Raw genomic sequence first — 72089 nt, forward strand, 5'->3', positions numbered from 1 at the left:
ATCACTGCTATGCTGAAATAAATACATAAATAATAAATAAATAAGAGTACTACTCATATATGCAAAATATATTTAATATATATTTATCTTTAGCTTTGGGGTGACAGACTTTTAAAAAAATGTTGTTTATTATCAGTAAAGTCAAACAAAATGTAATGTCTATAGTAGTCCATTCTCATGCTACTGTAAAGGACTGCCAAAGACTGGATAATCTATAAAGGAAAGAGGTTTAACTGACTCTGACTCACTGTTGCACATGACTGAGGAGGCCTAAGGAAACTTACAATCATGGTGGAAGGGGAAGCAAACACACCCTTCTTCACATGGTAGCAGCAAGGAAAAGTGCTGGGCAAAGGGGAAAACACCCCTTTTAAAACCATCAGATCTTGTGAGAACTCACTCAATATCATGAGAACAGCATGAGGGTAACTAGCCCCATGATTCAATTACCTTCCACCCACTCCCTCCCACAACATGTGAGCATTATGGGAACTATAATTCAAGATGAAATTTGGGTGGGGACACAGCCAAACCATATCAATATCTCAAAAGACATTTTAGGCCACACATTCTCTAGAGTCTAAATATTTCAAAAGTTAAAAATTAAATGTAATGTGCTTCAAGCATTTTCTTCTTGTTTGGAACTAACTACACCCCACAGTTAATGGGCACAACTTCAGAATTATAATATTCATTACATTGTAATTCTTCAACTTTATACTTAGTCATTATTGTATTATAAAAATTTTAACAAGTTATATAAGCTAATTTCAAGTGAACTGGGGGAAGTTTAATGATCTCAAATTAAATGATTCAAGTTTAAAACAAAGCAGAATCACTCTAATAGGAATTGAGTAATTTAGTATTATTAAGCATTTTTTTATGGTCTACTTAGTCATTTTAAAATCTATGACTTTTTTTGCTATTGTGTTCAGAATACATTGCATGACACACAGGCTCAAAAAGAAGTGCATTATTTGTGAAGATTTTTTATAATAATTAATTTTAAGTAATGTTATTACATTTACACTTGTTTAAAACACATTGGGATTCACAGTAAGCAATGATTCCAACTACATTTTACAAAATATATGAGGCCAAGCACCCTGGCTCACACCTGTGATTCCAGCACTTTGGCAGACCCAGGTGGGCCGGTCACTTGAGGCCAGGAGTTTGAGACCAGCCTGGCCAACATAATGAAACCCTGTCTCTACTAAAAATGAAAATATTAGCTAGGTGTGCTGGCACACCCCTGTAATTACAGCTACTCTGGAGGGTGAGGCATGAGAATTCCTTGAACCCAGGAAGCAGAGGTTGCATTGAGCCAAGATCCTGCCACTGCACTCCAGCCTGGGCAACAAACAGAGCAACTCTCTGTCTCAAAACAAACAAACAAACAAACAAAATATATATATATATATATATATATATATATATATATATATATAATGTATATGTATGAAAACTTCCTGTATGAATAGAAAATTATCAACTCCTGTGCAAAGACAGAATAAAACAGCATTATTGGGGAATTACGTATGAAAATGCTAAGAACACAGTGTTTAAGTCTGACTTGTATATGCATCTGGAAAGTAGCCAATAATACATGGTCAATCAGAAAATGCTAACATAAAATGTAAGTCATTATAATATATTTCTAAAATTCCTCATTCTATTTTGAAAGTTGACTATATCTACTTTTTAAAAATCCAGACTGAAAACTAATCATGTAGTGAATACAAAGCAAATGTCTCAAGTCTATTTTTTGGATTGTCAAGTTGATAAGTTTCTACAAACTTTTCTTCCCAGAAGTCTGTTATACACATTCTATGAATTTACATTTGCTTCAGAAATTCAGTTCTCAGTCTCACAGACTCAGTCTTACTTTTTACTTGGATAAGTAACCAGTTTTCTAAATATTTGGAAAATAAAACTTTATAATGTAATAATATTACTGAACTTTTATCATCCTGAGGACAGTATATTTAATGTGATGCATTTCCTTATAAGAGAAATGAAATAGCATATTAAAAGGTAACATGAAACTGAGAATTTGCATTCATATCTTAAGAGCAGTATACAAATATGTGATTTGCTATTCTTTATTGTAATCAAATATTTATTAACTGTGAAAAGGTAATAATGTCAGTAAAACTATCTAGAATAATGCATTGCTCATGCTAGATATGTAATAAGGTTTAGTTGATTCTGCAATAAAACTTTTCCTCAAAATTAATGTCAGAAAGTATATAGCCCTTTTTTTTTTTTTTTTTTTTTGATATGAAGTCTTGCTCTTGTCCTCCAGGCTGGAGTGCAATGGCATAATGGCATGATCTCAGTTCACTGCAACCTCTGCCTCCCGGGTTCAAGTGATTCTCCTGCCTCAGCCTCCTGAGTAGGTGGGATTACAGGTGCCTGCCACCACACCTGGCTAATTTTTGTATTTTTTAGTAGAGACTGGGTTTCACCATGTTGCCCAGGCTGGTCTCAAACTCCTGACCTCAGGTGATATGCCTGCCTTGGCTTCCCACAGTGCTGGGATTACAAATGAGTGTCACCACGCCTGACCTAGTACTTGCTCTTTTATGTGGGAAAAAACGAATTAATTGATAAAGCAAATGATAAATTAAAGATAATTACTGATATAAGCTAGTTTGTGTTATAAGATTCAGACTGAAGTAAGTTTTGCTTTCTTTGAATTACTATAACACTTTTTTGTACCTTGTCTATATTATTTGTCTTTAAGTTATATCTGACAGATAGATAAATTGATAGGTTGACACATACATACATATATATAGATAGATAGATGAATATTTGATTTTAGAACGTCTCTGTAGATAGTTGGCATCAATTTAATACACCATACACTCTGCATGATGTTTGTTGTTTAATTGCTCAATAATAATGACAATGATAGAGGAAAGATAACAAGAGAGAAAATAATAAGAGCTCTATAGGAACTTGAGCTGGGAGATGGGGACTGGATATTGCTGGGAAGAAAAAATAAAACAGGATAAGTAAAAAAGAAAGCATTCACGAATAAAACAGCCTAATAAAAGAATGAAAGCCGGTGTACCTGTAGCATGCTTAGGAAATAGAGATTACAGAGAATTAGATGAAACTAAGAGTAGTGAATGGTAAACAGGGAGTTCTTCTGTTTAAGACACTCCAACAAAAAAATGATGTTCAAATTATGATATTGTGGGTAAAATGTTCAGAGGTCTCATTTCTTCTGATGAATGAACAGAGGAAGAGCATAGTCTAAACTTGGCAGAGCTGCTCATAACCAGAGAAACTAAGCAACTGGATTCACTCATTAATTACCGACTATTCTTTTCTGGCATGCATTAGAGAATACGGTAATTTGGCAACCCTAGAATGTTAAAATCTGACAACTCTACTAAAAGTCTTTCTGGTGCTGTATTTTGAAATGGTTCTGCTTCACCACCTGGGAAAGGTTTCAGTAGTTTCTGTAAAATATAACATTCTCATCTTTTCAAGTCATTAGTATTTTGGTGAAAATCATAGCAAGCCCAGATTCCACGCCGAGGACATCTGCATCTGAACATCCTAAAGCACTCTTGAACCCACTGCAAACTTTAGTGCAAAAATAAGCTACTGCATTGATTTGAATATGAATGCATAATATTGGTTTTCTTTTTTTGTCTTTTTATCTCCAAATAAATTCATCTGTGGGCCATTGCATGGTGTGTTACAAAATTAGTGATAATTACTCATACAGAAAAATGTAACAACTTAATTAATAATACAATTAACAGTGAAATCAAGGGAGACAAATTGTATATGATTTCCTCATATTAACTTAGGTCATTTATTGTATAAAAGCAAATTTTATAAAACTTATAGCATATACAGAGATTCAGAAAGGAGATGCTGAACAAAAACTTAAAAATTTCGAATTATCATCATGTGCTTGAGTCATAGGTTATATCTAAAGGCTAAGCCCTTAAAAATCTTCCCTTTCTTGTTTATAAGAATGTGGATTATTGAGGAAGTTTTACATCCTAAAAGTATTCTCTACTGAGAATATATTTTTCCCTCCTTCCGGATTTGAAAAGTTTCAAATTCGTGAGCCTTCATAGCACTTTAAACCTCTTCTTAGTACTTTTCAGAGAACATTTTGTGAGAGTTTTGCCACTGGACACTAAATTCCATAAAAGTCACTGTCCATCTGGAACGTGAATTTATCCTGAGTGTAAGCCAACGTCAACATACAGAAAACAGACATAAAATGTTTACTAAATGGGTGGACCTGTTAAGTGATTATAAAAATGCTAAGTGTTATAAAGATCAAATGTAGGCAATGAATAAAGGTGGGCCTATAGGAACTCACCCTTAACCTGAGATATGAAGTTTAAATGTGGATTGGCTATGAAACCAGAGATTATTGAAGTGTAGAAAAGGGTATTCTAGGCTAAAGGAGCTATGACGCATTCAATAATTTCTAAATCACTACAGCCTGTGTCTATGTGAATGTATGTGTATGTACATATCTGTGTCTATGTACGTATTAATTTATATATTTATTATATAATGAATGTGCATAAAATATATTATTTTTGTGATTCATATACTATGATTAAGAATATGAAGACATCTTTTATTATTTCTTTGTCCTGCCTTCTCAAGAATCTTTAGTTCACCATTTGGAAGCTGCCTAAAATCAATGTCTTAAAGATAATTCTAAAGGCCTCTAGAATTACATCGAATCACAGAAGTTGAATTTGCACCACTCAATTTAAGTGAATATTTTCTTTTGTAATTTTTCTGTCCTGCCTAACCTTATAATAATGTGTTCTACTTCTCTGTTTCTTCTGTGTCACTTCTCTTATTCTGATCTTCTAAACGGGGACATCTCTAGACAAATTTTAGACTATTTTTGCTATCTTTGGGTAGATATGTGTGTGCCACCTTTTCTCTCTCTCTCTTCTAAAACCCATCTCTAATATCATTTTATTCATTGCTACTAGTCCCACTGTCAATTCTGAGACATGATCTTTTCTTACCTAAATTTCTGATGTCATTTTAAAACTTTAGTCATGAGTTTCAAAATTATCAGATATTTCTACCTAAATAAAATGTCATTGTGTTAAAATGAAGTCAATAAAAAATAAATGAAGGTCCCAGAAAGAATATGTAGAATACAACTAGAAAATGACTGAAGCTAGAATTCTGAGGATTATCAACATTTACATTTAGGGAAAGTGGAGACTGGAAATGAACTAAAAATGAACAAATAAAGAATAGTATGGAAAACCTGGGGAGTCATATCATGGAACAAAAGCAGAAGAGTGTTACCAAAAAGAGAAAGTGAAAGTGCTACTTACCTGTCTTTCTATTATCTATCTATCTATCTATCTATCTATCTATCTATCTATCTATCTATCTATCATCTACCTAATCTATTTTTTAATCAAAAATAATGTTCATTAGTTATTATCTTTAGTATGTTATCTGAGACCTTGAGGAAAACTTCTAAACAAGAATTGGTAAATATGGAATCAGTATTTGTGAAGCTATGAAATAAGTGGATGGGAAGATGTCTATTCATTTGTCCATCTGAGAAAAAGAGAACATATCTATTCATCTGAAAGCTTGGATTTCAGGATGTCTTTGATACAATTATAAACAAAAATATCAAAGAGGAACATCAAATTCAACCTCAGACCCCAAAATACTTCTTAAGAGAGGGAATGTGAGTTGTGTCTTAAAGGACATATTTTTTGCAAGATGCCAAGAGTAATCAGAATGCATTCTAGAACAAAGGACAAAAACGTAAGATATCACTGAGAAATTACAGTAGAGCAAAGAAGGACAAATTCTTTCTGAAGATAGAAAAGAAGCTGGAAAGAAAACGAATAGCCAATTTGTAAGTGGTTCTTATATGTAACTTGCTAAGATACTTTAAACTTAATTTTAAAAAATGATAGTTTCAGTCAATTATAGTTAAATTGTGTCAGACACTATTTTAATTTTTAACTAAGCCATTTATTCTTTTATAAAACTATTATATAATGAATGTAAAAATATGAACTCTGGAAACTGACTGCCTGGACAAATTACTTAACCTCTCTGTGCGTGTTTTCTGATCTGTAAAACTAAAATAGTATACCTACTTCACAAAGTTAGTGTAAGACTTAATTCATAAATATGTATGTAAAGGACTTGGAAAAGCATTTATCTAATAGTACTAAAATATTTACTATTATAAATCTCCATTTTATAAATTAATTGCTTATATTAATTAATTGACTCATTAAATTTATTTAGAGAGTAGTTGGCAGAGCATGAATAAGAGCACATCTAGTCTCAAGGTCCATATTCTTCATATTTGAAATTCATATAAAAATATGGAATATAAAAGGTAGGTTTCCAAGGAAATACATATTACTTAGTTTTGGACACAGTAATTATGAGATACTTCTGTAACTACAAAAGTAGTAGAAAGGTAGGTATTCGGGGCTTCTACTCAGGACAGTGATCAAATATGTGACTAGAGATTCTGTCAGCATATGGTTGGCAGTTATTGAAGCTATTTTTTGGGCAAGTTTGACCTCATACTTTATGTAGCACTAATGAGAATTAAGTCAGAAATGGAGGCTTATGGAATGTCAATATATTGAAAGGAAGAAAAGATATCCATTAAAAGCCCAAGAAGAAATGGCCTTCATCTTTGAAGTAGTCTTGTCAAATAGTCTAATCTGAGTTTGACCCTGTCTCTAAATTCAACCACCCATTTAAAAGAAATACAGACATATGCCCGAGAACAGTGGCTCATGCCTGTAATCCCAGCACTTTGGGAGGCTGATGTGGGCAGATTGTCTGAGGTCAGGAGTTTGAGACCAGTCTGGCCAACATGGTGAAACCCCATCTCTACTAAAGATACAAAAACAAAAACAAACAAACAAAAATTACCCAGGTGTGTGGTGGCATGTGCCTGTAATCCCAGCTACTGAGGAGGCTAAGGCAGGGGAATTGCTTGAACCAAGGAGGTGGAGGTTGCGGTGAGCCGAGATTACGCCATTGTACTCCAACCTGGGCAACAGAGTGAGACTCCATCTCAAAAACAAAAAAAAACAAAAAAAAAAAAAAAAAGGAAAAAGAAAAGAAATACAGAGATAGAAAATGTCATTAGCAAAATTGAGCCTCTGGAAACCTCTAATGACAAATTTCCCTATTACTTTTCCAAATTAATTGCCAGTGTTGGTATGGTGAGAGAGAGAGCAAGATATGGAACAGAAAGCCTATAGATTAAAAGAATCTTAATGACTCCGTAAATGATTACAAATTATGAACCTTTTTTTGGCTCCAGTTTCCAGCAAATATTTTGTAATTTATATAATGAAATTTGTAGGACAATTAGAAATTTGATTACTAACCCAAGATACTGATATTAAATAGTTGTCAATTTATAGATATATGAATGCTTTGCCATTGTGTTTTGTTTTTATTTTATTAAGAGGTAGTTTTGCTCTTGTTGACTAGGCTGGAGTGCAATGGCTCAATCTCGGCCCACTGCAACCTTGCTTCCCCGGTTCAAGCGGTTCTCCTGCTTCAGCCTCCAAAGTAGCTGGGATTACAGGCATGTGCCTCCACGCCCAGCTGATTTTTTTGTATTTAGTAGAGACCGGGTTTCACCATGTTAGCCAGGCTGTTCTCAAACTCATGACCTGGTGATCCACCCACCTCGGCCTCCCAAAGTGCTGGAATTACAGGTGTGTGCCACTGCGCCCGGCCTGTGTTTTATTTTTAAATAGCGTTTATGTTTTAAAGATACATCCTGATGAAACATTCTCCAATACATGTTGTGTGAGATTTGCTTTAAAATAATAGCTGCAGGGAATGTGGGGGATATCGTGAAATAAGACTGGTGTGAGTTGACGACTGTACAAGCTGGATCTTGTATACATGGGGATCAATTACACTATTGCAGATTTGTGCATATGTTTACATTTGGTTAATGTATATTTCATACAGTTAACGGACATATGTAATGCATGTTTAATATAGTATGTTTAAAATAAAAATTCAAACAAATATCAAAGAATCATCCTTTCTACAGAAATAAAGGTATGATGCAAAACATAATCCAAAGAGTTTCAAGATAAGCAAAGTTATATACAAGTCAAGTAAAATGTGGCAAGCTACAGGAATCCATGAACTTGACAATATTGAAATGTTTGATGACTTCCCTATATTTATTACTGCTAACACAATCTTCTCAATCACATAATAACACATTTTTGTCATAGTCTTCTAATTCTTCCTTAGATCCCGCATTCATTTTTCCCTCCCTCAAGTTTAAAGTTGTGTAAGGACTAACTTTCCTTTCACATCACAGTTTTCAGAATGTTCTTTTCTTTCATGCATCATCTTTTCTAAGTGTTACAATTGTCACTGCATATTGATTTCTCTCATAAAAGCTTGCTAGTTTCTTTTCTTTTCTTAAGCTGAGTTTCCCTCCACTGTATCCTGCAGCAACCTTTTCTACTCATCATGGCATTGGTTATTTAATTGGATCAAAACCTCTTAGTTTATTTTTTCTGCTAGTGATTCCACTAAGAAAAATATATTTTTGCCTTTCATATTAATATTCTTCTGCCACAATTTGGTCACATTTCTAAATGTATTTAACCTCAGATACATGCCAATAAAATAATTTATTGATTATAATTAAAATGTTTTTTTTTTGGATTTTTCCAGAGAATAGCAATCCATTCATTTATGAAAGTCATGAATCTTTATACCAACAGATTTCTAAGCTGTGGAACAATTTCCCTCCCACTCTTGAAAAAATTAAGATCTTCCTAGTATCCACTTACTAGATTTATGCTAACTCAGATAAAGAATTCTGCTGTGATTTCAGAGATGTTAAGTCAAAAATTTAAGTATTCTTTCTTTTAAGGTCGGAGACAACATAAATTTTAAGATGTTCCAAAGGGTAGCACTTTCATACAAATTTCAATAAATGTCATTAAACATATTTGAATCAATTTAAACTGTTTTTGACTTTGTATTTATACTCTATGATAATTTAATATGTATTTTACATAGATAAGTTGATAACAGAATATTCTATAAAGATTTTTGACCAAGTCTGAGTCATGGAAGTTTGACCCTAAGTACATTTTTGTAGCGGAAACTGACAGTTGTTTTTATTGATTGTAGATATTCATTAACTGAATAACGTCACAATTCTGAGTTTATTTTTTTTCTGAGTGTCCCCTTTCTTTCTTGCTATGTTACTTTCTTTTTCACCACCTGCTTTCTATCCCTTGGACATATATACAATTTCTTGAAGCTATTTCATCTTCTGTGAAACAGAATTAATTCTGGTCTCCTCATCGATGAATTGACAGGAGCATGCTCAGTAAATCGTGGCTGTTTATGTTGTTGTTGTTCATTAGCATTTGTCTTTAATATGCACTTCTGCAAATGCCCAATATTCTTTTACTCGTGCAGTCTTTACAGAGACTGGTTTTATTCATTTTATATTGCGGTTGTAACAAACTACCCCAAAATTTAGTGGCTTAAAACAACACAATAGTTTATCTTATAGTTCCGGCAATCAGATGTCTGAAATGAGTTTTATTGAGGTAATATCAAGGTGTTGACAGGGCTGCACTCCTTTCTGCTGGCTCTATGGGGAATTAGTTTCCTTGTGCTTTTCAGCTTCTAGAGACTACCTGCATTCCTTGAATAATGATCCCAGTCTTCCATCCATGGCCCTTTCTTCAACCTAGGAATGCAAGATCTTCAAACCTCTCTCTATGTCTGACACTCCTTCCTCTCTTTTTCAGTTATAAGGATCATTGTGATTATATTGTGCCAATCTGGCAAATCTAATAATCTCCCTATTTCACACATTTTAACTTAATCTCATGTGCAAAGTCTTTTTGTCAAGCCAGTGATATGTACACAGATTTTGAGGATTAGGATGTATACATTTTGTAGAGCCATTATTCTGCAGGTCACACTAGTTTTTCATTTAATAATTTTAAAAAACCAACTACTGATTTTTTTTGTTAGTCAGATGTCTAGATCATTGTATCTTCAGACTATTTCTCTCTCTACCTGGGTGTTCTTTCCTATATCAGTTTTCTCTGCATGTCACATTCTACATCACTGTAAGGCTTTTCTTAAGTAGAGGTAAACTTGTGGCACGGTTTATTCTACTCAGTCATTTAAACCTATTTGACTTAATGCAAATGTCAACTTTTCTAAGCCACGTTTTATTTATGTGTAAAAATGAAAAGATGTGAGATAATGCACACAAAATGATTATAGTACCTAGAATGAGAAGTACTTAATAAAAGTTAGCTATTAAAATTATTATTATTATTAATAGAATCTGGTGGGCAAATAGGACCTTCTATATTGTTGAATTTCATTATACTTGCTGTGTAAGAAAATTAAACATTTTCTCAGTCCCAGGAATATTACTGATTCTCTATTTTAGGCCCACTGTATTTGAATAGTAATCTACTGTAGCTTACAAATAAAAGAGCATTTTATTTTTGCTTTAAGACAAAGTATTTAAATCAGCTTGTCATTAGGTTACTGTCAAAATTGAGTTAATTTTTTAAGCTCTATACAGAGTTATATCTGATATATATATATATATATATATATATATGTATGTATATATTTCACATTCCCCACTCCTCAGTGGCAGAAGATTTTATCATGATCCTCATGATCGTCTACATCATCTATATTTGTTGAAGTGTTATCCTTATAACAATGAGACTTTTATATTCACACGGTAATATTTTCCAAAATACCAAATTGATAATATGAGCCACTAGATAATGTTATTTCATTATATGTGTTACTGTAATATAATATCTATGTCATCTGCATAGTAGCTTCTGAAATGACTGTGAATTTTCTTGTGGAGAGCAGAAAATATGAAGAAAATTGCAAGGTATCTGGATGAGGAAAGAGATAAGTAAAGACACTGGCATAACATCAGTAAGAAGATTAAGAAAAGCAAAAAAATGTAAATTTACTGGACACTGAGTATATACTAAGTACTGCTTAAGTGCTTTACAAGTCAAGATTTAAATATTTTGCTTTACTTTCTTTAATTATCATCATATGCTTCATCCATCTTTCATTTCTTCTTCGTCACGCCATTCCTTTCTCCTGTCCCTGGGCCCAGAATTTTATCAAGAAGACACACTTGCTGTGTGACTTGGTTAATTTACTTAAGCATAGTAAGCCTTAGTATACTATGGAAATTAGAAAAAAAAAGGTCTTTTTAGAAGTATTTTACGAAAATGACATGAGAGACAGCATGTATATAGGTTCCATCACATATCTGGCATTATTTACCATTAATTGTTTTATTCTCTTATTTTAATTTGAGCAATTTACTTTTGAAATGTTTTCTGGAAATGGTGTTAATTTTGAGAAAAGTTGGGCCTCTATGTAAAAATACTATAAGAGGTCATAACAACAAATATGTCTTAAATTCTGATGATGTGTCAAAAAGCTTGAGAAGCACTTTATCTCAATCAATAACAAAAACATACTCACTGACATGCAGGAAGGTGAAATGAAGTGTCCATGGCTAGACCGCTAATAAATGTAAGAGACAGATTCTGATCTCAGATGATTTGATCAGAAACTTTTAACCACTATGTGCTGACTGAGCACTAAAATATAAATCTAAAAGTTGTGTTCTTTTTAACTCTTACGAGGTACTATTTCTTGAGACATTTTAAGAATACAGTATAAAGATTTTTGCTAACTTTTTCATGCTTAATGCTTATGTAAATTAATTTTTTAAGTAAAACAACATACCTATAAAAATCCTAGGGATACTGTATTACTCATGACATTTCCAAGCTATATTTTTTTTTTAATGTAGTAAATCAAAGTGGATGTATTCCAATTTCTTACAACTACAAAAGCTAATTTCGATTAAAATGAAATGTTTACACAAATCAACTGCAAGATTTTTAAAATATATTATTTTTAATTAAAAATAATCCCTGGGGAGGAAAAAGGTTCTTTTGGCTCTATGGTTCATATCTTGAAAGTTCCCATACCACATTAGTGTATAGCCAAAGTAATTTATATTTTGCCATAAATTAATATGATGTTGGTTGAATTTTCTGTGTAGAAATATTTTTGTTTTAATAGAAAAGATAATTTTCCATTTTGGCAGTTACACAAATATAAAATATATTTACACTTAACTGTATAGTTCAAATGTTATTCGATTATTTTACATTTATAATTATTGCAATATAATTTTTACAAAATATCTAAGAGATTGTATTTACTTATTTGTTTACATATTTATTTATTTTTTTGAGACTGAGTCTTGCTCTGTTGCCCAGGCTAGAGTGCAGTGGCACGATATCAGGTCACTACAACCTCTGCCTCCCAGGTTTAAGAGATTCTTCTGCCTTGGTCTCCTGAGTAGCTGGAATTACAGGTGTGTGCCACCATGCCCAACTGATTTTTTTTTTGTATTTTTAGTAAAGACAGGGTTTCACCATGTTGACTAGGCTGGTCTCGATCTCCTGACCTCAAGTGATCTGCCGGCCTCGGTCTCCCAGAGTTCTGGAATTACAAGCATGAGCCACCACTGCTCTCGGTCTAAGAGAGGTTATTTTTTTTAAAACAGTTTTAGGTTTACATCAAAATGGATGGGAAGGTACAGAGATATCCTATGAAACTTCTGTCTCCACACATGCATATTCTTCCCTATTATCTATGTCCCTTACCGAAGTGGTGCATGTGTAACAATTGGTGAACCTACACTGAGACGTCATTATCACCCCAAATCCACAGTTCATATAAGGCTTCACTCTTGATGTTTTGCATTCTATGGCGGGACAAATTGATGAAGCCATGTATCCATCATTATAGTATTACACAGGTTACTTTCACGGCACTGAAAACACTCTATCCTCTGCCTGTTCATCACTGTTTCTCGACCAACCTCTGCAACTATTGATATTTTTACTATCTCCATCATTTTTCCTTTTCGGAAATGTCATATAGATGGAATAATACAATATGTACCCTTTTTAGATTGACTTCTTTTATTCTTTCTTGAGATTTAATTTGCTTTCCTTTTATCTTCCTAAGGTGGAAGCTTAGATAATTACTTTGAATTCTTCTTGTATTCTAATATTAACGCTATACATTTTACTCTAAACACTGCCTTCACTGAATCTCACACATCTTGAGAACTAGTGCTTTTATGTTGATTTAGCTCACAATATTTTTAAAATTTGTTCTCTAACCCATGTGTTATTTTGAGGTATGTTGTTAAATCTCCAAATATTTTGTAATTTCTCAGCTATTTTTCTGTTACTGATTTCTAGTTCAAGTCCATTATGGTCAGACACCAGACATTATGTAATTTTTATTTTTGAAATGTGTTTAAGGTGATTCTGAAGGCCCAAATTACAGTCTATTTTGTTGAATGTTTCATGTGAGCTTGAGAAAAATATGTATTCTGCTGTTGTTGGATGAAGTAGTCAATAGATGTCCATTATATCTATTTGATTGATGGTATTGTTAATTTTAGCTACATACTTACAGATTGTCTGCCTACTGGATCTGTCCATTTCTGTTGGAGTGTTGAAGTCAATTATGATATTGTATGCAATCATTTCTCCTCGTATTTCTATGGGTTTTGGCTTGTAGTAGGAAAAGCAGCAGAAAAAACCTCTCAGACACTGAGTTGTAGAAGGAAGGGCTTTATTCAGCTGGGAGCATCGGCAAGCTACTGCCTTAACATCCAAGCTCCCTGAGTGCACAATTTCTATCCCTTTTAAGGGCTCACAACACTAAAGATTTCACATGAAAGGGTCGTGATTGATTTGAGCAAGCAGGGGGTATGTGACAGGGACCACATGCACTGGTGGTCAGAGATAAACAGAACAGGGCAGGGAGTTTCACAATGTTCTTCTATACGATGTCTGGAATCTATGAATAACATCGGTTTTTAAGTTATGAGTTGATTTTTAACTACTGGGTTTAGGCCAGGCAGGCCCAGGCCTGGTTTCCGGCCTGGCACCAGGCTGACTGTCTTTGGTTTTACTTCCTTGTTTTTTTTTCTTAAAACAGGTACTGAGTGTAAAACAATACAAAACAATATGAGAGGGTCTCTCTCTTTCCTCAGCCTCACATATTTTTATACTCTGTTGTCAGGCACGTACACGTTACATATTGTTATAGCTTACTGAATAACTGAGTCCTTCATTATTACATCATGCTCCTTTTTATTCCTGATAACTTTCCTTACTCTGAAATTTGTTGTGTCTGAAATTAATATAGTGCTAATTCTGATTTCTTTTTATTGGTATCAACATGATATATCTTTCTCAATTTATTTAGTTTGAATCTCTAAGTGTCTATAGGAAAGTGGGTTTTCTGTAGGCAACACACAGTTGGGCTTTGTTTTCTGATTTTCTCCTGACATAGCTGGATTAACATCTACTATATTTGTTTCAGTTTTCTAATTGCTGCCATAATTCTTTGCTTCTATTTTTATTTTTCACTCTTTTTCTGTCTTTTGTGGTTTTAATAGAGCATTTCATATGGTTCAATTTCCTCTTTATCTCTGTTAATTCCAGCATGCCTGCTATAGCTGAGTCTTGTTCTGATGCTTGCCCGGCCTCTTCAAATTATTATTATTTTGTCTTTTGTTATGTATTGCAAATTGTTTCCTTGATAGCTGGAATGGGCTGGTTAAAAGGAACTGTAAATAGGTCTTTAGTAATACCATGATATGGTGTACTAGGAGGAAGGGGGTTTTCTTTAATCCTGTAAGTAGCTCTAGTGTTTTAGTGAGCCTGCGCCTGTGAGATGTGAACTTCAAATCTGCTTCTCAACTTTGTTTTGCTTTGTTTTCTCACCCCCTTGGGACAAAATGGCTAGAGTGATCTGGGTTTGGGCATTTTCCACATAAAGAAAGGAGGGGCTGGAGTTCTGTGTTTCCCTTCCCCAAGGTCATGTAGGCTCAGATAAAACCCAGCAGTTTAGACTCTCCTTAACTGATTTTTCCTGTAGGCAGATCTTGTAAAGAATAGATTGCTCTGGAAGATTTCAAAAGGGTTCCTTTACCCACCCACTGCTGAAAGCATGAGAGGAATTTTCGCCGATATTCACTGTGAGAACCTGGCAGAGCTCCCAAAGGTAAAACTCAGAAACATATAGGGGCTCCCAAAGATTGTAACCCAGGAGGTTTTAATCTCTCAGACTCTTCCATAATGAGCCTCCAAGAACACTTAAGTTTTTTCTATTTTAACACTGGTTCCTATGGAAGTTGCTGCTCTTATAAGTTGTGAGAAGTTTAATTGTTTTTTCCTTTTGATATAAATACCTCTGCATGAGTAACACATCTGCATATTTGCTGTATTTTAAAATAAACAAGATGAGTCCATGGACATTATTCAGTTATGTGCTCAAGCAATTTTAAAGTGTAAGTAATAAGTACCCTTTAGTCAATAACATGTATATATTACTTATTTTCATGGTAAAATGTCTAGATGATTTGATATTCCTTATTCCCTGTCCCTTTTTATAGATTAAATTTAGCACATATTCAGGACAACAACAAGATGTCAGATATTTGGTTACACAGAGTCTGTGAAATAAACCGATAGATAAGATCTTATGCAGCATGAAAACCCATTTTTGCAGTATTCACTGCAAAATCTTACAAAATTCTATTTCAAGGTTATCAAATTTAATCAACTAAGCATTTTTAAGCCAAAATCTTATACTTTCTACATTTTAAGCATGTCATAAGAAAAGAATATAGGCTCTGGCTGTTTCCATTTTTAAAGCATCTTATTTTGATCACATAAATAAGTAAAGCAAAAGATTACCCTAAGCCAGATTGGTTTTCTCTCTTATCATTAAGATTCCCACTTATTTTTGCCACCTGAGTCTTATTACACAATTCTGTAATTATATAAGTATTAACATCAATAGAGTAAGCAAATGGATGGCATCATTTTAATTTATTTTTTTCCAAAGTGAACAAAACACATGTTTTATAGAAATTAATAGTTGTATATGCAGTTTGATTACAAAATAATACAGCTGATATTTCAAGCAGTTTGTAGCTGGCTAGCTCATTAATTTTTGCTCATTAATTAAACTTTTTCTCAACCCTCTTACTCTAGTCTACTTTCTCTCTCCACCCTCAATACACACATAAAATGTAAGTAATAGCAGAGTCTGACATAAATCAGTTTAAATTACAGTTTTGCCTCTCACTGTTTTTGACACTATGGATAAGTTATTCAATAACTCTGAGGCTCATTTTCCGCATCTGTGAATTAGGGATAAAAACGCTTATCTTATATTGTTCCTGTGGGTATCTAATGAGGGCATATCCATAAGTGTATATTATCTAGGCTTGCACAATATTTTATAAAAATGAACTATATTTGTAATCAAAGTTTCCAGATTGTTAACCCTCATTTTAATGGTGCAGAATATTTTTGTCAGTAGGTCTACAATTTATACACATATATTTAAAGCTACAAAAAATATATTAACTAGTAACAAAAAATGGACTATAAAATCTGAAAAAGGAAGACTTAAGAGAGGTAATGGGTTAGCAAATAGCTCAATGCAGACCTGTTTAGGGATGACTAGTTTAATAAGTGTGCCTCAACAATGCATCTATGCAATTGTTTTCAAATAATTTTTTAAATAAACATGTTACTGGCATTTACTAATATAAAGAAGGGTTTCTATCTATAAGATACTTTAATAGGATCTTTCTGCACAGATTAAGTTGATTATCATAAATAAACTAGAATTGATGTATTCAAGGGGCATGGCTGGTTAAAGAACGTAAGGTAGCCACATGAATATGTTCAATTTAGTAATTAACGGTAGGTAAAATGAAAGAACACCTAAACCAAAATGGCTCCACTTAATCAACTGTTTTGTTGGCAGATTACCTAGACCCAGATCCTCTATCACTATCTTCTCAGGAGTCCTAGGCATATTAATGAACTGCTCTGAGTTTTTAGAATTTGTTCAGAGTGTTTAAAACTACATACATGTAACATCTGTTTTATACAAGATACTTCAAAAACCAGAGTGATTACTATAATACATTCTATTAAACCTAAACCAGCATGTGTTCAAATGCAGAGAACAAAAAGGAATGTTTTGTCGGATGTTGCATCTGATGGACTGAAAGTTCTATAAAATAGCTCCTCTATAGCTTGTGCTTGCCTGTATTTTTGAGTCTTTAAGAAAGTTTAATGCTGGGGAATATCTGTGATGTGTGTGTGTGCCTAGGCAATTCAACCCTTTGTGATAATACAGCATTCCTAGCTAGCTATCATTCGATTGGATGAAAATTTATTAATTATTATATTTTACTGGCAGTAATATTTTTCTTTAATTTCTCTTTTCAATCTTGTCAAATTCAGTAAGAAAAATCAATGTAATATGCAAATATCTCCACTCTATCATTCCATGAGTTATGAGTCTTTTCTTACCAACTATATCATCTATAAACTAAGTACATGACTACTACCAAGTAATACACTATCTTATCATTAATGCTAATCAACTTATGTAATACTGTTTATATATTCTACTAGATTATAAAAAATAATAATTTATAAAAAACACAAACTCTGTTTTCCTTCTCATTTTAACTGCTGCCTGAGGTAAACAATCAAACTTTTCATGTAGTTAGTTCCCTAATGTACTACTATTGTAACAAGCTTTCTCATTATCTTAATTTATGTTTATAAAAGTCAAAACATATTTTTGTCATGAGTGAGATGGTATTTTCATATTATGCACTATGTTAATGGGAGGGAAAGTAGCGGAGGGAGAAAAGGAAACTATGGTGTAAAAACAAACTGCTAAGTCCCAGAACTACAATACCCAATACTGTAGCAACTAATCTCTTGAAACTATTGAACACTTGAAATGTAGCTAGTGGAAATAGTAAGTGCAGTATACACATTGGATTTTGCAGACAATACAAAAAACAGACAAACAATGTGTAATACTGGTATTTTGTATTTATTCCATTTTGAGATGATAATATTTCAGATATATTAAGATACATAGTTATGATTTATTATACCTGTTTATTTTCACTTTTTAATTTTGTATTTTAGGAAATTAAAATTGCATTTGTGATTCATATTTCATTCCTATTGGAGAGCACTGTGCCAGATACTTCACACTAACACTTTGAGTTATGGAAGATCATTATCCTTCCTACCTGTATCATGAAGTTTGAGAATTTGAAAATTATAGTCCTACTTGTATTAATTTTTTATTACTATATAAAAATACAGAAAATTTAGTAACTTAAACAAACATCCATTTATGATCTTACATTTCTATATGTTACAACTCCAGGTTTGATTTGACTGGATTCTCTGCTAAAGGAGTTTCACTTAAGGTACAGAGGCTCTGGAGAAGAATACATTTTGAGTCATGTGGGTTGGTGGCGGAATCCAGTCTTCTGGAGTTCTATCTCAGTTTCAAGAAGCCAAATGCTGTTTTCTGTTACTTGGACCCCTAAATCTTCAAAGCCACCCATGAGAAGTTGAATACTTTCTGTACTTTGAGTGCTTTGAGTTACTATTTTTTTCCTCTGTCTTTGACCTGTAGAACCTGATTTGAAAGTTCATGTGACTAGTCAGGTCCATCTGATTAATCTCCCTTTTCATTAACTCAGTGTTACTTTATTAGTAATCTAAATTACATTTACAAAATTCCTTTTGCCATTTGATTTAATCACAGGAGTGATATCTCAGCAGTCATTTTCCTCTGGGATCACTCTCAGGACAATGAAGAATGTCATAAAATACTAAAAACCACAAAAATATTGCTCCAGATAAAAAGTTTCTTAAGGACCTTAACTTTTAAATTGGGGCAAAATTTCAATAGGTAGTACTAATCTACATTTTTTTTTTTTTTTTTCTGATGGCAAACCCCATATTATGCATTAGTCCTTGTTTTAAGTTGACTCTGCAAATTGGAAGGGACTATTTTTCTTCCTCTGTTGCTAGTTTTAAACATCATTATCACATTGGGGCTAACAAAAGTGGAATGAGCCCATTTCATATTTTGAGCCATTTTATATTGTGAATAAGTTCTAGTTACCTGATTTTGAATTTTTAAAATTGTTGTACTATATATTTGGTAATTTTAAGAGCTTTTTAACAAATATATTTGGTACTTCATTTAAGCTCATGGTAGAGCTGTACTTCTCTGATCCATATCCTTTGCTTTGGCAAATACATAAATAAATAAATAAGAAGCAATATCAGTTTTTCTAGAAATATGTTTTCAATTCTGATATAAGCCAATAAGGACTAGTGCCTTTCACTATGTTATTATCTTTCTGCCTCTGTAATTGTGGAAGCATATGTTGAAATGAAGTCTTTAGTTGCCAGTCCCTGAGTGATAGTACAAGCAAAACCCTTCTTCTAGACATCACAGACCCACTTTGGGCATAGAGCGTAGGAAACAGCTGCTGAAGGCTGGGTGCAGTGGCTCATGCTTGTAATCTCAGCACTTTGGGAGGCCGAGGCAGGTGGACCACTTGAGGTCAGGAGTTCGAGACTACCCTGGCCAACACAGTGAAACCCCGTCTCTACTAAAAATACAAATATTAGCCGGGCGTCGTAGTGGGTGCCTGTACTCCCAGCTACTCAGGAGGCTGAGGCAGGAGAATCACTTGAACCAGGGGGGCAGAAGTTTCAGTGAGCCAAGATCGTGCCATTGCGCTCCAGCTTGGGTGACAAAAGTGAAACTCCATGGAAGGAGGGAGGGAGGGAGGGAGGGAAGGAAGGAAGAAAGGGAGGAAAGAAGGAAGGAAGGAAGGAGCAAGCTGCTGAAGATGTGGAAGCTTTTATTACCACTTCCTAAAATAACCTATCTTGACATATTTGGATATAAAGGTTACTATGTCCTCAAATAAAGATTTCAGAATTGAAGAGAAGTATGTGTATTACACAAATCATTGTATACTAGATGATAGATAGAAAAAGTGCAATGAAAATAAGCACATGAGAAGAATGAGGAATGAGAGATATGCTCAAAATTAGAAATTGATGTTATAAAGGCCTGCGGGTTTAGGGAAAGGGGAGGTTCACCAAGAATCTAAATAACTGCATCTGCTTTGCCTTTTTTCCAATTGTACCCTGTGGTAAATTGCTTAACCGAATTGAGACAGTGTTTCCTCAGTTGATAAACTGAGTGTACCAACACATTACATTCTGTATCATGGGGTTGTATGAGGATAGACAGAGAAAAATATGTGTATGCATATATGTATATATGCAGAGAGATTATAGAAGTTTGTATATATGTATATGTGCATATGTATAAACACAAAATTCTATAAAGTGCTTATACAAATATCAGTACTATTGTTTAGAAAGTACCGTTTTAACTACCTTTCAGATTCTTGTCCACTAAGCGTTGCCAAGTCTTTAAAGGTAATTGCTGAGATTTTGGCAAAATCTCTAAGGCAACTTTTCTGTTCTCATGAAAGTCTCTCTAAATAGGAAAAGCACAAAAAGGTAGGCAAACTTTTTTTTGTCCTCTTTTTTTTTTTACAGGATGAATCCTGTTGGAGTTATTTATTTCTTCAGACTTTGTATCTTAAATGAAATCTTCTCCTTTAGAGGCCACATAAACTGATGATGCAATCTGCATCTCTAAGGAAAATTCATAGGTTATACTTTTTCTTCTTCATACTTGACATTTGAACCTAATAAGTTTGAATAGCCTGTAATTTGAAAACTCTCTTGCACATCTAGCAGATCAAGGTAGCTGGTTCTGCCTTCTGGACAAATGTTGTCCTTAAGTCAGCTTAGGGAGAGTGTTCTGATATCAAGATTCTGTTGTATACTATATATTCTCAGCTTCTCATTTGTTCATATATATATATATATATATATATATATATGACATGTTTATCATGGAAGTATTTCAGAGCTATCTGAAAATGAATATTGATTATTAAGGAATTCAGTTTTAGGAAGAAAACATACAATGAAGATATATGATCTTCATTATTTTCTTTTCTCCAGGCAATTTCAATAGATACTTATCAAGAACTCAGAACATGCCTAACACTGCCAAGGTGTCAGAAATATTAGCGAGATTAAAACAGATAAATTCCTTCCTTTAGTAGACTTATATTCCAACTAATTAAATGTATTTTAAAAGGGCATAATAAATGGTAAAAGCAAAAGAAAATGAGGGTGAGGTGAATAGGGTATGCCAAGTAGGGAGCTGCTATTTTAATGAGGTCTAGGAGAAATCCCTCTATAAGGTGACATTTGGGCAGAGACCTAAAGAAAGTGAGAAAATGTGATCTATGTATGTACATGGAAAAAGAATACAATAAGCAAAGAAATAATGGGTAGAGGCCAAGACGGTGTCTTATTCATTACACAGATTTTGAACTAAAAGCAAGAAGGCCATAATGGCCAAAAATAAATGAGGATTCATTACAGAGGGAGAAAAATATAGAGAGTTAGGACTATTGCTGTGATGTAAAGTCATTGGAGAGATGACCTGAGAGATTAGAACCCTGGGGTAACATACATCTCGTTTGTTATTTTATTCCCAAGTGATATTCATTATATAAAGAGAAAAAGTCAAATAGGTAGAAATGATAAAATATAAAAAAATGCTGACTTTTGAGAAACATTGACCTATAAATCCTAAGATGTTAAATATTTGTTTCTTGTGATTTGTATCTTTATTGATGTGGTAATTCTGTATCTATAAGTTTGTGAGTAAAATACATAACAAGCCTGGAATGTATTTTCTTTATAATTCACATTAATTTTTTTCCACTAAAATTCAATCCAGTAAATTTCCTGTTATAGTCAAATAATTTTGACAACACATATTTTAATGCTCCATGGTATTAACAACCCTTTATGGTTTGCATTTAAGATTGTTTAGAGTATTCATTGTAATAAATAATGAAAATGTAGGCAGAAGTTTTTCCATGTGTATGCACACACATACATACTCTACTTTTAATTATTTCATTCACATAGATTAAAATAAATGAAGTTTTGCTTAACCTAAAACAATATTGATGCTCTCAATTCCCTAGTTACTTTGTACAATTTGCATGCCTACCAGCAATGATGAATATCCTAATTACCTTATACATGTCTGTATTATGTCAAATCTTTCAGGCACTTTCAGTGTCTGACTTCTTTAGCACTGAAGTTCATGCTCAGATTTAAAGGGCCTGTGTGAACAGGTGAGGCCCACCTGAATACTCTGCAGATAACCTGATTTGGTACCTTACTTACATCTTTAAAATCCCTTCTAGCAACACCTACATTCATGATTGATAGAATAACTGAGAGAAGGTATGTACACCAGGGACTGCGAATTTTGGAGGTCGCTTTAGAATTCTGTCTTCTGTGGATACATTTGAATATACCTACACATTAACACGCACTTGTCACCACATTAAGGAAAATTAACATATAGATTACCCCGAAAAATTTCCTCAAACTATTTAATAATTCTTTAATCCCACCCCTTCCTGCCCTCTTTGCCATCTTCAACTCTAGGAAATTGCACCTATGCTTTTTGTCTCAGATTTTATATAAATGTCACCATGCACTATGCACTGTTTGTCTGACTTCTTTCAACTAGCATAGTTTGAGATTCCTATATGTTTTATGATTCAATAACATATTTTTATGGCTGAGTCTTATTATACGACTATATCCACCCTCATGACAATAGACATTAGGTTGTTTCCAGTTTGGGACCTGAGAAAGTTATTTTGAATATTCATGTACAAGTATTTGTAAGGACATATGATTTCATTTCTTTTGCATAAACACCAAAAAAAAAAAAAAGTGACTGTACTATAAGTGTGTTTAGCTTTTTAAAAACCTAAACAATGAAAATCCCCTTTCAAAAAATGGGCAAAGGACATGAACAGACATTTCTCAAAAGAAGACCTACATGCAGCCAACAAACATATGAAAACATTCTCAATATCACTAATTATTAGAGAAATGCAAATCAAAACCACAATGGGATGCCATCTCATATCAGTCGAAATGGCTATTGTTAAAAAAATTAAACATTACAGGTGCTGGCGAGGTTTCAGAGAAAAGAAAATGCTTTTACACTGTCAGCGGGAATGTAAATTAATTCAGCCACTGTGGAAAGCAGTTTTGAGATTTCTCAAATAACTAAAAAACAGAACTACTATTCAACCTAGCAAACCTGTTGCTGGGTATATACCCAAAGGAAAATAAATTGTTTTTTCAAAAAGACGTGTGCACTTGAATGTTCATTACAGCACTATTGACAATAGCAAAGACATGGAATCTAATTAGATGTACATCAGTGTTGGAATGGATAAAGAAAACATGGCACACATCCACCATAGGATACTATGCAGCCATAAAAATGAACAAAGTCATGTCTAATGGCAGCTAAAGGCCATTATCCTAAGCAAGTTAACACAGGAACAGAAAACCAAATACTGCATGTTCTCACTTATAAGTGGGAGCTAAATATTGAGTACACATAGACAAGATGGAAACAATAGACACTAGTCACTGGGGACTTCTAGAAGGGGGAGGGTGGGAAGAGGCAAAAGGTTGAAAAACTACCTGTTGGTTACTATGCTCACTACCTGGGTGACACAATCATTTGTACACCAAACCTCAGTGACGCTACTCATCCATGTAACAAACCTGCACATGTACCCACTGAACCTAAAATAAAAAAGGAAACAAAAAAATATATTTTTAGCTGTAGCTGAAAAAAAAAAAAGAAAGAAAGAAACAGGAAACGAAACCGCTATGCTATTCTTCAGAGTATTTCTGTCATATTACATTTCCAGCATCAGAGAGTGAGAGTTCTGGTTTCTCTAACGTCATCACCAGCACTTGACCTCGTTGCTCTCTAATTTTGGATACTCTACAGGATGTGTAGTACTATCTCAATGTGCTTTCTTTTCCAGTTCCTTAGCTACTAATGATGTTTAAGCATGTTTTCATGTGCTAATTTATCATTTGCGCATTTTAGTTTGTGAAGTGCCTTTAGCAATTTTTACCATTTTTTAAAAAAAGTAATGTTTCTTTCTTACAATTGGTTTTGTCGTGGTGGTGGTTGTTGTTGTTGTTATTGTTGACATGGGGTCTCACTCTGTCACCCACACTGGAGTGCAGTGGTGCGATCCTGGCTCATTGCAACTTCCACCTTCCAGGTTCAAGTGATTCTAGTGCCTCAGCCTCCTGAGTCGCTGGGATTACAGGTATGCACCACCATGCCCAGTTTTTTTTTTTTTTTTTTGTATTTTCAATAGAGACAGGGTGGGTTTCACCACGTTGGCCAGGCTGGTCTCAAACTCCTGCCCTCAAGTGATCCACCTAAAGGTGGATCCTAAAGTCCTGGGATTACAGGCATGAGCCACTGCGCCCAGCCTGTTTCTTATAATTGAATTTTGAAAACTTTTTTATATATTGGAGATACATGTCTTGTATCAGTCATGAAATTTTAAATATATTCTCCAAGACGTGTATTGTATTTTCATTCCCTGAAAAGTCTTAATAGAAGAAAAAAGTTGCTAATTTTGATAAAGTCAAAATTTTTACCTTTTCTTTTTTACGAATCATAATTTGGATGCCATCTATAAGAAATATTTGCTTGGAACACATTCATAAAGAATTTCTTCTCTCTTTCTTCTAGTAATTTAAGAATTTTCGTTTTTATATTTTGGGACAATTGTCATTTTGAGTTAATTTTATATACAATGTGAGGTACGGATTGAAGTTTATTTTTGTTGACAAATGAATATCCACCTGTTCCCACAAAGAAGCACTATCTTATGTCCGTTGAATTCCTTTGTACCTTTGCTGAAAATCAATGAAATATATGAGTCTATTTATGTACAGTCCATTCTGGTCCATTGAACTGCCTTCACACCCACGTCATACTGTCTTGAATACACTGTAGCTTCATGATAAGTCTTGAGGTCAGATAGGCTATACTGTTCAAATTTATTTTTCCTTTTAATTCTGTTTTGGCTATTCTAACTCTTTTACATTTTCATTCAAATTAACCTATGAATGTTTTCAAATGAGCCTACTACAATTTCAAATGAGTTTGTGTTAACATTGTATTGATCAATTTCAGGAGTATTGAATTTTCCTAACATTGAGTCCTTGGATTCATAAACACAGTTCATCTTTCCATTGATTTTTGTCTCTTGAATTTGTGTCAGTTATATTTTTGTAGTTTTTAATATATAGGTCTTTTACATTTTTCATGGTTTTAGCACTAATAAAATTATACTTGTATATTATAGAAAATGATATTTTATTTTAATTCTGATTATTCATTTTGAATATTAAAGTACAATGGAATTTTATTGATTTTGTATCTTGTGACCAAATTAATTAGTTCTAGGTCTTTATGTAAATTATAGGATTTTCTACATGTATGATAATATCATCGGTGATAGTTTTACTTCTTCCTCTGTAATCTGAATGCCTTTCGTATTTTTCTTGCTTTTATTACACAGACTAGAACTTCCATTATAATGATGAATAGAAGTTGTAAGAGCAGATGACCTTGACTTTCTGCTACCATTAAAGGGGAAATGTTTAGTTTACGATAAGCTGTGATGTCAACAAGAGGTTTCTCTGAAATGCCCTTTTTTAGATTGAGGAACTTCCCAATGATTCCTAGACTACTGAGAGTATTTATCAGGGATGGATCTTCGATTTATCAAATTTTTTTTTCTGCATTTATTGAAATTATCATAGTATTTCCCTTCTATGAATCTGTTAAATATGATGACATGCTAATTCTCAAAGGTTAGAATACTTTCACTTTTCTGACCCACTTTGTCAGGTTATATTAACACTTGATTTTCTTAAAAAAACAACTTTTGATTCAGTGATTTGATTTATTGTTTTTCTATTTTTTATTTTGTTGATAATTCTTATCTTTATTAACATTTTGTATTTATCATTGGCTTTAAGGAACTTAACTTTTCTTCCTATTTCTTGTACTTGGGCTTGCTGAACTTCTTGGCTCTGTTCGTTGATGTTTTTTAATAAAACATGGAAACATTCCCATCATTATTTCTCAAATATTTGTCTGCCTCTCCTATTATCCTTGTAGACCCAAATTATGCATGTATTTGATCACTTAAACGTCTCCCATAATTCGCATAAGCTATTTACTACTTTTAAGACCCTTTTAAATTTGTATTAATTTGATATAGTTTCTGTTGTTGGACTTTAAGTTAAATACTATAGTTTTATTTTTTGCTTGGTTTTCTGCAGTTTCTAATACTTTATTTCATAGACTGTTTTTCAGAGCTTTCATTTTTGATGTCTGGAAGTTAAATTTGACCTTTTTTACATTTTCTGTATTTATTCATATCCTCAATTTTTCTATACCTCATTGAACATATAAATTTGATTGACAAAAATAATTTCAATGTCTTTGTCTACTGAGTCTATCATATTATTTCTACATATGATTTGGTTTATTATTCTCCCAATTAATGGTCAGATTTCTATGCTTTTTGAACGCCTGGTTAATTTTGACTAGAGTTTATATATTGTGAACTTTCTACCTTTATCCTGCTAGCTCCTGTATATTTGTGTATTCACAAAAATGTTACTGAGTTTTGTTCTAAGACACAGATGAATTTCTTGGAAATAGTTTGTTTCCTCTAAGGCTTATTCTAGTCTTTGAACAAAGGACCCAGTAACCTAGCAATCTGTTGCTGATTTATTTTTGCCACTATTGAGTCAATATCCTTCCAAATAAGAATATAAAATATTATCCTGTTTTTATTAGCATTGGGGATTGTTTTTCTGCTTTTCTTTTTCTTTTTTTTTTTTTTTTTTTGGGGGGGTGGTGCTTTCTCTGGCATATATATATATATATATATATATATACATTCACATGCTGTTGAGTCCTCAGGTAAAATCTTGACAGAGATATCTGGATCTCTCTCTCCCTCTCTCTGCTAGTGTGTTTTCTTGCAAACTCTTTATGCCTCCTGAACTCGGAAGAATCCTGGGCTCCAACTTTATTTTATCTTTCTGTACTGCAGCGTCAGACCACATTGCAGTTCATATGCTGGGGGAACATAAGACCATTTGTTTCCTCTTTTTCAGGAACCTCTCTTGCAATTCTTAATATCTAAAGTCTGAAAACTAAAGGCTTATTCTTTTAGTATTTTTTCAGAATATTAAACTCTTTCAAGCAGCAGAGTACATCCCATCCCATCCCTGTTACTCTACCTTGCCCTGAAAAAACAAAAATCCTTTTTTGACTTGTAATTTTAAAAACAAAATGTAGAAGTGTCAGTTGTTACAGACGTGTTGTATTAATGAGGAAAGTAATAGAGTAAAACTATTGATAATATTTCATTCTTACTATACCATTGATGTATAATATTCCACATACGGTGTTACAATTTAATGGATTTTTTATATATTACTATTTGACCAGTGTCACTGGATTCAAAACACAAGTATTTGTGTTAAGATGTAAAGGATAAATAAAATATTTTGTGATTTAAAAATGTATCAGAAATTTAATCACCTGGTAAAGGTCAATATAAAGCCAATTGAAACTATAAACATTTTTCTTTGAAAACATAAACCAATGTAGCAGATGCTGAAATTGGGAGCAATTTTGTTAAAATTCATCAAAGAAAATGGAAAGAAGAAAAGTTCACTTTAATTCCACTGGGTAACATAAAAATACATTTTTACTGTAAGATTATTTGCAAGTTATATTTAAAGATACCATCTCTGTGAATATTTATGTACTGTTAACATGACTCCTCTTCTAGTAGTCAGAAATTTGTGCTCAGCTGTCACTCACGGCAGCTACTTCAGACTTTCTGCTTTAAAAAACTCATTGAACAGTTTAGCATCTTTCTTCAAGGACATTGTTTTATAGGATGTCAAGGAGCACCCTGAAAAAACACAAGATAAAACTTTATGTTTCCTTTTAGAGGACAGTAACCACCCCATAAAAACTTCAATTATAGTTTCCATGATATATTTTGGATGAGGTTGGGGTAGGCTTAAGCTTGGACAATGTGTCAAAACCCTATTTCATTTTATTAAAACACAAATAAAAAAATTGTAATCAGAAACATTAAACAAAATTTCTAATGCTATGTTTTACTCTTGAGTCAAATGGAGTTATTGTTAATATTGAAGAGATTTAGATTTTTCATTTAAAATAAGTGTTGTACCTACCACATTGGGTTTCTCAGACCATTTTTAAAACATTTACTGTCTTTTTTAAGTTTAAAATATTTTTTGATTTACAGAAAATTGGCAGAGATACTGCAGAGAGCTCTCATATGCTGAACACCCAGTTTCCTTATTATTAGCATTTTAAATTAAGTTGATTTGTTATAATTAATAAACCAATATTGATACATTATTATTAATGAAAGTCTGTACTGTATTCATATTTCCTTATTTTTTACCTATTGTCATTTTTATTTTCCAAGATCTCACCTAGGATGCCATATTAGATTTAGTTATTTTTCTCTTTAGGATTGGCTGCAACACTTTTTCAGGCATTCTTGTTTTTGATAACCTTGACAGTTTTGAGGAGGACTGGTCATGTATTTGGAGAATATCCCTTATGGATACCTTCTCATGTTTAAACTGATTTTTTATTTTTATTTATTTATTTATTTTTAAGGAAGATCATAGAGGTAAAATGACATTTTCATTTCATCATATCAGATATATACTGTCAACATGATTGATCGCTGATGCTGTTGATCTATCAGCTTTGAGATAGTGCTTCTTAGTTTTCTTCACTGGAAAGTTATTATTTTCCCATCTTTTTATATTGTATTCTTTGGAAGAAAGTCACTATGTGCAGCCCACTTTAAAAGGAAGGCATTACAACCACCACCTGAGTAAGAGTTTCTACCTAACTTGATTGTTATTTTCCTTGATGAGATACTTCTCTTCTCCACATATATTTATTTACTCAATTATTTACAATGCTATGGATGTATTTTACACCATTAATTTTACACGTTGGGATATAAGCTATTATGACATGATTGATTTTGCTACTCAAATTGTGATAGTTTTATCGTTGGGAGCTCTTTCCCTTTGTTTCTATGTGCCTTTGATACACCACCATCATTGTGTGCAGGTTTTTGTTTTGGTTTGGTTTCGGTTTTGATTTTTTTAATACCTTCTTACTTTCTAGAACTGCAGGATTCTCCAGGCTCATCTTATATATTTCATGGCTCAGGCACTGACTCACCAATTTCTCCACGGAGCACTTGTACCTTGTATTGGAGAATAACATCAGAAATCAAGATCTAGATGTGTTCTCGATTTCTTAAAAGTGTTTTCACTTTTAAGTGGGAGCTTAAATACTGAGTACACACGGACATGAAGAAGGGAACAAAAGACACAGAGGCCTGCTTGAGGGTGAAAACTGAGAGGAGAATGGAGATAAAAAACCTACCTATCGGGTACTATGTTTATTACCTGGGTGACAAAATAATTTGTACACCAAACCCCTGTGACATGGAATTTACCTATACGGCAAACCTTCCTATGTATTACCAAACCTAAAATAAAAATAAAAAAAAAAAAAAAAACGGAATGCTAGGTGTGCTTATTGTTACAAGAAAATCAATGCTTCTAGGCTCTCTCAACTGACAAAGTAAGGAAATACATATGCAAATACAAACCCATGTATACCCTACACATTATCTATCATCTATCTAAATTTACATAAGATGAAACATGAATTGATACCGATTTCTCCAACTCTAATTGAATACCACAGACATCATTCTAGTGGTCTCATCTTGTTGGTTTGTTAACTTCCACCGTAAAAGTGAGAAACCTGCCTTGTATAAGAAGACTATGTTCAGCTTTGAAAGAAAGTGTACAATCATTTTCCAAAGTAGATGTACCAAGTGTTCAATTTACTCAATTATTCAATGTAAATGTACATGTACAGGAGTTCCAGATTGTTAACATATGCCCTGTGGGGACAAGATATGATCTTGTACTGTGCAGAGTTTATGTACAGATTATATTGCCTTCAGTCTTACAGAATCCAACCTTCTCCAAAGTTGCTTAGGTCATCACCATTTCTGCGTTGCCTTCAGGTAGGTTGCTTCATACATTGGTAAATACAGTTGGATTCTTTTATCACACTCAACATTCCATCCTGGGATTCCTTGACTTCCTATTTCTTAATAATTTGCATTTATCAGCTTTCATGTTCTATGCTGCAAAGTGCAATAGGTTTTGACAATTGCATAGTAGTATGAATCCATCATTACGTTGTTATACAGAATAATTTCAATGCCCTAAGAAAATGCATGTGCTTCATGAATTCACCCTCTGCCCAAACCCTTGACAAACACTGCTTTATTTATAGTTTCTATTGTTTTGCCAATAAATTGCAATCACGTAGTAGATAGACTTTACAGAATGCCTTTCTTCATTTAGCAGTACTCATTTAAGATTCATCATGACTTTGAATAGCTTGATAGTTTATATCTATTTATTGCTGAATAATATCATACAATATATTTTTTGTTCCATATTTAAGAATATATTGGTTGTTTCCAGTTTATTGTGATGATGTATAAAGCTGTTGTTAATATCTACATAAAGATTTGTGTGGGGACAATTTTTCAAATCACTGGTGAAGTAACTAGGATCACGATGGCTGGATTGTAAAATAAGCCTATGTTCAGCTTTGAAAGAAACTGTCAAACTATTTCCAAAAGTGAATGTAGCAGTTTACGTTTCCACCAGCAATGAATGGAGCACTAGTTGTTCTGAATCTACAGCAGTTGATATTGTTTATTCATTTTTACTTTAGCTATTCTAATAGGTGTGATGTTATACCTTATGGATTTAATTTGCATTTCAAATAACAAATAATGTTGATCATCTTTTCATCTGTGTATCCTCTTACATGAGGTGTCTATTTAGATCTTTTGCCTATTTTGTAATTGTGTCATTTGTTTAGTTTTAAGTGTTCTTTGTGTATTTTTTAGTGTTTAGTTTTAGGTGTTCTTTGTGTATTTTAGATATAAATCATTTTGGAAAAAAAAAATGACTTTCTAGTTGAGGAGATTAACTGCTGGTTCAAAACCTATATGTGATTTTTTAGATCTGACCACAGGCATATACAAAGGCTTTACCTGGCAGGACTCATGGGAATAAACTGCCCTCCAACAGATCAGACTGGGTGCACAGCCAGTTCATTACAGTCTCTGAAGGGAGTTGCAGTTGAGAACTCAGGGCCTCTTAACTGGTCAGGCTCTTACCGTATTTAAATTCCTAGTGTCTTCATTCCTAGATCTCTTTATCTGAGGTCTAGGACAGAGAGATCTTCTTCAAGTACCTCTGCTGAGACCTCCTGGAGGAGCAGAAGGTGGGAAAACTTCAAGATATGCTTTTTTCCCACTTTGACTCAGCACAGTGATTTTTCACTCCTAGCTCTTCCTCCTCATCCTGCCCCTGACACCAGGGTCTATAAAGCTGCCTGACCCTATTGTTTGCAACATCCTCAAGAGAGAAATGATCCACCTCTCTGCGCAACGCAAACGCCTCCACCTATGTGCCTTTCCGTGGGAGAATTGAGACAGAGAGTTGGGGCTTCCTTCGGTTTTAGACTCCTGCTTATGCCATCACAGCATGTGATTAAAGGTTTAACTCCTTTATTTTTTACTTGTTGCTTTAATTGGATCCTCCAACACTTGCTTTAATTGGAGTCCCCTGATTCTAGGTTTTTATTTCTCTTTACAGTGTATTTCAGGGAAACATAGATATTAATTTTAAAAAAAGTCCAACTTGTCAATTTTTTTCTTTTTTTATCTCTCAGGATTGTGTTTTCGGTGTTGTGTTGAAAAACTTGTCACCAAAACCAAGGTCATATAGATTTTCCCTTATGTTTTATTCTGTAAATATTATAGTTTTATGTTTTACTTTTAGGTCTATGAGCCATTTTGAGACAATTACTAAGAATATGATTGGGTCTCTGCACAGGTGTTTTTTTTTCCCCTTTTTGCACATGGATATCCCATTGTTACAGAAACATTTGATATAGTCTATTCTTTCTTAATTAAATTGGCTTTCAAACATTGTCAAAAATTAATTGATTGTATTTTATTGGTTTGTTGCCGGAAATCAATTCTGTCCAATTTACCTATGTTTCTATTATTTTATGAATAATACCCTGTTTTGATTCTTATAACTGTGTAATTAATGTAGAAATTGAATAGTGAGTGTTTTTATATTTTTGAGCAGTATCTTGTAGCTATTCTAGGCATTTTGCCTTTCTATATAAACTTTAGAACAGGTTTATTAACATCAATAATAGTCTGTTGGGATTTTGATTGGGATTGCATGAAATGCACAGGCCAAGTTGGAAAGAATTGACATTTTAATAATATCAAATCTTTCAATCCATGAACATGGAATATTTCTCCGTTTATTTAATTATTTATTGATTTTTTTTCACCATAATTTGTAGTTTTCTGCAAGCAGATTCTGGACATATTCTATTAAATTATGTGAAGATTAGAACTTCCCTCTGCTTCTATTTTCTGAGAGATTTTGTAAAAATTGGTATTATTTTTCCTTAAATGTTTGTTAAAATTATCTAGTAAAACCATATGTCTCTGGTGCTCTCTCTTGTGGAAAATTTGTGATTATTTAATTTATTTAATATATTTTGAAATATTCAAAGTATTATTTCTCCATTTTTCATTTTTGGTAGTCTTTTAAGAAGCTGTTTCATTTTGCCTAAGGCAGAAAATTGGTGGCTTTGAGATGTGTGTTGTATTTTTTATTTAAATTTTACTGCCCATCAGTTGATAGTGATGGATCCCTCTCACTCTGATGTTGTAATTTGGGTCCTCTCTCTTTTTTTCTTGATTATTCTGGATAGGGATTTTTGAATCATATCAATCTTCTTTAAGAAAAAGTTTTACCTTTTTTTTAATTTTAGTTTTTATTTTTGTGAGTACATAGTAGACATATATATTTACGAGGTACGTGAGATGTTTTGATACATACATGCATTATGTAATCATCACATTATGGAGAATGGGGTATCCATCCCCTCAAGCACTTATCCTTTGTTTTAAAGAACAAGATTTTGGTTTCATTTTATTTGTTTTGTATTTTAATATTCTTGATATTTTTCTAATATTAATTTTAATTTTATGCTACTTTCTGACTGCCAACTCAGTCTTTATTCTCTAGTTTCTTAGAGACTTAGGTTATTGATTATAGATCTACCATATTTTCTAATATATGAATTTAGTTCAGTAAATTTATCCTAAGCATTGCTTTTCCTACACTGTGCAAATTTTGATTAATTTTATTTTTATTTTTGTACCAGTTTATTGCTGCAGAGGCTTCTGTTCCAGGTAAGCAGATGCTGGCCGTGACTCTCTGGAGTTATCTATCACCCCAGGTATTGGATTAAAACTTTGCCTTGCAAATTCAATTCTCTGTTGGTCAAAGAAAATTAATCAATTTTAAGTTTTTCCAATTCATCTTGTTTTAAAGATAGAAGTCATGACTTCTAAGCTTTTTAAATGTCAGAGCTGAAACTAGAAGGCCACAATTATATATTTTAAGAACATAAAATGTCTCCCTTATTCCTACTATACAATTGGCTATAAATACTTGTCAGTTATGCTTTCTTCCTTCGATAAACCTAAATTGGCATACAACCACTAGGTCCAGGTACTCAGCAAGGTGTCTAAGATTTAGTAACGACACAACTTGACCTTTGTTTTCCAGGAGAACTTTAAAGCTTTTATTCACCTTTTACATTATACCAAGTAGTTTTCACAGCTGCAGAGAAGTCACTCTTCATCTTTCCAATTAGAGTTGTTATACTCAAATGGTACTTGCATTCAGTATGCAATTTTATCATTTCACTCTGCTATTAATGACAGTTACCCAAGCTACCAGTTAACAATAGAAATAATATGTAGGAGCATCACACTAGAGAAAACTTCAACAAACTAGAGTTAGAGCACAAATAATTGAATTTTTAAAATATTATTCAATGTTATAGAAGTGTTTCTCTTTCATATTTACCTAAGCCCATTCTCTGAGTCATATGTCAGGCACTTAATAATAGTTTCTTGTCTCTTGTGCATCTGTAACTGAGTTCCTAAATATAGAAGCTATCATCTGGTACAATTATACTACTGATTGCTATAAAGTTCACAGACATTTCAGAAAATCTCTTCAAAAATCCATTATCCTGTGTTGTGTGTTAGATTAATCCTAAGTACTGTATTTTATGTAGTGGATAAATTTGGATTTTATAATTAATAGCTACATTTCCTTAATACATGAAGGGATATTAATGAATAGAATAGATAGTAAAAACAAGACAAAACAAAGCAAAATGATAAGAACCTTTACATGTTCAGCTTTAAAAAAAAAAATTTAGAATTGATTTTGGAATGACATAGTCTGCAAGACAGTTTGTTTCGCTGGCAAGTGAATTCAGTTCTATTTTTCCAAGAATTGAATTCAATTTTGAGTTAAATAGCCCATTTACCTGTCATTTCTCAGAAACTCTGAAACTGTTTCACTTTTTACATCTACACTTTCAATTAGAAAGAAAATTTTGATCTGAGGCAAACAAGAAGATTCAGCTTTAAGTCCAGTTTTATTCTGCTGTTTCCAAAATTCAGAGGGAATTTAAGTTAAATCTTGTAGTCAGACATGTTGGGGTCCGCGTGTTTCCTGAACAAAGGAATGAACACACAAGACAAGACAAACATGGCGGCCGCCCCAACAACACGCTCTGCTTTATTTTATAACGTCGTTTGTGGAATGTTAGCAAGTCGCCAGACACATTGTTGTTTCTCTGATCTTTCCCTGACTTTCTGAATTTCCAAGATGTTTACATATAAACAAGCCCCCAGGGTCTGCTATTTGCAACTGAGGCCAGTCTTGTAGGCTCCTTTGTCCTCCCTGTTTGCAGAGGAGGAATGCCCAGCTTCGTTTGCAAGAGCGGGACTATAATGTTAATGGGGGAATGGCCTGCTCAGTTGTAAAAGCAGATAGTCCTCTACACAGACACTCTTTAGATAACTAGCTTAAGACATGCTCTCTCATTCTCTGGAGTTAGTTTCTTTCTGAAACACTTCTAGCATCATCATTCTTATTTATATTTTGTTGTTTTACGAATATATCACTTCTCTTGTAATGTATTTTCTTGTGTATCTATGGAAAATTTTAGAAGATTGAAAGTATCTTTTATGATGATTTCATTTAAATAAAGCCTTTAAAGAGGTATTCTAAATTAAGCTGTGGTTCATGCCCATCTTCTCTGGAAGAAGTTCAAATTATAGTTTTATTATTTAGTAAATATGTGACCTTGACAACTCACTTAACCTACCATTGCTTCAGTTTCTTCATCTGCAAACTAAAAAACTAACAATAAACTGTTTAGCTACTAAACAGAGTACTTATCAGATTAAATGACTTAATATAAGTAAAGTTATCTGAGGGTACTGGTTAAGAGCATGGATTTTTAAAAAACTAAACCAAGAACATAGCGCAAGATCTACTTTTAGGCAGAGATAGATTCCAAATCATATTAACTTTTCGACTTGTGCCTGGAGTAATTATTTTTCCTACTACATTAAAAAAATAAGCCATTAAGCCGTTTCTGATTGACATAAAATAGTGTCATTTTAGTCTGATTTCTTTATTTTTCTTGTAGGCACCTAAAACAATGACACCCATCTTTGATTCTCTCACGTCTTATAATGGAAATGATCTCCTTTTGCCTCTGGCACAATGATATTTTCTTTACCTGTGTTTCATATCATATCTGTTTCATTCAGTCTCTCTCTCTTCTCTTTCTCTTCCTCCCTCCTTTCTTCCTCTTCTCTTTCTCTTTTTCTTCCTCTCCTTGACCCTTAACTCTATTTTTTCTTCCCACTCAAGCTTCTTGAGTTGTCTATGCTTGTTTGCTACGCGTATTTTATTTCTTTCTTTCACCCTTCAACTGACTGTTGTCTGTTTGCATCCCAAAACACATATTAATGTTGTTCTCCAAGATCTCCATTGACCATTTCAATCTTTAACCTACTTTAAATCTCTGCATTATTTTTCACTGTATGCCATTCATTTCATCTTGATATGTTTTCTAATGGGACAACAACCTTATCTAGTTAGCTTCACAGTATCTGAGATTCGAATTCAAGGATGACAATTTCCTTACCTTTTATATCAATAATCAAGATATTCCTTTCTAGTTCTCTCTTTCTTCTGGCATAGCCCACTCTCCTTGGGCAATGCTACCTACATCTATAGTTTTAATTATTCCCAAATCTACACCTTCATGACTTCTCATTGTCTCTTAAGTTTGAGAGCCATGTATCCAACTGTCTTCGGTGTTTTATTTTTTCTAGATGCTTAGTAGTTCCATTATGCCCCAATGATTTTGGCTACTCATTTTAGGACAGTTAATTTGGGAAAGAACTGTAATTTGGGGCACCAGCAACTTAATTATACTTCCCAAAATATAGATAAAATGTACACCTCTTGATAAAGTGACTATCTGTTAAAATACTTTTGCAATACAAGATGAACTTGATATAGCATGGTATATAAGATACTCCATGACATAACCCCTGCTTGTAAATCTTGGCAATCCTTGTTAAACTTAGGCCTTCTATGAATATGGTAAGTGTAAAAAACTGCCCATACTCTGCCCTTTTCCACCTTAATCTTTAAACTTAATGTGTCTTATTACATCATTTATAGTCTCACTGATTGAAACTACTCTAAAATAGAATAAGTAATCAATAAATTTTTTTGTAAGCCATTAGCTATTGTAGGTTTCCAAAATTATGCCATTAATGGCTCAACCATTAAAATATTCATTATTTTTTATATTTAGAAACATAGGTGAATAGTGTATTTATCTTGTAGACTTAACTTAGAAAGTGACAGTAAATAGTTAATTATATGTCAACTGTGGCATTATTTGGCAACTTTTTATAAAGAAAACTGAGCTTCAGTTACAGTAGAAACTTGGATTTTTATTTCTATTTTGTAGATTCCACATTTTGTTTCTTTTCAGACTACTAGTTACAGTTATTGACTTATTTATAATTAGATCTGGTGTCCAGATGTGCAAACATCCTTAAATCAAATGTTACTTTTGTTTTCATCAATTTGTTTTCATTATATGAGAAACCATATTAGAGTGGCTGTTAAAGATCTAATGTATTCCATTTACTGTGACATTTTTTTCAACCCAAAAGCTGTTTTGCTATTAAGTATTATTTAGTTAAGATCTTAAATATAATATATTTTATCTTTTTTTAAACTTGTATCTTAAGTTTGGGAGTACAAGTGCAGGTTTGTTACATAGTTAAACTTTGGTCATGAGTTTGTTTTACAGATTATTTCATCAAACGGGTATTAAACTTAATATGCATTGGTTATTTTTCTTGATGCTCTTCCCACCTTCCACCCTCCAAAAGACTTCAGTGTGCATTATTCCACTCTGTGTATCTATATGTCTCAACATTTAGTGCCCAATTTAAGTGAGAACTGTGGTAATTGGTTGTCTGTTCCTGTGTTAGTTTGTTAGAGATAATGGCCTCTAGCTCTATCCGTGTTCCTGCAAAGAACATGATCTCATTTTTCTTAATTGCTGTGTAGTATTCCACAGCATATATGTGCCACATTTTCTTTATCCAGTCTATCACTGATGAACATTTAGGTTGATTCTATGTCTTTGTTATTGTGAAAAGTGCTGCAATGAACATGCACATGCGTGTATCTTTATAATAGAATGATTTATATTTCTTTGGGTACATACCTGGTAATGGAGTTGCTAGGTTAAGTACTATTTCTGTATTTAGGTTTTTGAGGAATCACCACAGTGTCTTCCACAATGACTGACTGGCAGGGATGAATCTCTTAAGTGGAAATATTTATAACAAAGAAAAAGTAAAGAAATACATACCTGTACTCTAAGAGGAATTTATTGGTGAGAAAAAAATTGGTAAGATAGGTACATAAGAAATTCTATAAGGAACTCACAAAAGGAAGACAATAAAAAGAAAAATGGTAAGCGAGTTTTCAAAATTTTGATATATATGTTTAGCCTGGTAATTATAACAAGGCTTATATTTCTTCAAGGATTATTCTCATAATTATTCTTACATATCTCAATGGTAGGTAAAACATGGTGGGTAAAAACAAGAAAACAAAACAAAACAAAAATAAAACCTATAGATTTGGTGTTATGTTACCAGGTTTGAATCCTAGTTACATTATTTATTGATCAGAGGGCTGTGGCTAGGATATTTAACATATCTTAGCTTCATTTTTCTCATTAATACAATAAAATTAAAGTAAGATTTTAAGGTTAATATAAAAATAAAGTGAGGTTATATAATTAAAGGACCTGGAGCATTGTAACTTTTAATTACTTGTTAATTTTCTTCCCATCTGTAGTAATAAAAATATGATTATCTTTTTTCTTAATTAATACTTAGGAAATGTGTTCTATTTTTTTCTCTGAATTTTGAATGTATTAATATGGAATCCTAAAAGGAAGTTGAAATGTTATTTTTTTTGTAGTAATTGTTGCAAAGTGATTATTTTAAATTAATTATGCACAAATATTAAGCTTTTGTTTTTAAGATTTGGTAGTTGTTAATCATTAGAGGTAGGTTGGAGATGGCTCATTACCAGTCTAAAAGGAAGGAACCTCAGTTTCGATTTTGCCATACTACATACGTTCATAAGAAGATAAGCAGTAACATTTTTATATCTAAATCTGTCATCTGGGATGAATATCAGCTGTTTTTCTCCTGTGGTACCCAAAAGCACTAAGATAGTTTGGAATTTTGTTCCCCCCAAATCTCATAGGGGCAATGTAAGAATAGTCTAACACAGAAAATTGGTACTGAGTAGTGAAGTATTGCTATAAAGATACCTGATAATGTGTAAGCAGCTTAGAAACTGGATAACAAGGCTGGGCACGGTGACTCACACCTGTAATCCCAGCACTTTGGGAGGCCAAGGAGGGTGGATCATGAGTTCAGGAGATAGAGACCATCCTGGCTAACATGGCGAAACCCCATCTCTACTAAAAAATACAAAAAATTATCTGGGTATGGTGGCGGGCACCTGTAGTACCAGCTACTCAAGAGGCTGAGGCAGGAGAATGGTGTGAACCCAGGAGGCAGAGCTTGCAGTGAGCCAAGACTGCACCACTGCACTCCAGCCTGGGCAACAGAGACAGATTCTGTCTCAAAAAACAAACAAACAAACAAACAAACAAACCAAAAAAAACTGGATAACGGGCAGAGGTTGGAAGTTTATAGGACTCAAAAGAAGATGGAAAAATAAGGGAAAGTTTGGCACTTCTTAGAAACTGGTTAAATTGTTGTGACCAAAATGCTGATAGTGATATGGAGAGTGAAGTCCAGGCTGATGAGGTCTCAGACGAAAATTAGGAACTTATTGGGAACTAGATCAAAGGTCACCCTTGTTATGCCATAGCAAAGAACTTGGCTATATTTTGTTCATGTTCTAGGGATCTGTGAAAGTTTAAACTTAAGAGCAATGACTTAGGGTACCTGGCAGAAGAAATTTCTAAGCAGCAAAACATTTAAGATGTAACCTGGTTGCTTCTAACAACCTATCTCAGATACGGGAGCAAAGAAATGACTTAACGTTGGAAGTTATAATTAAAGAGAGAGCAGAGTATAAAAATTTGGAAAACTTGCAGCCTAGTCATGTGGCAAAGAAAGAAAAAAAAACAAGAAAAGTCTAAACGTGTTGTGGAATAACCACTTGCTAGAGATATGAGCATAACTAAAAAGTAGCAAAGTGTGAATAGCGAAGACTATGGCAAAATGGCCTTGAAGACATTTCAGAGATCTTTGAGGCAGCCCCCCCATTACAGGTCCAGAGGCTTAGGTCTAAAGAATGGTTTTGTAGGCTAGACAAGGAGTGCCACTGACCTGTACTACGTTGGTAGGCTTCTCCCATCCAGGCCCCTCTGACAGCCTTGACTCAAAGGGCCGTGTACAGCTTAGGATGGCCAATCCAGAGGGTACAAGCTGTAAGTCTTGATGGCTTTGAGGTGGTCTTAAGCCTGCAAGTTCGCTGAGTGCAAGAGGAAGCCTGATAGCCTCTGCTTAGATTTCAGAAGATGTGTGAGAAAGCCTGTGTGCCCAGGCAGAATTCTCTGCAGGGACAGAACCCTCACAGAGAACTTCCAGTAGGGCAGTGTAAAGGGCAAATGTAGTGTTGGAGGTAACACACAGAGTCCCCACTGGGGCACTGCCTGGTGGAGTTATAGGAAGGGGGCTGCCACCTGCCAGACCCCAGAATGATAGATTCACTGGTAGCTTGCACCCTGTACCTGGAAAAGCCACAGGTACTCAACTCTAACCCATGTGAGCAGCCACAGGACCTGTACTCTGCAAAGCCACAGAGGTAGAGCTTCCCAAGGCCTTGGGAGCTCACCCTTGCACCAGTGGGCCCTGGACGTGGGACATGGAGTCAAATGAGATTATTTTGGAGCTTTAAGATGTAATGACTGCCTTGCTAGGTTTTGAACTTGTATGTGGCGTGTTACCCCTTTCTTTTGGCCAATTTCTCCCTTTTGGAATAAAATTGCTTATCCAATGCCTGCACCCCCATTGTATCTTGGAAGTAACTTGTTTTGGTTTTCCTGGTTCATAAATGGAAGAAACTAATCTCAGATGAGACTTTGGACTTTCGACATTTGAGTGATGCTGATGATTCTATTTTGCAATGTGAGAAGAACATGAGATTTGGGGACCAAACGTGGAGTGACATAAGTTGAATATTGGTTCTCCCAAATCTCACGTTAAAATGTAATCACCAATTTTGGAGAGGGGTGGGGATTGGTGGGAGGTGATTGGATCATGGAGGCAGATTTCTCATGAATGGTTTAGTACCACCCTCTTGGTGCTGTTCTCACAATAGTGAGTGAGTTTTCAGAGTTCCAATTGTTTAAAAGTGTCTGGCACCTTCCCATCTCTCTCTCTCTTGCTCCTTCTTTCACCATGTAATGTGCCTGCTGCCTCTTCACCTTCCATCATGAGTGAAAGCTCCCTAAAGTGTTTCTTTATGGCAATGCAAGAATGGCCTAACACAGGTACTATCATTGAAAAATTCACCTAATTCTACAAGTAGGGTTAGGCTAAATAATCAGGCAGTCTGAGGTGATAAAAGGTATTCTTGGAACCAATAACTCAGCTCAGAACCAGTTAAAAGTCAAATGGAGGATGCTATCCCTTAGTCTACAGGGCAAGGTTTCACTTAATTTTTATGCCTTGACCATACAAAAGTGTGAAGGTTGTAGGAACTATTTTAAATAAAACAGCTTGAACACTAGTAGTTTCATTAATGGGGATCCACTTTTAACATTCATTATGCTAATTGGTAAAGCTCCTGATGTTGAGTCAAGATGTAGATGTTAGACGAGATCAGGCACGTTCAGGATGGTATGGCCGTAGACAAGATGTAGATGTTAGAAATGCTTGATGAATTTACTTCTGCAGTATGGATTCCTAACTTTAAATGTTAGCTGACCCCCTGGGGAAAATGATTGCAGGAATATGTCAACTAGATCCCCATAGTGTCTAGATTAACACAAATGCACATACATTGATTTAACATGGTCAATTCTGAAATATTTGAATATAAATTATAGACCTTATATAATTGTACCTTTAATCATACTTTCAAAATAGCAAAATTAAGTCAAAACTGGCTTATAAAATCCAGATTGTAATGTCCATTGGATTTACAGAAGTATCAGATGGATAATAGATTGATCTTAATTTTGTCCTTTAAATTAAATGCCAGAGTAGTATAAACCTGGGAGAATGTAAATTTGGGAACCAGAGTTGTATCCTCTGATCTTCTCTCACAATAATAGTCTTCAAAATTGCAAGAAATAATCCTAGCACTTTGGGAGGCCAAGGCAGGTGGATGGCTTCAGTCTAGAAGTTCAAGACCAGTCAGACAATGTGCAAAAATGCATGTCTCTACAAAAATGTGAAAATTAGCCAGCCATGGTGGCATGTGCCTATAGTCCCAGCTCCTCAGGGGGCTGAGGGAGGAGTATTGCTTGAATCTTGGAGGTTGAGGCTGCAGTTATCCATAATTGACTGAGCCACTGCACTCTAGCCTGGGTGACAGAGCAAGAATTTGTCTCAATTAAAAAAAAAAAAAAAGCAACAAAAAGCGTGCCAAATATAAGATGTTATCTCATGGAAATAGCATGAAAAAGGATGATCTACATGAGTTGATTCACTAGTTGTATCTATTAAAAATAACCACTTCATATAAACTAATACTACCTAATATTATTGATAGCTTACTCATGTCAGATGTTATTCCTTGACCTTTTACATATAGTATTCATTCCTCAAAATAATCTCATAAATTACATACTATAATCATTATTTGATGAAGATAAAACCACTGAGGCAGAGAGCTTTTAAGTAACTTACTGAAGTCTAACAGTTAAAGAATTGATAATGTAGAATTAAAACCTAGTCATGTGGCTCTGGAGGCCATATTCTCCAATGCTACAATACATTGATTATGTCACAGTGTGTCTATGGGGCTGACTTCATGGAGCATGGTACCATGCTCACATGGATCTGCTCTTCGTTTAATGCTGTGCTGCTGCCATTTTGGAATTCTTAATAATTTGCAACAGAAGACCCCACGTTTTCATTTTGAGTTGAACCCCACAAATTTTGTAGCCAAACCTGTGTATGACTGCCTTGGCCATGAAATATTACACTTCATAGGTAGAAATGATATGAGGAAGTTCCTCTCACCGACGATCATTAGAATGTGTAATTCAAACCAGTGGGAGAAAAATGAAACTGTCACTAAATAAGATATTAATTACACTCTTTATAAGCAAATAATGAATTGTTCTTTATAACAAATAAACATAAACCAAGTCGTCTCACAACTTCCTGATTAGTGTAAGCACAAGAATATAATTACTTATCTTCATACTTAACCATAAAAGGGAATATTCAAGAAATCTTAATATACTGGGAGTTTCAAACATACTTCTGTTGCCAAAATATTATTGGAGGAATGAGAGTCTGTTGTTGAAAACTTAGAAAATAAAAAGACATAGTTCTTAGCAGTAAAATATCAAATTAAATCTAATTAGTAAATATATTATTCTTCTCACCTGTTAATATTAACAGCAAAGTTACATTAATGTTTTCAATAGCTGGAAAAAGACACCATGAACTGTGCATTACCATAAAAATTTGAGGTAATATTACAAAACCTAGTTTTTAAAATATTCATAAATATAGTTTTCACTGATTAGTAATTTAATTTTTTAAATAAATAAATGCCTGAAATTTAAAACAGCATTATTGTAAAATTATAAATGTTTCTTTTGTTTTGCTGAGTAAAACAAATGAGCAAAATTCAATTCTTGTTACAGAAGTGTTATATTTCTAAGTACATTTATGAGAGAGATTTCTGGATTTAATTTTCCTCATCTAAGCCATGTAGCTTAGCAATAGTGTCATTTGGGATAAATATATTTTCTTTACAAACTAGCTAATGCAGATTTTATGGATGAATAATTTACATAAGTTTTGTTTCTGCCACCTTGTATTTATTGAAGTTTTATTTGACACCACATGATACATTTATGTATGATCACTTGGATTTTATCTTTCGAGGTAATTTGCCTTACATCTTATTGAGTTCCAATTAATCAAAGTAAGAGTGACTTCTGATAATCATAACCCTGAAATATATGAAAAACCTATTTGGCATGTGCAATTACTCATTTCAGACATTCTTTTACATTTGAATCTAAAATTCGTGTACAAAATTTTATAAAATAAATCAAAGTAACTCTCTATAAATATTCAACATCTGCTATTTTAAAAAGCCTGAACTCATTTCACTAATTGTCATGTGCTGATGTGGAAAATAACTGAAAGATCAGTTTCTTCCAGGATGTGCAGGTTAGCCAATATAAAGCCTGTTCAACGACAGGAAGAAAGAAAAGTAGATCTAAATCATTGAATTAAATCTTATTACAGTCTAAGCGCTTCTCCTCTAATGATACTCACATAATTCTTATTGTATAATTCAAAAATATTAGAATAATTAAAATGACATAGAATGCACATCTCTTAGAAGCATTAGAGTATTGTTAATTCTGACAGATTTCTATAATCCAAGTCACAGTCTTCTTTTCAGGCTGTGTGATTATCTTACTTATGACTTATTCCTAATGTAAACAATATCTCCATGGAGAAAACATATTACTATTTAATGGCAATTTTAAAAAGCATTAAATTTGTTCATATTGTTGGATAAAGAACAATATTACAGCGTATATTAAGCACCAATCCTATGCATAGTACTTTGGTAAAATTAAAAGGACCAGAAAGAAAAAACATAACTATATTGCAATTGAGATGGTATTAAAAATCATAAGTAGAAAAACAAAGCAATGTCTTATAACTGACATTGAACAAAATAGACTCTCATTACTATGGAACACAAAAGAGGAAGAAAAGTGTTGATATGAAATACCTATGTCTAGATATTGGCTTCTTGATGATTTTTTATCTTTTATTCCTTATTGTATTCTTTCCTTTAGTTATTTAAATATCCAGCAAGGGTTTTTGGACATCTTCGAGTAGAGAATTCTTAAGTAATTATGTAATATGGATCTGAAGATATGAACTTTATGATTAATTCCTGTAAATAAGTTATGAAGTTTCTGTTATAGTGGTGATAAATGTAGGTAAGAATCCTTTATGTGTCTGGGTGGGAGTACAGAATGGAGAGCTGAAGATTATCTCTGATTACGTATGAAAGTTCCACTGTGAAGTTATTGGTCAATGTTTTCTGGGGAAAGCACTTCAATGTAGGCAAAGTCTTTCTAACCTAAAGAAATTTAGAGTTAAATATAGGGAAAAAAATAAATCAAAACAACATTTTGATATTTTGTGTATTTTGTGTTTCTTTTTTTACCTGCAATATATGAAATGTGTTTCCTTTCTTTTGATTTCTTGGGCAGACCAAAGGGTAAAATATCCAAGCTGAGATATAACTGCCAAACAAGGTCACTAAACCCAGCTACAGGAGATGCATAGGGTTTTGACTGACATACATTCATCTGATTCCTTCCACCTTGAAGTCTCTGATGAAGTAGCAAGGCAAAAATGTTCAATCTTTCTCCCATCGTCTTTGGATTCATTAACATATCATATCCTTGAAGTAATTGCTGTCTCATTGATGTCTCATTTGATTTATCTAAAAGAACCTTCGGCTGGACATCAATACCCATATTTTTTTAAAAATGTGTTGTTTATGGTGGATAAGCTTTTTGATGTGCTGCTGAATCTGGTTTGCCAGTATTTTATTGAGGATTTTTGCATCGATGTTCATCAGGGATATTGGTCTAAAATTCTCTTTTTTTGTTGTGTCTCTGCCAGGCTTTGGTATCAGGATGATGTTGGCCTCATAAAATGAGTTAGGGAGGATTCCCTCTTTTTCTATTGATTGGAATAGTTTCAGAAGGAATGGTACCAGCTCCTCCTTGTACCTCTGGTAGAATTCAGCTGTGAATCCATCTGGTCCTGGGCTTTTTTTGGTGGGTAGGCTATTAATTGTTGCCTCAATTTCAGAGCCTGCTATTGGTCCATTCAGGGATTCAACTTCTTCCTGGTTTAGTCTTGGGAGAGTGGGCTTCATCCCTGGGATGCAAGGCTGGTTCAACATTCGCAAATCAATCAACGTAATCCAGCATATAAACAGAACCAAAGACAAGAACCACATGATTATCTCAATAGATGCAGAAAAGGCTTTTGACAAAATTCAACAGCCCTTCATGCTAAAAACGCTCAATAAATTCGGTATTGATGGAATGTACCTCAAAATAATAAGAGCTATTTATGACAAACCCACAGCTAATATCATACTGAATGGGCAAAAACTGGAAAAATTCCCTTTGAAAACTGGCACAAGACAGGGATGCCCTCTCTCACCACTCCTATTCAACATAGTGTTGGAAGATCTGGCTAGGGCAATCAGGCAAGAGAAAGAAATCAAGGGTGTTCAGTTAGGAAAAGAAGAAGTCAAATTGTCCCTGTTTGCAGATGACATGATTGTATACTTAGAAAACCCCATCGTCTCAGCCCAAAACCTTCTTAAGCTGATAAGCAACTTCAGCAAAGTCTCAGGATACAAAATTAATGTGCAAAAATCACAAGCATTCTTATACACCAGTAACAGACAAGCAGAGAGCCAAATCAGGAATGAACTTCCATTCACAATTGCTTCAAAGAGAATAAAATACCTAGTATTCCAACTTACAAGGGATGTAAAGGACCTCTTCAAGGAGAACTACAAACCACTGCTCAGTGAAATCAAAGAGGACACAAACAAATGGAAGAACATACCATGCTCATGGATAGGAAGAATCAATATCGTGAAAATGGCCATACTGCCCAAGGTTATTTATAGATTCAATGCCATCCCCATCAAGCTACCAATGAGTTTCTTCACCGAATTGGAAAAAACTGCTTTAAAGTTCATATGGAACCAAAAAAGAGCCCGTATTGCCAAGACAATCCTAAGTCAAAAGGACAAAGCCGGAGGCGTCACGCTACCTGACTTCAAACTATACTACAAGGCTACAGTAACCAAAACAGCATGGTACTGGTACCAAAACAGAGATATAGACCAATGGAACAGAACGGAGCCTTCAGAAATAATGCCACACATCTACAACCATCTGATATTTGACAAACCTGAGAAAAACAAGAAATGGGGAAAGGATTCCCTATTTAATAAATGGTGCTGGGAAAATTGGCTAGCCATAAGTAGAAAGCTGAAACTGGATCCTTTCCTTACTCCTTATACGAAGATTAATTCAAGATGGATTAGAGACTTAAATGTTAGACCTATTACCATAAAAACCCTAGAAGAAAATCTAGGTAGTACCATTCAGGACATAGGCATGGGCAAGGACTTCATGTCTAAAACACCAAAAGCAACGGCAGCAAAAGCCAAAATTGACAAATGGGATCTAATTAAACTAAAGAGCTTCTGCACAGCAAAAGAAACTACCATCAGAGTGAACAGGCAACCTACAGAATGGGAGAAAATTTTTGCAATCTACTCATCTGACAAAGGGCTAATATCCAGAATCTACAAAGAACTCAAACAAATATACAAGAAAAAAACAAACAACCCCATCAAAAAGTGGGCAAAGGATATGAACAGACATTTCTCAAAAGAAGACATTCATGCAGCCAACAGACACATGAAAAAATGCTCATCATCACTGGCCATCAGAGAAATGCAAATCAAAACCACAATGAGATACCATCTCACAGCAGTTAGAATGGCAATCATTAAAAAATCAGGAAACAACAGGTGTTGGAGAGGATGTGGAGAAATAGGAACACTTTTACACTGTTGGTGGGACTGTAAACTAGTTCAGCCATTATGGAAAACAGGATGGCAATTCCTCAAGGATCTAGAACTAGATGTACCATATGACCCAGCCATCCCACTACTGGGTATATACCCAAAGGATTATAAATTATTCTACTACAAAGACACATGCACACGTATGTTTATTGCGGCACTATTCACAATAGCAAAGACTTGGAATCAACCCAAATGTCCATCAGTGACAGACTGGATTAAGAAAATGTGGCACATATACACCATGGAATACTATGCAGCCATAAAAAAGGATGAGTTTGTGTCCTTTGTAGGGACATGGATGCAGCTGGAAACCATCATTCTTAGCAAACTATCACAAGAAGAGAAAACCAAACACCGCATGTTCTCACTCATAGGTGGGAACTGAACAATGAGTTCACTTGGACTCGGGAAGGGGAACATCACACAATGGGGCCTATCATGGGGAGGGGGGAGGGGGGAGGGATTGCACTGGGGAGTTATACCTGATATAAATGATGAATTGATGGGTTTTGACGAGTTGATGGGTGCAGCACATCAACATGGCAGAGGTATACATATGTAACAAACCTGCATGTTATGCACATGTACCCTAGAACTTAAAGTATAATAAAAAATAATAATAATAAAACATAAAAATGTGTTGTTTTATTGGGCCCAGAGACGCTACTTTTCCCATTCTTTGCAAATAACTGAAGTCCACATTAGCTGTTAGATCTGCTGTTCCTGAGGCAATTAAGACATCATGAAACTTGTGGCCACAAAACCCTCTGAAGTCATCTGTCTTTGTTCCATCATGATGGTAATCAGCAACCAGTGCAGGACCTCCAGTTAGTGCAATGCATTGAGAAAGTTCCTTAGTGATAACACCAGCATCAGGAAACACTTCAACGTGATCGATTGTTTAATCTAGTGACTTCAGCCATTGAGACAATCTACTATAACTGTGATTTGAATTAAAATTTTTATTAAGTGAATAAAATGGAGCTATTTATTTCACAAATATATAATGTTATTGCAGTATTTAAGATTATAAGGGCCCCTTATATTGATAAAGCTAACACTTACTTGGGAAGGTTTTGGTAGTCAGGCAATTGAAGCAAATTTAATGGAAATATTAGCTGGGCATAATGGTATGCATCTGTAGCCCCAGCTACTCTGGAGGGAAAGTTGGGAGTGACTGAGCCCAGAAGTTTGAGGCAGCAGTGAGCTGTGATCAGGAAATTGCACTCCATTTCAGTCAAAATATGCTGAAATTTATAAATTAAAATAATTCATAAGTTAATACCAAACATTTGGAAAAAAATTACTTTTAAAAGTTGTACTGTTAATAAATCAAATATTAATATTTAAAATAAATTATGAAGTAACTTTTACTATGCAAATAAATGTTGCTTTCCAGAACACCTATAAGTTCATATTTACATACAGTACTGCTCCATGTGTGATATGGATAACATACACTTGACTTTCTTCTCCATCTATGCTTTTTCTATTCTCCCCACCACGGATTCCCCAATTAATACTCTGTTTCCACCTATTGAAATAGTAGTCACATTTAAAGGACTGAGCTTAAATTTCATTATTCTATAATGTTTTCCAGATCCCTTTTTTAAAAATAAAATTTTGTATTTTTTACTAATATTTCCCAGTGATACTACTTTGCTCAATCATAACACAAGTAATAAAATATTACATTAATTTACTTTAAATATTTGCAAATATCTGTCCCCTTCTCTATATTGTAAGCTCCTTATATTAAAGGGACTATTATAAATTTGCTTTGAATAGACAATCATTAGATTATAACATCAATATCAGCCTATCATGCCTGGCCAGCCTATAAGCAAATACTCAGCTTTGATTGTAAAAAAAAATATGTATTATGTTAGATGAGAAAATAGTTACCAACATTAGATAAATTCAATTCAAACCCTACATTTCAATACTTATAAGTCTGTTTTACATAATTTCTATTATAAAACAGGTATTCGCTAACTCATTGGGGATCCATTTGGACAAAAGTTGATTCAGCAAATTTCATGTAATCAGTAACACTGAGTTGAGAAAATAAATCAATGAATAACTAATTGTAACTAAAGTGAACAGTCAATAAATTGAACTTTATATTTTCCACATATTCTATTTTAAGGCATTTGATTTAAAAGCCAAATATTTTTTTCAGTTCATTGAATAAAGGTTGGTAACATGAATAACAGGGATTAAAGCTCATAAAACAGCTTTATGAAAATAAAGCTGAAATACAGCCAATTACATTATAATTAAAACATGCATTTAAAAAGTGACTTTATAATAAAATTTATTGTACATGTTAGAGTATTAAAAAATCTAAATACTTTAGATTAAAACATTCCACTCTGTTTTTGAAGAGCAGTTTTGAAGAGCAGAGCAGATTCAGTTACATGACCAAAGGTATCCCAGCCTACAGGATTTTATAAATTTCAAAATCTTATACAAGAGCAGTTGAATAACTTATTCTTGGAAAATATTTACATAATGTGCCTTCTTTATTGTAATTCTCTTGCCATTAAAATTACAATGATGTTTTCTTTCTACGTTTTTGTCTTCAATATAGCAGCCTGCCATATTGCTGAAGGTTTGTGAGACACAGCCTAGTAGTTTGTTATCAGTCCTCATTGGTTGAGGCTCCTTCTGCTGCAGTTGAAGACTGTCTACTGCTAAAAGAAGAGAGCATATACTAGAAAGAAATATAATTACTTGATGTGTTTAATTTTTTCTGATACTTCCTGTCCATTTGTTACTTCCTGTCCCTTTGTCACCGGAAGACATTCTCTATTTTTGTCCTGAGGCATCAAGTGTGTTAAGAACAACAGAATGTGGAAGTTTGTGTACTTCAACATACAGTGGAGTAAGACGTAAATGAAAAGTTTTGTGTGATAGAGATGTTGACAGATTTCATTTCATCTAGTGAACACATCCAGTATTTACAACCTTACCCCATGCATATCATGCAGCCTACCTGATTGCATGTTTTGCTTCTAGATCAAGACCTATCATCCACTCTAAAACATCATGCACACATATGAAATCCCGATTGTCTACATTTATGGAACACAGTTAAAGTACTTCAAAAACATTAATATGATAAACATCAACAAAATACAAGTTCATTTGAGATTCAACATGCATTCAACTCTTTATTTAGCTAGGAGTTATTTAATACCACATTCTGGCTACAGGGTTAGGGTCTGAAGTACATAGCCTAATATGATTAAACTTTGATACACAAAGCAAAATGGTATTCAATTATAAAATAATGTTTACATTCTTATAGGAAAATGCTTACAAAAATTATATTAAAGCACAATGAAATGATCTATTTTAATAATTCTACACTAGAACAACAGCAATTTGTGGTTTAGAGAAGGATTTTTTGTTCAAGTTAGATTTGGATAGGTCTTTCCAGAGTTAATAAATACTTTCAGAAGGAGAAGAGAAAAAGTACATTTCAGAAAATAATTAATGACATGAGCCATATCAAAGAGATACAACAGAGCATGGTTTATTTAAGTAACTATGCATGGTCCAGAATGGTAATGGTGTAGGATGATTGTATTGAAAAAAAAAAAAAGTAGTCTATACAACAATCAAGTTAGCTTTTACCATACTTTTAAAAACAATGTTAAGTAATTTTGAGTGATGTGGGTCACATTCTGCAGGGAATGGCTAATCATAAAAGTAATTAAGCAGAAACCTATTTGGGACAGGCATTTTTAAAACTTTAAATTAATTACCCTAATAATACTTTCCAGAAAGCAACTGTCCCCAACGTGCACTTAGGGCCAAGAAACAAGCAGATATCTGTGATTTTATTAAAGTGTTGTTTGCCAGTCTTTCCTCAGAAAACAATAAAAGATTTGAGAAGAAAAGAAAAATAGCCATTTATGTAGTTTTTGGCTCAAGTTTCAAATCAAAAGACAAGGATAGATGATATATTAAGTCAAGAGCTTTCTTGATCTTGCCCAATGAATGAACAGAAAAGTTAAGAGCTTCTCCCAAAATTCTTGGATGGATTGCCTCTGAAGTGCCTCCACTTGGGTTCACTTTCTCATCTTTGGTTATTCCCTTATTCCCTTTGATTAAGCATAAAGTGATGTGAGAAATAATTAGCAGAAGCCTGGATTGGCAGAAAAGTTAATGTATCTTCATCTAAGATAAACATCTCTTCTCTTTCATCTATCTGTAGGTATTCTTGATTTATCTTTTTATTAGATTTCTTTTGCAGCCATAAGGCTTTACCTCATATTGCAGGATTTTCTTCACTGTTATCTTTAATCTGCAAGTTAACATTTGAACCATCACCAAAATGTATCACTATGATAACCAAATAACAAGTAACCTTTATTACTTTATATTTTGAAGTTCAACAAACCATAGTCTTAAGGAGTATGTTCTGAGCGTGTCTGAAATAAAAGTGACATCATTGCAAACTGTTATAGGTTAAAAACAAGCAATCCAAAGTGAAACTAGGGCAATCTCAATTTCCTGTAAGCCACGCTAGGTAGGTGAGGTTTCTGCTTTGTTAAAAAGAGTGAAAGTGTAGAGCATAGATGAGAAATAGGAGCAACCCAGGATCAAAAACATCAGTTAGTTGAATTTGGAGACAATAAAGACAAGTGTTAAAGTGATCTGAGCTGGGGGCTAGAGGCTATTCATTAAAAAGAGGAAACTATTTTCATTTCTACATTCATTTTTAACCATGACACTTTGAAATATAATTTGCAATTACTTTATAAAGAGATAACAAAAAGCATAAAGTGTTGTGAGGAGGAGGAAATAAATAACTCTTAATAAAAACAAAACAAGGAAGTCAAAGCAAAAAAAAAAAAAGTCCATAAAAAGTTTAGATACAGTTTGAAATAGAGCTTACCAGTTACTTTCACTATACGACTAAATTTATTTAAAAAGAAAAGTGAAAAGAAAAACAAATGTGGAACTGAAACACACCCATTTTGAAGCGTCGAATTGATAAATGATAATGGATGCATAGCCACACATGCACACCCACAGAGAACTAAGCACTGAGTGCATTAAATTTAGATCATCTTAAATAAAATACTATATTCAAGCCATTAACCTTTCTTTCTTGCTAATAGAGTTGTAATTTATAATTGTGACTATTATGGCACAGATTCATTTGAAAATACTCTATTATGATATTTAATATTTTGCAATTTCCTGTAGTGCTAAATTTCATTTATGCTAAACTGAAATAAAATCTGGGAGATAAATTTGAAAATCAGTGGCATAGGCATGAAGACAGTAAAAACTGGAATACATAAATTTTGGGGACAGGTATGCTCTATAAGATCTCAGGTAAATTAAGGTCAAATATAGAAAACATAATTTGTGTTAAGTAAGGATATAATTAAAAACTCTAAAGTAAAGTCATTGCAGTCTTTTTCACAAACACCTACTTTTTAATATTTTATGTGTAACATAATATTAGAAAAACACAATCAATAGGAAACAAGAATGTTTAAATTAACTTGACTGAATTTTCTTCTCACTTTCCCACATGTGGTATTTTGTAAACATGTTTTAGAGTTAGGGAGTGTAAAGAAGGTGAATATTTGATTTTTCATTAGAATGTATAATAAAATCTTGAGATAAAATTATCCATGATGTTTCGACATATCTTGTATCAGTTTTTGTTCCAGACTATCTTTCCAAGAAAGTTTATACAGCAAATGTCTTTGAAAAATAGTGTTCCCCCCAGGGACAGAGGACAGATTTGTGTCTTGACTTGAAAAATAAAGGTAACATCTCCTTCCAAGATAAAGTTTTGGCAAGCTTGCCAGTAATCCCCTTAGAAGACTGAAAGTCCTGTAAACTCACTGTGTGTTCCATCTACCTGGTCTGCTCCATGTAGCTCCCATGGGATATGGGAGAGCAACAGAAGCTAACTTAAACACAAAGCTTATGCTGTCTTCTATGCCTTCAGTAACTAGATTTTTTTTTGTTTCTGATCTAGGAATTTCATGTGTTTTGCCAGCCTCTACAATACTGTGGGGTATGTTGTAAACTTGCAAGTAAAATAAAAGTTCAGACCCTTACAATTCCTAACATAAAAATGCTCAAATTTTCAGTGTGAAATAGGTTTTTAAATTTTTTTTATTATTCTGACGAGGAAACTGAGGAAAGCACTGGTTAATTAATTTTATTTTATTTTTTGGAGATGGAGTCTCTCTTTGTTCCACAGGCTGGAGTGCAGTGGTGCAATTACCTGCACATAAACAGTCAATTAACATGTATTTTTTATGTTATATGTACTATCTACTATATTCTCACAATAAAATTATCTAGAAAAAAGAAAATGTTATTTTAAGAATTATTGAAAAATGAAACATATTTACTTTCATTAAGCGGAAGTAGATCATCATAAAGATCTTCATCCTCGTCCTCACATTGAGTAGTCTGAACAGGAGGTAAAAAAGGAGGTGTTGGTTTTGCTGTGTCAAGTGTGTCAAAGTCAGAAGAGATGGAGGAGGTGAAAGGGGAAGCAAGAGAGTTAGGCACACGGTGTAGTTTTACACTAAATTATACATTGCAATTTTTGACTTCTTGCTTCTTCATTTCTCTAAAAATATTGCTGTGTGTCAACAGTCCTTCTTCCACCATTTTGTTTTGTTTAAGTTCCCAAATCATGAAAGGTCTGTGTCATAAAAGAAGTCAAAAGCAGTCCTGAATAATTGGCAAACTTCTGCAAGATGGTCTAATGTCAAATTGTTTTCTGAAATTTCATCTTCCCCATCTTCCTTATCATCTGGCACTGGTTCAGAGCACTTATCTCCATCAAGTCGTCTTCTGTAAATTCCTCTTGCATGGTATCTATTAGCTCTAGAATTTCTTCAAGATCCATAATTTGAAACCCTAGAATTCCTGCCTTTATCACCATATCCCCAATGTTTTTCATGATTTCCTCGGTGGGCTCTGTTGTAAAATCCTGTGAAGTCATTCATGTACAGCATCTGGACAGTTTTCTCCAGCAGGAATTTATTGTTTCAGATTTGATGGTTTTCATGGCTTTTTCCCTAACCATGATAGCATCTTCAGTGGTGTAATCCTTCCAGACTTTCATGATGTTATCTGTATAGGGGTTCTCCTATAGCGTTGGTAATCCTTTCCATAGAGTATCATGTGTAATGAGCCTTTAAGGTCTTTATGATCCCCTGATCTAGAGGCTGAATTAGATACATTGTGTTTGAAGGCAATTAGACCACTTAGCACCTTCTGTGTTGAACCCATGGGGTTTTAGGTGGTCAGGGTCATTGTCCAATATTAAAATTACTTCAAAATGCAATCCATTACTGAAAAGGGACTTCCTGACTTTAGGAACAAAGCATCAATCCATTACATTTTGATAGAAACAATCCAGAACGAGGGTTCTCACTGACCAGGTCTTTTTCTTGTACAAGCAAAAGACTGGCAGCTGGTATTTATCTTTTCCCTTCAAGGAAGCTTTATAGACAAGCCTTGATCATAAACCCAACTGAATTTGAACAAAATATTAGAGTTAGACTATCTCTTCCTGCCTTAATTCATGGTGCTTGCTGTTCTTCACTAATAAATGTCCACATTTTTAGTGCCCTTTCATCTACATTATGAACCTGTTTAGGCACCTATTGTTTCTTTTCAATGATCTTCTTAATGTTGTCTGGGAACTAGTCTGCTGCCTCTTGGTCAGCAGAAGCTATTTCTGTGGTTATCCTGACATTTTAAAAGCCAAAACTCTTTCTATAATAAAATTATCAAACCGTCCTTTGCTGGCATTAAATTTTTCAGCTTATATTTTTCACCTTCACTTTTTCTCAAATCATGTTACAATCTACAGGTATGCTTGTCTTATAGTAGTCTTACACCCACATAAAAGCTGGATTTTGAATACAAGATAAAAAAGTATTTCACAAAAAGTGCAAGGTTTTCACACCTGCTGGTGTAGCTGCAGTGACAGCATCACAAGTTTTTTTTCTTATTTTATAGTGGGTCTTATGCAGGATTCTTTTACATAAAATGGCTGGCAAATGTATCTGCAAGACCTCAGTCTATAGTACATATCAAGCAATTAAACTTGTTCATATAATGTGATGATTTTGCCGCTTGGGAGCACTTCCAGCATCACATGTACCGAGATTCTCTCAGATTTTATCATCATGTTCACTAAACAAATGCTGTCTTCTTTCTCTGGTGGTAACTTTGTTAATAATATTGTGAAGGGAAATTGATTACTTGGAATTGACTGAATAGTCTAATTCTAATCTGGCTTACATATTAAGCAAAATCTTCTTTTTTTAAATTTTGTCTTGCCAAAGTCCTTGTGATATATATTTATGACACCAAATATCTGGTATTTCTTTTCTTTGTTTTCTGAAATATGCACCTTAACAGGATATCCTGAATTTTCTAAATGTAAAAACAGCATTCTATTGAAAGAAAAGAATTAATTGAAAAATACCATAAACTAACTTTTATATAAAACGTCTATGTAGTTTATATTGATGTTTGATAAAAATACATAAAAATTTCTTCTTTGTGTTGGTGACACATAGAACATTCCAAACTTTATGTAATATTAAATTTTATTATTAACTAATACATGTGGCAATCTAGAGTTTATAGAGAATTTCAAATATATCATTTAATTCTCACAATTGGTATTTTATTTCATCTTTCTTTTAGGAGGCAAAGGATCAAAAGGTTACCGCCTTGATAAGAGAGCTTAAATTTTTTTGATTTGAAAACTGGGAATTTTATTCTCTTACATAATGCCTTTTGTGCTTTTATGCATAAATGATCTTGAAATTTTAAAAAATGCTTACTAATGAAACAATATTTTTATGTTAGTTTTATTTAAGATATCTAAAAGTGAAACTTTTAATTTTTCTGCTCTTCTCAACCTTGAAAACTTGAGCAATTAATCAGATTTATTCCAGTGATGATGACAAATGTAAATGAAAAGCAGGGATTTTTTGCTTTGATTAAGTATTCTGATATTCTCTATATCTTTTAATTATATGAAAATTGTGTTATATCTGTGCAGAAATATTCAAATTTTAAGTAATAGCTACTATTCAACTGTACTTTCATGTTTAATTATTTTAAATACCTGTGATTCCAAAGTTTGTTTATGAGTATTTATTATTTTAACTAGTGTTTTGGATGTGTCCTTGTACATGAATTTTCAGAATGTTACAAATGATTATGCAAGTTGAGAATATACAGAGTCTGTGTCAACATTACAAATAATCCCAAAATACTTCACCGTCTTATGAGTTTCCCTATTAATGAGGAAATTGACCTGATGCAGACCATAAGTCATACATAGACAGCCATCTTTAATTGTAAATTGTGGACTGAATTTTGAATTACTTATTTTTTTAACTAGGTGTTTAACTAGGTGTTTTTTCTTTACATTTTTCAAATACCATAAAAACACAATAGGTAATACATATATGGTGTCAATTGAATCTTGCTTTCAAGAAGATAAATTCATACCATTAATGGTTAATGAATGATATCTACCTTTGTAAAGACATCTGAAAAATGCTAACGGAATTATAATGAAATATTTATTAATATGGGCATATTTGTAAACTGTTTCAGAAAATTAGAAGTCATTTATTAATACAAGTAATGCAATAAGGGTGGATATAAGCAAAACCAGCTATCCCCATGAAGCTGTTGATACAATTTTTAACTTTTACTAATTTTTCTTGAAAATAGAGGTGAAATAGTAATCCATAGCTATTGTAAAAAGGAGGTCAATGATATGATAGAAAAAATGATCTTTAACTTTTTAATAGAAATATTTTGAAAAAACTCACTTACATGTAATTTATTTTTTACCCAATTAGTACAATTATCTTCTCTCTGACAACCTAGAGCAAGACAATTGCCTTTTCCATATTTCTTACCTTCAGATATCTGCATATAATATTTTGTTTCCCCACAGGCTCCTCCTTTTTAATCAATGCTTTCTCATTGCCTTTAACTATTCTTCTATGACATTCTTAATTTCTAAGTTACAGTGATACATAGGTATGCATATAAATTAAAATGTGCATATGCTTATGTACTCCTATGCAGTCTGAAAAATAAAACATTGAGGACAAAGTATTTTTAGGAAGAATAAAGAATGCTATTTGTAACATCTTTTGACAGGCCAAGGGAATTCCTTTCTTTTTTAAAATAAACATCAATAAAAATCGAATTTGATATCTTTTAAAATCTTCAGAGAGAAAACAATATGAATTATGTGAAATGTTGACTCATAATGTTGACTCAATAATGTTGACTTATTTTTAGCAGAAAAGAGAAGATAAATTACAACAAAGTACATATTAATATTTTGTGTTAATTGATTTTTAAAAGCATATAATGTGATTCCTTCAACTACCTTAATATCTTGTCATTTTAGTTGTTATTTTGGTTTTAATGATATATGTTCCATAAAATGTAACATAGTAAAATTCTCTATATGCTATGGTTTCTATTTTCTGTCATATGTGTAGTAAAGGCAAAACAATCTCAGACTATGATTCACTCTAATTTATGTTTATTCTACCTTGAAATAAATATTTTAGTCTATTGAAGATCAAGTTTAGCTTTGTCCTATAAGACTATTCATTGTTTCCAACTACATTTGTGGTAAAAAGATACCTCCACTACCACTGCCACTGATTAATCACCATTTTTACCATAAACCAAATTGCAGTATGTAATAGGACCATGTTTATCAGTATTCTGTTTTGCATTGAAATGTTTATTTTTGTATTAGTGCCACACTTTTGATAAGCTCTGATTTTGACTTTGTCTATTTAGTAAAGAAAAATTAGTGCTTTAGGTCTTTTTAAAGCTTCTATTCAAAAACCTGTTATGTACCCAGTGTCTTCTTGGCTTTACCCCATATCTCTTCAAATCTCTTTGCCATGGCCATCCTTCTACTTCTTAGAATTTGCTCTTGTTTCTCTGTGTAGAAGAACTGCCTTCAGGCTGCCAGTGCCCACTGTACTTGCATTTTTTGCACAAGTGACCAGAACTTTATGTCACAGATGACAGATTATAACTAAAGCCTGAGAGGTGAGGGAGTATTAATTCTCCAAGTCTCTTGCTGCTGACTGAGACAACACCATGGTGTGACCAGCACTCCCCAGAGCACCCAAGCATGAGCCAAAAATACCCTTTCTGGAACTTTAATTGACAGTGCACCCTTGCTTGGCTTTTTCCCTTTCTGGTCCTAATTTCTTTCACCTAACCTGTTTTTTGTGGGAATAACTAAATGACTTCCACCTACATGTTCCTCTCTGTTGATGTCCCGAAAGTCCAACTTATATTTTCTAAAGAATTCAAGTGTGATGGTATTGACACCAGACAAAATATAAATTAGAGTGTTTTATACTAATATAAGTTACAATGAGCCATGAGGTTATTTTGTATCAAATATATTTATTGTCAGCCTACTAAAGCCCTGGTCATATTCTATGTACTTGAGATGTAACAGTAAATACAATAAATAAAGTTTCTGTTTTTATAGAGTTTCTCTTCCAGTTTGGAGAAGTATACAAATAAGTAAACATATACACCTATGTGTACACACATATATGCTTCTGTAAAAAATAAATACGTAAATAAATCACAAAACAGAAAAATAATCTAATGATGAGTGCTATCAAAAAAAAAAAAAGCTAAATTAGAATGTCATAGAAAGGAACTGGAATGGTGCTTCAGATTTTTAGTCAGAGGAGGTCTCTGTAAAAGGGCTAGGTTGCATTGAAGTTGAGATCTAAAATGACAGGAACAGTCTAAACCTTTGAAGATTAGGAATAAAAGCATTCCAGCCAGGAGGGACACTCGGTGCATAAGCAAGTGACCAGAGTATTTAAAACAGGATGAGTAAAAAAAGAAAAATGTTTTAAAAAAGAGAGATAATCTGAGTCATTATTTATCAGGGACTTAAAAGTCATACCATGTGCTTTTATGTGTGTAGTAGCAAGACATTGGATATTTGAACAGAGGAGTTACTTGATCTGATTTTAATGAAAAGACATTTTAGCCATTCTGTGATTAAAGGGTTCCAATACAGGATCTTAGGTTTGGTTCCCTGCAAACAGAAATAAGGGAAGCAGAATTGGGCAGAGGGAGAAAATAAACTGTGATAAAGGTGAAACAGAAGGCTCAGACAATCCTGCATGCAGCTCAGGAGTTGGCCCTCTGGAGTTGTCCCAAAGGGAATCAAGGGTGTTTGGGCCTTTATACCCTCACATCAGACAGTAGCTAGATGTCATTTACCCTATGGGCAAGGCACCTCCCTTTAGGTAAAGCAGTGCTGCGAGAAGTACACATCTGTGAGCCATCAACAGCCAACACTTCCAGCAGCTGGGAAAATGAGTGGCTCAGTTAGACAGGAAATCCTTTCTTATACACTTACTATGTGTGGATATTCACCGACATTTTCAGTGAAATTCTATTTTATTTTATTTTATTAGAAGCAAATCTGGTCATAATCTATGAAATTAATTTCATCAATCTTTGTTTTAGGTCTCAGTTTGAAAAAGCCTACTGACCTAGGGAATGTATAGAAGGAGAAATGAAGAAGCAGGAAAGTACATGAAAAACAGAGAGATCAGGAGGCTGTTATTAGCCTAGGCAGGAGGGGAATGTTACCTGGACAAGGGCGGTATTCGGGTAGTGGAGAGAAGTGTTAGATTTGAGACTTATTTTGAACCCAATTATATTTAATGTTCTGTTAGATTTGAGTACAGAAAATGAGTACTGAAAAGAAAAGAGACAAAGGTAACTCCTGGTTTATATTGTTTAAAGTACTTTTTATTCATGAACAATTGAATAAATCATGATTCAATGTAGCAATAATGGAAAAAATGCCACAAAACATTTGATAGGGGAAACCAAAATTTACTCTGGGATATGTTACAGTTGAAGTGGCTATTATATATTCAATGTCAAGTATATGGTACATTAGGCAAATCTAAAATGTAGGAAAGCAATTATAGACATAAATGTGGGAGTCACCACACACAAATTAAAATCATGGAGCTGGATACCATTATCTGAGGCAGTGCTGGTCAAGATTTTTTTTGATCCACAATAAAAAGCATTTTGCTTCTTAACCCATATTCGTGTATAACTACTAAAACAAAAGTTTCACAAAATTGCTTGCATTGATTATGCAGGATTTAATATTTAAAGGACTCACAAGGCTTTGCAAGTCATACACTTATTAAAGCTTTAACAAAGTTAAATAATGCAGTACAACAGGAGAAAGAAAGTACAAGCAATCATTGTTGGTGGAGAAATTTTTAGGCAGGTTTCCAGAGTTCTTTCTAAGTTTCACAGAAGGCACATCATCTTTCATCTATTTCACTCAGACATGCACATGACATCTTTGTCTTAGGGGAGCCCAGGAGTTTCCACTGGGGCTTGTCTGACCTCGCTGGACACATTCCCAAATTAGATTGTATAAGCAGTTAAATCAGGTGCAAGCTATCAATTTATATATTGGTAAATAATGTCAATAAGTTTGCCTTTGCAGCTTTCAGGATATGTTTTACACTCAAAGTACACATTATATACTACTATTCAAACTCATTCGTTTTGTTTTGTTTTTTGTTTTTTGAGACAGTGTCTAACTCTGTCACTCAGACTGGAATGCAGTGGCACAATCTTATCTCACTGCAACCTCTGCCTCACGAGTTCAAGTGATTACCATGTTTAAGCTATTATCCTGCCTCAGCCTCCCAAATAGGTGGTATTACAAGTATGTGCTACCACCCAACTAAATTTTGTATTTTTTGTAGAGACTACATTTGGCCATGTTGGCCAGGCTGATCTTGAACTCCTGACCTCAAGCCGTCTGCTCACCTCAACCTCCCAAAGTGCTGGGATTACAGGTGTGAGCCACCATGCCAGGTGCCTGGCCTCAGACTCATTCTTATCTTTACCAAGAGTCAATACAAAATTTCAGACACTCTCAGAGATTAACCTAGAGCTGTCCCAGTCTGGCAATAAAATAACTCTTTCTTACATGCTTGATATGTGTGGTGTTCAATATTTTCAGTGAATTTCTATTATATTTTATTTAATAATGGACATATTTATGTAATAGTCATAGCCCATTAAATTAATTTCATAAATTTTTGTATTAGGCATCAGTTTGAAAAACAAACACTGATGTAGGGATTAAATGTAGAGGGAGAATGGAAGAGAACACAGGACTGGATGCTTGGAAACACAAACACTTCAGGGATAGAAAGAAGAGGAGGAAATAGAAGAAAAGCTTGAGAAAAAGCAAAGATAAAAAGAAATGCAAGAAGGCTATTATATCCTTGAAACTAAGAAGAAAATATCTGATGAAGTGGTCAAGTGTTGCTGAGAGGCATAGGGCATCATGTAGTGAGAAATGAACGCTGGTTTAGGTGAAATAATTGTTGAGGATCTTGATGATAATTGAATGGATGTCTGTTGGAGTGGATTGAGAGGAGAATGATACATGAGAAACCAAAGACTTGGACACAGGACATTTTTCAAGATATTTACCCTAAAGAGGCAAGTGAGGCAGTAATTTGATTAGGTTATGGAGTAAAAAGAGTATTTTGGGGGTTAAATTACAACATGCTTATATGACAAGGGCAACAATCCGACAGAAGGCAAAAATATGACGATTTAAGAGATAAAAGGAAATATTGCAGGAAAGAACTAGAGAAGGCAAGAGACAGTGTTGCCCAGCAAACAATGTGAGGGCTTATACCCTATGTATTCACTAGGGCAGCTTATCCATTTGCGTAGAAATCAGCGGAGTATATGGCAACAGATTTAAAACATTAGTTTATTGAATGGAGTAAAATTGAATGAGTTCTTTGGTAACTCGTCATTTCACAGGTGTGTTCATTCTATGAGAAAGCTATAGTGAGCAGGTAGCATTAGATCTGAAGAGAGAAATAAGGAGAAAACTATCTGAGGGATGGGGGACTAAATCTGTAGAAGAACATAGTTGGTTAACTGCGTATCACTGAGATCCCACTTGAGATTTCTTCATCAGACCAGTTGCCTGTGTGCTTTTCTACAGCCATTTTCAACTGCGTGGTTGAAGCCAGAGAGTTAGCCAAAGGCTGATTGTAATTAGGGTCGAAAGTCTAATGGAGAAATGTGGTAGACAAGAAAAAGTAAGAATTGAGGATGTACACATAGAAATGAATAGAATTTCTTATCTAGGTTAGGTAAAGACAAATAAGGGTAGTGGTGGAAAACAAAAATGATGATAGGGTACAAATGTGATTGAATAATATAAAGAGTAGGGGTTTTAGAGCACGTAAACTCTAAAGACAGGATGTCGGGGAGAGTTCAAATGTTCAAATATAGATTTCTGGAGACCGTACAGTTAATAACGATGACAGTAACAATAGTATTACTGATGGGAGTTGGCGGGTGAGATTGGGTGAGGGAAAAGTAGTTGGAATTGAAGACATTATCGAAGTGCTAGAAGGATTATCCACATGGATTTTGTTATCTTGCGAATGATGACTTAGAGTGGAAGGTGGAAGACAAGTGGAAATCACTTTCACATAGAGCAAGGGTGCCTTCTGACTTTGTGGGTTGGATGTGAGATTCTGCCAGCCTCTGGACTTAAGGTATTTCACTCCATTTGCCTTTCCTCTTTCAGAAAAAGTCAAGCTGCAGGATAGTATTATAATTTATACTTCCTCAGATGGTCATTTTTCCCTATCAGAGAGAGAATATTGGGGCCAAGCCATTGTGCAGAAAAAAATGAGCTGAATCTTTTTCAGGGTTTGAGGATCAAATTGGTCCCAATGGCTTAGGATGCATTTCAAGAGTGAGCCTGTTGATGCCTGAGTGTTTCCCAACTGAAAGACAAAACCGCCTGTGGTTTTGGTTTGTTTATTTCGCCCCCTGCCCAAGAAACTGCAACGGTCCCTGGACCCTACTTATCAGAATAGCTGCGCTTACCCACACAGCAGCAAAAACATATCTTGTCTAAGAATCCACAACGGTCCCTGGACCCTGCTGATTGGAATACTTGCGCTCAGAGATGCAGCAGCAAGATTTATTGTGAAGAGCAAAAGGACAAAGCTTCCACAGTGTGGAAGGGGACCTGAGTGGGTTGCCACCTGCTGACTTGGTGGCCAGCTTTTATTCCCTTATTTGGTCCCACCCACTTCCTGCTGGTTGGTCCATTTACAGAGCGCTGATTGGTCCATTTTACAGAGTGCTGATTGGTCCATCTTACAGAGTACTGATTGGTGTGTTTACAAACCTTTAGCTAGACACAGAGCACTGATTGGTGCATTTTTACAGAGTGCTGATTGGTGCATTTACAAACGTTTAGCTAGACACAGAGTGCTGATTGGTGCATTTTTACAGAGTGCTGATTGGTGTGTTTACAAACCTTTAGCTAGACAGAAAAGTTCTCCAACTCCCCATTCGACCCAGGAAGCCCAACTGGCTTCACCTCACAATAGCACTTTTTGTCTTGCAAAGCTCTCATGCAACTCTGTTGAGTCTAATAGAAAATTGAAACTCCTTGAATTGACATTTAAGTTATGTGATTTTTCTATCCCACTTGTTCACCCTTAACTTTCTTATATCGCTTCCACTTCCTTCTTTTTTTTACTCACTGTGAGTGAGGATCTTTTAACATTGAGGATCTAATTGCTCTAACTCACTAGCCTGACTTATAGCTTTTTCTTTTTATAATATTTTTCTCTCCTAAAACATCTTTTCAATTTCTATAATTCATTAAGACTCAGTTCAATGTCATCTCATCAATTAAGCCTACATATATTTCCCTATTCTCATTTATCTGTATATACATAAACGTTTATTAATATCTCTTCTTTGCAAATTACTGACTTGTGGCATTCTATACAGTTTACATATTCATCTGATTTTTTAGCTTGCAATTTAATCATTTGTTACAGGCAGTTAGATAGGCATGAGCAGGGACGGGGTGGGCTCTTTCCCCACCCATTAGGCATGTCAGGTGATGTTCTGACAATTACCACACTGCCTCTCTAACAGTGAGAACTCTGCAGCCATTGCCAGAGTGCCAGGCAGAGACAATCTCCTGATGATCCATGGTTGTTAACGTTGAAGTGTTAATTGAATGCAGATGCCAGGGAGAAGAAACTTCCTCACATGGCATGCGCATTGAGACAAAAAGGTAAAGCATGACTTTCCCGGAGCACTCCATCAGAAAAGGGAAGAAAGCCTCAGATGGACATGAATACAATTTCCTAAACACACTGCGAGTGCTCAATTCCCTGGGATAAGGAAGACACTCTGCATGCGGGAAGCGCACCTAAGGGAAGAATCGTGAGAAACAGGCAAGCCTATAAAGTCCTAGAATCAAGGTTAAATGCTGTATTTGACCTTCCGGCACCCTCTGATATCTTTTCCAAGTGAGCTTAACTTTCTTTCCTGTTCTAAAGATTTTTAAATAAACTTTCACTCCTGCTCCGAAACTTGCCTTGGTCTCTTTTTCTGCTTTATTCCCCCCAGTTGAATTCATTCTTCTGAGAAGGCAAGAACTGAAGTTGCTGCAGACCCGTATGGATACCAGTAACTTGGGGTAGCTAAGACCTCTTCCACTGGTAACATCAATGACTCTTGTCTTTTGTTTGTTTTTCTATCATTTAACACTGCTCCTAAAATAAGGAAATATTTATTAAAATGATTGCTGCATGTGTGAATGAGTTAACTAAATGATCATTTAGCTTTATGGCAGTGTCTTATCTGGAAGGCATAATATCATGGTATGTATAAACTTGAAAGAACTTAAGTAACATGTAAATTTCAAGTCTCTTTAAAGCGTATATTTTGTCTTTTTTTTTAACAAACGGTATCAAATTCAATACAAAGTATATCAAATCACAAACACAGTATTTATAAGAACACAGGCAATTTAGTGGCCACTGTTTTTACTAGTTTTAATCGTGTGAAATTGCCGTTTTGCTAATATTCACAAATGTATGGGTATAAGCAAATCTGTTTTAAACTAAACATCTATTAGTAAGAAAAAAATCTGCATATGCATTAACTATCAAGCTTTTAAAACAGTAAATTCTTTAGGAAGCTTTAAATATGCACATTTGATTTACATCAAACATCTTTTGATAGGGATGATATAAATATCCAATTGCCTTTTTGATCAAATTTTGCATAGTAAGGATTTTGCATTTGAACAATGCTGAGACAGCATAATATCAGTGTAATTGCATTGACATCATAACAGTTCCTTGGCAGCAATTGTGCTCTCAATAATGCAAATATAGTGCATAATTAAGGTAGAAGATACCACCGTGATCAGCAGAATGCCTCCTCTGGAGCCTGTACAATGTCCCTATATTATTGCCATGAGAGTAATGATTGCATCCTGTACCTTCCAAGGAAAACACATAATGAACAATATGTGAGAATCATAAATGATAGAAACTGACATGTGCAACAGCTGTATATCTTGGTTTCTTCAGATGTTTATTTATAAAATACATATTGCTCTTGTCAGCCTAATGGGATACGGTGAATACACAGCACAGGAGAACAGATTTGAAAAGAAAGTCAACTAAACAATTAGGTGCATTTCAAACTGTTTTAAATTAGAAGCCATTTTTGGTCTTATAAACTATTTTTCAATTTGTAGTGCATAAACATTGAAAAATATTTTATTAATGTTTTAAACCCTTTAATACTTTAATACTGCAAAGCAAATTCTGTCTCATACTCATTTATTGACAGTCTCTTTTCTAAGAGACATAATCTAACTTAGTTAATTTTTTATGTTCCTGTCTTCTCATTTATAAACTTAGAAAAATGTTCTAAGCAAGCTATATAGGTTTTATTAGATTTAAATTAGATGATGCAGAATAGTGTTTGGCTCAGTGTCTGCCACAATGCAAATACTCATTAAATTTTAGTTCGTATTATTTATCAATCCTTACCTCTCCTATTACAGACATATATAATTAAGTGTTATAATTTAATTTAACATAAATATCAATATTCCAGAATGAAATGTCTGTAAAGGCAGAGACTTTGCCTATATTGTTCATAACAGTATCTCCAATACTTTAAAAAAATTCTTTAAAATATTATTTTTTTTGATATCTGTTGAATGGATGAACAAATCCAGTGTAGCATGTGTGATTTTAAACACAATCTCAAAAGAGTGATTTCAACTTTCTAATTACACCTGGATTCACATTTCTTGCACATATGACTCTTAGGTACAAAGAGCTTTATGAAGTTAAGAGAGGAGACCAGCCTTCATATTGTCTTATGCCCAGTTTCTCCTTCCAAAGAAAGAAGAAGTAAAAACTAAAAGGCAAAAATGAAATTCACAAGCAGACAGCCCAGCACCACACCCTGGGCCTGGTAGTTAAAGACTGACCCCTGACCTAACCGGTTATGTTATCTATAGATTACAGACATTGTATAGAAAAGCACTGTGAAAATCCCTGTCCTGTTCTGTTCCATTCTAATTACCAGTGCATGCAGCCCTAGTCAGGTACCCTCTGCTTGCTCAATCAATCACGACCCTCTCTTGCGGACCCCCTTAGAGTTGTGAACCCTTAAAAGGGACAGGAATTGCTCACTTGCGGAGCTTGGTTGTTGGAGACGTAAGTCTTGCCGAAGCTCCCAACCAAGTAAACCCCTTCCTTCTTTAACTGGGTGTCTGAGGGGTTTTGTCTGTGGCTTGTCCTGCTACAAAGTAACTGATTATATCTATTTAAGATATAACCTTACAAAAATTGTTTTATCATCATTATTATCATCATTATGTTTTAGTACAGTTTGTAAACATTGACAAATAAAAGGGAATTGATTAGGAAATACAACTGAATTATTATGGGGCTGCATGACCTACTAAACTTTTTCCAAGCCTAAAATTCTAAGTTTTTTCCTGTTTTGATATTTTCTTGATTCTCTAAAACATTAGTTACATTTTTATTTACCTCTACCTATTAATCATTTCTTTTTCATTTAATAGTAAAGCAGTTTGATATCTTAATGGTGCTTTTTTCATGTTTGGAAAACTGAACATGAGCAAGCAACTATTTCTGTCTTGCAAAAAGTAGTCACTAACATCAGGTATTTGGAGAAAGCTAACATTGTCTTTGGATGTCTTCAAGTGTATTAAATTCAATGGGTTTCTATTATGGCCAAAAGATTTATATTGTATTTCACATTAACCTTGACAACATTGAGTCTTGGAAGTTAAATAGTAGGTTATGCCATATAAAATTGTCCATGATTGATAATGTGATTTAAATGAGAATTTAATAAAACACAACTGATTATCATATTAATAATTAAAAATGAAAGATTTGGCTCAAAGGGATTAGGAACTTTCTGTTATCATGTATTTGTTGTGGAGTAATTATTTAAAGCCAGTTCTATGTGGCTCAATATTTTTATATAATAACCTAACTTTATTCTTTTCCGATAGTTTCTTCTCTACCATTTAGGATTCATTCCTTTCTATTCCCTTTTGTAGAATTTGTTTTAAAAAGCAACTATTGCTTTAAAAGTTAATTTGAAAAGCCAGCATAGTTACATAACCAAATAACCATCTTTAGGACTTGTTCATCAGAATCATTTTCAAAGAGCGACTAAATGAACAAGTTTTAAGAGAGAACAGAAGAAGAAAATAAGGTATTTGTCCAAAAAAAATACCCTCAATAAGTATTTCTTTAAGCAAAGACAAATTATTTAAACCTAATATTCTTATTGCCTTTAAGAAAAATCTTCAGCCGGTTATGGTGGCTCATACCTGTAATTCCAGCACTTTGGGATTCTGAGATAGGAAGATCAGTTGAGGCCAGGAATTTAAAACCACCCTGAGCAACATAAACACCCTGTAAAATTTTTTTTTTTTTTTTTTTTTGAGGCGGAGTCTCGCTCTGTCACCCAGGCTGGACTGCAGTGGTGTAATCTCAGCTCACTGCAACCTCCACCTCCTGGGTTCAAGTGATTCTCCTGCCTCAGCCTCCTGAGTAGCTGGGATCACAAGCATGCACCACCACATCTGGTTAATTTTTGTATTTTTCGTAGAGACGGGGTTTCACCATGTTGTTCAGGCTGGTCTCTAACTCCTGACCTTGTGATCCAGCCACCTCAGCCTCCCAAAGTGCTGGGATTACAGGTATGAGCCTCTGCACCCGGCCTCTGTATTTTTTTTTTTTTTTTTAATAGCCAGGGATGGTAGCATGTGCCTGCAGTCCTAGCTAATCAGAAGGCTGAGGCAGGAGGATTGCTTGTGCCCAGGAGTTCCAGGCTGCAATGATCTATGATCAATTCCAGCATAAGCAAAAGAGTAAAAATATGTTTTTTTAAAAAAAGAAGAAAATTTTCAAGGAGGAGTTGATTTTCATATATCCAAAATCCCCTTTCTTAATTCACATGTAGAGCCCTACACATGTCAGGCAGTTGAGTAGAAAACAGCCTGGGAATGTAGGATGACTCTTCAACAGGGTTATTATCTGTGGGGGCTCTCATGGCTGTCTGTTATATGATAGATCTGCCTTCATATAAATGTCTACAATCTTCAAAAATTGTTAAATGTGTGGGCTAGACTTATTAAAAAAATACAGTCTGCGTTTTTAAACAAAAGCATATTTTTTCTTCATTTTATGTGTAATGAGTTCTAAACTATAAAATGGGCTGGCGCAGTGGCTCACATCTATAATCCCAGCACTTTGGGAGGCCAAAGTGAGTGGATCACTTGAGGTCAGGAGTTCGAGACCAGCCTGGGGAACATGGTGAAACCCCATGTCTGCTAAAAATACAAAAATTAGACCACGCACAGAGGCTCACGCCTGTAATCTCAGCATTATGGGAGGCCGAGGTGGGTAGGTCATGAGGTCAAGAGATCGAGACCATTTTGGCCAACATGGTAAAATCCCATCTCTACTAAAAATACAAAAATTAGTTGGGCATGGTGGTGTGTGCCTGTAGTCACAGGTACTTGGGAGGCTGAGGCAGGAGAAGTGCTTGAACCTGGGAGGTGGAGGTTGCAATGATCCAAGATAGTGCCATTGCACTCTAGCCTGGTGACAGAGTGAGACTCCATCTCAAAAAAAAGAAAGAAAAATAAATAATTAGCCAGGTGTGATGGCACACACCTGTAATCCCAGCTACTCAGGAGGCTGGGGCAGGAGAATCACTTGAACCCAGGAGGTAGAGGTTTCAGTGAGCTGAGATCGAACTGCTGCACTCCAACCTGGGTAACAGAGCCAGACTCCACCTCAAAAAATAAATAAATACATACATAAATAACTATAAAATGATACTAAGATATACATTTTTTAATGGAAAACTCATCTTTTCAGATGATAGCCCTTCCAAATTTGCAAATATAGGTTCATAACCTTAACTCTCTTACAAATTCAGAATTTCATGTTGATCTTTCTAGCAATATGATTATTATAGAACTTTTGTTTCCCTCTTGCTGCTGCTCTTCTTTCTCTTTTTTCTCCTCCTCTTCCTCTTTCTCTTCCTTCTATTTCCTTTTCTTCTTCTACCTCCTCTTCCTCCTCCTTCTTCCCTTCCTCCTTCTCCCCCTGCACATCCTTTTTACATTTTCCACTTATCCAAAATCAATAATGTAACATTTTCAGATAAAATATTTAAGATTCAGAAATTTAAATGAGATACCCAAATCCATACAACTGAAAAATAAATGAAACAATTAAGATTTGGATGGAGCTGGAGGCCATTATCCTTACCAAACAAACACAGGAACAGAAAATCAAATACCTCGTGTTCTCACTTACAAGTGGGAACTAAATGAGAACACATGGACACATAGAGGGGAACAACCCACACTGGAGCCTTTCGGAAGGTGGAGGGTGGGAGGAGGGAGAGGATCAGGAAAAAAAATGGGTGATGAAATAATCTGTACAGCAAACTCCCATCACACAAGTTCATCTATGTAACAAACCTGCACTATACGCCTAAACTTGTAACAAAAGTTAAAAAAAGCTTTTAAACATATTTTTTATTGCACATTTTATGTCCTGTCAATATTATGCATCATGCTCCTGTTTATAACTGTTAGCAACTAGAAATTATTTTGGCAACGAAGAATTTAGTTCTCATGTTTTGGAAGAATTCAATAGAATTGGAATTCACAAGAATAGCAAAAGCTTAAATGCCTACAAACACTAAACATTATCATTTATACTTTTCTGCAAAAACATTATTAAGACGATACCAGTGTTAATTTATGCAAGTCTTTTTCCAATGGCATTTAAGCTCTCAAGTAAAATTTTTTGGGGGGAGACTATAATCAACCTATGTGAATAAAAAGGCCTACCTCAAAGAGAGATTTATAATATGATAACATGCCACCAGGCATAAATTGAGTGAACATTTATCAGTTTAAAAAATTTGGACTTCTATTCTTAAGTAAAATTAATCTTTTATTATATATATTTATTGTATTTTTATTATATGTAATATATATTATATATTGTATTTTATTATATATAATTTATTATATATATTTATTTTTATTTTTTGAGACAAAATCACTCAGTCACCCAGGTTAGAGCACAGTGGTGCACTCACTGCAACCTCTGCCTCCTGGGTTCAAGTGATTCTCCTGCCTCAGCCTCCCAAGTAACTGGGATTACAGGTATGCACTACCATGCTCAGCTAATTTTTTTTGTTTTTGTATTTTTTATAGAGACAGGGTTTCGCCATGTTGGGCAAGCTGGTCTCGAACTCCTGATCTCAAGTGATCTGCCTCCTCGGCCTCCCAAAGTGCTGGGATTATAGGCATGAACCGCCATGTCCAGTCTATTATATATATTTAAAACAACGTGATACATGATTTGAAATATGTGTACATTGGGCAATGATTACATCAAGCTAATTAACATATGCATAACCTCATATATTTATTATTTTTTGTAATAAGAACACAATCTATTCTCAGAGATTTTCAAGTGTAAACAATACATTGTTATCGTAGTCACGATGTTATACAATAGATTTCCCTTTTTATATTTTATTTCATTTATTTTTTAATTTCAATAGGTTTATGGGGTCTTTGGTTATATGAATAAGTTCTTTAGCTGTAATTTCTGAGTAAAATTAATCTTAAACAACAAATAACATTGCACTATAATAAAATGGTAATTTAAAGTGTTCATTTGAAATGGTTACAAGTGCATTCGAGAATAAAGGCCCTTTAAAAATGTTTTTGAAACAGTTTGGAGAAGATAGATATCAGAATTTTGTGTCAATATTTAGAGACATTTTCATAAATAGATACTGTAAAGATTCAAAAGAACCTCTGATTGTATAAAACTAATACTTTCAGATTTGCCTATGAAAATGGAGACTTAAAAAAAAGAGACTTATTTAAATAAATAAATGAAGTTCTACCAAATGTGAATTACTCACAAA

General features: G+C 34.0%; 1 pseudogene; it reads right to left on the bottom strand.

Annotated features, from left to right (window-relative positions):
- Positions 1 to 27920: 27920 nt before the first annotated feature.
- On the bottom strand, positions 27921 to 48504 carry LOC111549638 (annotated as a pseudogene).
- Between the last annotated feature and the right edge of the window lie 23585 nt (positions 48505 to 72089).

This window comes from Piliocolobus tephrosceles, chromosome 7 (assembly GCF_002776525.5).
Source record: "Piliocolobus tephrosceles isolate RC106 chromosome 7, ASM277652v3, whole genome shotgun sequence".
Taxonomy (NCBI): Eukaryota; Metazoa; Chordata; class Mammalia; order Primates; family Cercopithecidae; genus Piliocolobus; species Piliocolobus tephrosceles.